The sequence below is a fragment of the Carassius carassius genome, chromosome 34 (assembly GCF_963082965.1).
Source record: "Carassius carassius chromosome 34, fCarCar2.1, whole genome shotgun sequence".
Classification (NCBI taxonomy): domain Eukaryota; kingdom Metazoa; phylum Chordata; class Actinopteri; order Cypriniformes; family Cyprinidae; genus Carassius; species Carassius carassius.
In genome coordinates, this window is record NC_081788.1 from 1,287,221 (window position 1) to 1,359,309 (window position 72,089).

At 38.7% G+C, this 72,089-nt stretch overlaps 1 protein-coding gene across 3 annotated transcripts; it reads left to right on the forward strand.

The window, feature by feature from the left end:
* The first annotated feature begins 6,323 nt into the window (after positions 1–6,323).
* On the forward strand, positions 6,324–39,272 carry LOC132115305 (DDB1- and CUL4-associated factor 1-like). Of its 3 annotated transcripts, XM_059523695.1 has the most exons (25): positions 6,324–6,467; positions 7,023–7,099; positions 7,184–7,257; positions 7,712–7,825; positions 7,921–8,058; positions 10,172–10,678; positions 12,752–12,853; positions 14,269–14,427; positions 14,512–14,691; positions 16,419–16,628; positions 16,866–17,035; positions 18,108–18,232; positions 18,835–19,900; positions 20,476–20,694; positions 22,005–22,203; positions 22,414–22,496; positions 22,583–22,667; positions 23,088–23,321; positions 23,496–23,589; positions 24,244–24,348; positions 24,607–24,680; positions 24,868–24,960; positions 30,258–30,549; positions 38,266–38,325; positions 38,367–39,272. In XM_059523695.1, the coding sequence occupies exons 1-24, from the start codon at positions 6,352–6,354 to the stop codon at positions 38,322–38,324; spliced, it is 4,575 nt and encodes a 1,524-aa protein (XP_059379678.1). In that variant the 5' UTR covers positions 6,324–6,351; the 3' UTR covers position 38,325; positions 38,367–39,272. The 3 variants fall into 3 exon arrangements, with proteins under 3 accessions (XP_059379678.1, XP_059379677.1, XP_059379679.1); XM_059523694.1 differs by having other exon boundaries at positions 38,266–39,272; XM_059523696.1 differs by having other exon boundaries at positions 38,269–39,272.
* Positions 39,273–72,089: the final 32,817 nt, after the last annotated feature.

Consider the following 72,089-nt stretch of genomic DNA (forward strand, 5'->3'; position numbering starts at 1 on the left):
CTGCCATCTGTTGGCTAGCTTTACATTATATGATCACGCTCTTATTCATTTAAATGCTTTTAAACATTTCAAGCGCGGCAAGACAAAAGAGAATGCGCTGTCTGTGAATGCCCTTATGTGACACATACACACGTACACACACACACACACACACACACACACGTACACACACACACACACACACACACACACACAATGCATAGACAGGGCGCCAGAATCCAGTTCTCTTAAGCGCTTGAACGAACAATAAACATCCCAAAGTGCCAGTTTTGTCGATTATCCTCATCAGAGTAATCTTAAATGATTTATATAAAGTCTAAAATGAACAAAAAGAGTTGTGAGAGAATGAGGCGAGATCCATAGACAGTATATAAACGGTGAGATCTGCGTGTCTGTCTGCTCTTAAAGGGACAGCAGCCAATAAAGCTTCCTGTCAGTAAAGTTAAAGAACAAAGGGAACAGAGAAAATGACTCGCTGCTCTTGACTAAATAACTTTTGTAGCTTTAATAAGGATTAACTATTTAATTTATAGTTTATGCAGTGCAGACTGCATATAACTTTGATAACTTTATTAAATTTCTGTATATTTCCTAACTGTTAAGACAGGAAGGGCAGGAGTAAACATGACATTTATTATGTTAGCATTGTTTTAAGTTTACTTAAATTAAAAACTGTTATATTTTTGAAGCCTAATAATAAATGTAAAAAATTTAAATTTTTAATTTAAATCAGTAGCTGTATTAATATCAGTAATACTGGCCTTCATTCATAAAAAGATGCCATTTAAACAAGTATTTAAAATATACTGTCTTTATGTTGTTTCTACATTAATTTGATTAACTGTGAAATTATTACATTAAAAAATATATTAAAAACGTACAAAAACATTCCTTTTTTTATTGCGATTAATTGCGATTAATCACAGAAAAATGTGTGATTAATCTAGTTAAAGTTTTTAATCGATTGACAGCACTAAAAAAAATATAAAGAAAAATATAAATAAATAACTATGATTACAGTGCAGCATTACCAATCCCAGCTTGTAGGCCTGCTTCACCAGAATCGTGCCTGACGCGTTGCTGGCGCGCTGCTGCTGCTGTAGGTGACATAGAGGGAGACCGCTGACAGACCAGGCTCTTGTCTTCATGACAACAATATCTATACTTCATGTTGAACATAAATATAAAGCCTACTGATAAAGGACACCGTCAACAGTATTGACGGCAAAATAGACGATGTTTGACAGGTGCAATATTTGAAAATCGATAATTATTTATTTATTTTTTAAATTACATTTATATCTGAATTTATGTCAACCTATAGACTTCAAACATCAAAATGTCATTAATTAATATGTATTTGTGTACAAAATTACATATAAACATATTTTCCTATTATATTTTGCCTGGAAACGCTTCCAACACGCTTATGTGTCGCGTGAAAAATAGGCGTCGGTTCTATTTCTAGCATACACGCGTTTTCCACGCGCGTCTCACGCAGGCAGTCTGCAAGCTCTAACCTGATAACATGGGAGCCGAATTAAAAACGGACATGCCACACAGCTGAGACGCTTGCGCCACGCATCCAGTAGGTGTTTCTCAATGTCAATGTCAGGACTGAGTCCTTCGTTCGAAAAATATGCCATACACAGGAAAGGATGCATATGTGTATCCTTCGCGCTCTCAAATCACCCACAATCCTATGCGCGCAGCTTTGCTATCTTGTTCAAAAATTCAAAAATGTCGAACGTTAGCGGAGTCGGAGCGTTAACGGTTTTTATTTACGTTACCAAACATTTGTTATAACTGTAGTAAATATAAGTAAAGTTTAACGTTTAAATGCCAGTACAAATTACTACCATATTGATATTATAAATTATACAAATACAAATGGTTAACTGAACCGGACCTGTCATTTAACACATGTTAACTTGGTTGCGTCATCGGCATTTCTTTTATAAATAACTAGTTAAGTTGTCCAAAGTAATTTAACGATACCATTTACAGCGTTATTCAAACGGACCTTTTCACTGACGTAATGACGCAATTACGTGCACTTGCTAGCCTGTTCCATTTACGTGTCCTCCGAATGCTAAAGAGGAGTCTCGCCTAGCCTCTGAAGGAAGTGACTTGGAAGGATTAGTCCTGCCAAGGAAGTATCCTTGACATTGAGAAACGCCTAGTGTGTCGCCGGCCTAATTAGAATCAGCTGCAGGGCGGGATTTGCGCTGAACGCAGAGACTTCCGCCACTTAATATGTTCGTTTGGAAACACGAAAATGTACTTATTTTCTGCGCACAAAATACTGCCTTCCGTCATTCGGTACACACGTGCACTGTACCGAAAGCCCTGTACCGAAGCGGTCCGGTACGAATACACATACCGTTACACCCCTAATATATATATATATATATATTATATATTATATATACCCCTAATATATGTATATATATATATAATAAGCTTGTGGATGGGTATCCAAAACAAGTTTGTCCTGCTCCACTTCACAGTTGCTGAGTGAATGGAGAGTTTTATAATGACAGGACATGCATTTATACAACACTTTATTCAAAAGGAAGAGTCACTCGTTCTACGCTTCATATGTAATTACATTATTTCAGCATCACTGCACATGCATAGTCCTTTCAGTTTCGTGGTTCAATCCGATCGAGTGTTTACATGCACTCTCAATCATATTAGAATAGGAATAAACCCCACCCCCTTCAATCCGATTGAAATTTCATTCCGATCGAGCTCATTCAAATCGATAAAAGTGTTTACATGAAGGCTTTTCAGTCCGATTGAGCCATCAATCTGATTACAAACTGATTATTTGGTTGCATGTAAATGTAGCTACTGTTTTGCTAGATGATTGTTAAGCAAAACAAACTGGACATTTTCCAGGTACCCTGTTGGTCATGTCTTAAATCATGCTCAAATTAAGTGAAAAAGCCTCTGGTTAAGGTTTTTGTTTAATTTTGACCAAGTGTATGAACAGTGTATGTTTGAGCTCAGTCTCAGCAGCGCTTGTGTAGGACAGAGCAGGAACTGTAAGGTCCAATTCACATATGACGTTCACACTCATCTATTGTCTGAATGCCTGCTGTTCCTGAGAGGCTCTGAGGCTCTAGCGGAGATTGAACACTAACCAGTCTTTTAAACTCCTAAACTCTTAGAACATACTTATTCTTGAACATACCCAATTACAGGCAAAATAATGTCTGAATTATTAGCAAATACATATCTAACAAATACCTAAGGAAGTACAAGTGCAGAATTCTCACCCACTCTACACTTCTGAAGTTGGTGTGCCCAGGCGATTGGTTTACCTCAATCGCCCTGAAGGATTCATTTTTTTTCACATAAGAATATATGAAGAGTTTGGTTCAAAAATGCAATAATGCAGAAAAGCTAGTTCATGCATTCATGACCTCTAGACTGGACTATTGTAATGCACTTCTAGGTGGTTGTCCTGCTTCTTCAATAAACAACCTACAGGTAGTCCAAAACACAGCAGCTAGAGTCCTTACCAGGTCAAGAAAATATGATCATATCAGTGCTTTACGTGGCCCTAAAGAGGTATATATATATTGTGGCGGGAGGAGCACAAGACAGACACAGTGGGCATGGCGTCAGGCCTCGGAGAGGCTTTTATTAACAGAAAATCAAATAAAACGGGATAAAGGTGGCCAAAGGGGAAGAGTGTCCAAAATAAACAGGGAATCTGGTGTCCTCGTCGTGCTGCGGGGTTCGTGTGGGTCGGGCAGTGTTCATGGAGGAAGGGTCAAGGTAACGGGCAGAGTCCGGCGGCCGCACGCGCTCCCCTCTTCGGTCCGGGGCGCAAGGGGCGGCGGCTTCCTCTATCTTCGGTCTTCCTCTATCATCTATCCTATCCAATCCTATCCTAATGAAAGTATTCATATCATTTTAAATGATCAGAATGCATCTATGATAAATAAATATTATTATTCTAATAATATGGCTTCTTATAAAAATGTGTTCCCATGGCTCAGTTTGCCCCGGCTTTGGGGTAAGTTCTAGGTAGGTTAATTAATAAAGTATAGCTAGGTCTGTTGATATTATTAATAATTCCACTGACTGTCCTCGTCTGTAAGTCGCTTTGGATAAAAGTGTCTGCTAAATGAATAAATGTAAATGTAATAATATGAATAATAATTGTGTGCAGCACTTAAATTGTCTCTCAGTCTAGTACCTGTAGGCTACACAATCATGGGGAAGACTGCTGACTTGACAGTTGTCCAAAAGACAACCACTGACACCTTGTACAAGGAGGGCAAGACACAAAAGGACATTAAAAAAGAGATTGGCTGTTCACAGAGCTCTGTGTCCAAGCACATTAATAGAGAGGCGAAGGGAAGGAAAAGATGTGGTAGAAAAAAGTTTACAAGCAATAGGGATAACTGCACCCTAGAGAGGATTGTGAAACAAAACCCATTCAAAAATGTGGGGGAGATTCAGAAAGAGTGGACTGCAGCTGGAGTCAGTGCTTCAAGAACCACTACACACAGACGTATGCAAGACATGGGTTTCAGCTGTCGCACTCCTTGTGTCAATCCCATCTTGAACAACAGAAAGAGTCAGAAACGTCTAAAGACACAAAGGACTGGACTGCTGCTGAGTGGTCCACAGTTATGTTCTCTGATGAAAGTAAATTGAGCATTTCCTTTGTAAATCAGGGTCCCAGAGTCTGGAGAAAGAGAGGAGAAGCACAAAATCCACGTTGCTTGAGTTCCAGTGTAAAGTTTCCATAGTCAGTGATGGTTTGGGGGCCATGTCATCTGCTGGTGTTGGTCCACTGTGTTTTCTGAGGTCAAAGGTCAACACAGCCGTATACCAGGAAGTTTTAGAGCACTTCATGCTTCCTGCTGCTGACCAACTTTATGGAGAAGCAGATTTCATTTTCCAACAGGACATGGCACCTGCACACAGTGCCAAAGCTACCAGCACCTGGTTTAAGCACCATGGTATCCCTGTTATTAATTGGCCAGCAAACTCACCTGACCTCAACCCCATAGAAAATCTATGTGGTATTGTGAAGAGGAAGATGTGATATGCCAGACCCAAGAATGCAGAAGAGCTGAAGGCCACTATCAGAGCAACCTGGGCTCTCATAACACCTGAGCAGTGCCACAGACTGATCGACTCCATGCCACGCCGCATTGCTGCAGTAATTCACAATAAATGAACATTTGAAATATATCCATCTGTGTGTAATAAATTAATATACAAGTTTCACTTTTTGATTGGAATTAGTGAAATATATAATCTTTTTGATGAAATTCTAATTATTTGACCAGCACCTGTAGAACATTCTTAATTTACATTGTAACATTAATTAATTTACTCTATAATATATCAGTAAAGCAATGCTGCAATAAACCAGAGAAGGATACATATGTGGGTAAATCTAGAGGTAAAACTGCTTTAAAAACTATTCAGTGTTCGAACACGGCCAGAATGTGCGTGCTTTGTGAGGCACTTTAAAATTCGCTGTCTTAACATGGTAAAACTGTGCGACTTTACACGCGGTAAAATTTCACGCGCTTTGAAATTCTAAAATGTAATGACTTTTGGCCCCGTCGGCCTTCCACAATTGGTACTGGGCCTGACGTCATTGACCCGTTCCTGTCGTCGCCGGGTTATGACGTTTTTAGAGATCGCCATCACAAAGTTGCAGCACATTGCTAAAGACATACACGAGTGACATGAGGTCTTCAGCGGCATTATTCCTGTGGTCATAACAGCCCGTGACGCATATCTGTTGCTCGTATTGCGATTTAGAGCTGTTAGTGATTTAGCGGCGCTGTGTTTGTGTGCGCTAAAGGTGAGTTGTCGCGTGCTCAGATCCACACTTAGTGACACATGACATCATAAACACTGTTTACATGCAGGGTTGGTTGAGTTTATGTGCCATTTTAATGTACGTCTCATTAAATGTGAGTGTAGGAAGCGCATGGTGATACATGCATATATGTACTGTATACTGTAATCTCTCTGTAAACACTCCATATATACTCCATACTCACTGAATGAAGTGTTTCTGTACCGTTGTGCTCACCGGACAGACGCTCGCTTTCCATGCAATGTTCAACTTCTGACGCACAAAACCATGTAATAAGTAACTTATTAATACATTGATGGATTTATTCAGTTTAATTACAGGAATATTAGTTGATTCTGAGAAACCCTTCCTTCACTCTTTACTTCATTATAGTCATATTCCTGTCAGGATGTTGTTCAGCCAACAGCAGAGTAGCCCAGCACAAGAAGCAAGAGTTGTTTTTCAGCATGTCATCGTGTGTGTGTGTGTGTGTGTAACACACAGGGCCGATGGCGTCTGCCGGTGAGGGCGGTGTGGACTCTAAAGCGGAGCTGAGTGCTCTGCTGGAGCAGTGGGAGAGAGAACAGCAGGGAGGCACTAATGACCTGCTCAACCTACTGACCAAGTGAGAAACACCCCTGCATCCACCTTAACCTGACCTCACACCAACACTTAAACACCTGTTACCAAACCTTACATGAATCCAGCTGAGGTTCTTTACAGTTTACACACAACTGTGATGGGACTCGCTTGATTTGTTTAAACCCATGAATTCATTTTTGAGTTAGCAAAATCGAGGAGACCTTACAATATTTAAAATATTGTGTCTGTAATATAACACAATATTAACTTTTTGTTATTGAACTATTGGATAACATCAGTATCACATTTGGAATTGTGCAGACTTTTAGGGGAAAAAAACAGCACTGTTGCTTTATGATATTGATATAAATTTAGGACAAAAACCCATACAGGGACATTTTTGGTACTCTTTTAAAACTTTAGTTTTAATCAAAAATGTATGCAGTGAAGGCTATGCAGAGTTATTTTAGCATGAAACTCATTATTTTTCTGCATTGATGTATTATTTCTACACCTGGAGTACCTCGTTTCTGTTGCATCTTATCCATTCAGAACAATAATTGAGTTGGTTCATAAATGCCTGTGTTATTCTCTGCAGGATTTCGGATCTTGTTGAACGGGAGACGGAGGAGTATCACAAGGCTGATCCTGACCCGTTTGATGACCGTCATCCAGGTGATCATGTCCTCACACTTTACTGCTGTGTGGTCTCCCAGATACACAGATAATAACCTCGACTGTTCTTCGTTTGCTCTGAAGGGCGGGCCGACCCAGAGTGCATGCTGGGACACCTGCTGAAAATCTTGTTCAAGAATGATGATTTTATGAATGCGGTAAGATGGAGGATAATGTGACTGAATTCACAGCTATATCATGGACTGAACTGAGCAGCTCCCTTGATAACCATCACATCACTAGCACATGCTCACTGGATACACATCAGATACATCTTACATTCATATTGGCATTCTACAGTCTTTGTAGAATATACCGCAGGTGTATTAGGCTGCTGTCACTTTAAGACCGATCCCAGATCCAGTTTATACAGTTGCTGAAGATATAACCAACTGTGTTTGCATGAATTCTCACCAAGACTTTTTGTGGATATGTTACACACATTCTTGTTCTTGCACAGTTCTTTATCACCCGTACACTAAAAGCTGCACGGATATATTTAATGAGTGAAATTTGATCGATACTTTACTATTGTCATGTGCTAAATCCCTTCAAATGCAGCCCTGTTTGACCTCTGATCGTGAGTATTTGGTGTGTTTTGTGCTCGAGCAGCTTGTGAACTCGTATGTGATGAGCAGCCGTGAGGTGTCTCTGAACACCGGTGCATGCAGACTGCTGCTGAACATCATGCCTGGCCTGGAGACGGCCGTGGTCTTTCAGGAGAAGGTGCGCTGAGCCTCTGTCTTCATCTCTTCAGGATCAGATCATCTGACCTCATCTGGCCTCACATCTGTGTGTGTGTGTGTGTGTGTCCATGACAGGAGGGGATTGTGGAGCGCTTGTTTAAATGGGCTCAGGAGGCAGAGCAGCCCCTCCGAATCTACGCCACAGGTCTGCTGGCAGGAGCCATGGAGAACCAGGACATCGCCGCCAACTATCGGGAGGAAAACTCTGTGCTGGTGAGAACTTGATTCACAACTCTTCAACACCATGATACATGTGCATGAGATATGTATCTAAATGAGTGGCATTAACACACTTTTTTTTAAAGCTGTATGGCGTTGCATTTAAGAAATGAAGAGTATATAAATATTTAAAAAAATGTTTTGTAATGGCAAAATTAAATAAATTGGATTTGATATGGATTTCTACAGTTTTTGCATTTGATCATTGTGATTTATGAAGAAGCACAATACATCATATTTATGTTTGCTTCCAATGCAGCTTCATATTAAATGAGAGGACTGCATGCAGAGCTATTGCCTGCTTCATCATTCACAAACATTTGAATGCAGAATGATGTCACTGACCTGTTTCAGTCCAGTTTTCCAGAGATGAGTGCAGGAATTAGGAATAAATAATGAAACAACAGCCCTGCATTTCATGACTGTTTGATGGGTGTAAATACAACCTTAATTCCGTAAAAGTTGAGACGTTTTTTAAATTTTAATAAAATGAAAACTAAAGGAATTTCAAATCACATGAGCCAATATTTTATTCACAATATAACATAGATAACGTAGCAAATGTTTAAACTGAGAAATTTTACACTTTTATCCACTTAATTAGCTCATTTAAAATGTAATGCCTGCTACAGGTCTCAAAAAAGTTGGCACGGGGGCAACAAATGGCTAAAAAAGCAAGTAGTTTTGAAAAGATTCAGCTGGGAGAACATCTAGTGATTAATTAAGTTAATTGATATCAGGTCTGTAACATGATTAGCTATAAAAGCTTTGTCTTAGAGAAGCAGAGTCTCTCAGAAGTAAAGATGGGCAGAGGCTCTCCAATCTGTGAAAGACTGCGTAAAAAAATTGTGGAAAACTTTAAAAACAATGTTCCTCAACATCAAATTGCAAAGGCTTTGCAAATCTCATCATCTACAGTGCATAACATCATCAAAAGATTCAGAGAAACTGGAGAAATCTCTGTGCGTAAGGGACAAGGCCGGAGACCTTTATTGGATGCCCGTGGTCTTCGGGCTCTCAGACGACACTGCATCACTCATCGGCATGATTGTGTCAATGACATTACTAAATGGGCCCAGGAATACTTTCAGAAACCACTGTCGGTAAACACAATCCGCCGTGCCATCAGCAGATGCCAACTAAAGCTCTATCATGCAAAAAGGAAGCCATATGTGAACATGGTCCAGAAGCGCCGTCGTGTCCTGTGGGCCAAGGCTCATTTAAAATGGACTATTTCAAAGTGGAATAGTGTTTTATGGTCAGACGAGTCCAAATTTGACATTCTTGTTGGAAATCACGGACGCCGTGTCCTCCGGGCTAAAGAGGAGGGAGACCTTCCAGCATGTTATCAGCGTTCAGTTCAAAAGCCAGCATCTCTGATGGTATGGGGGTGCATAAGTGCATACGGTATGGGCAGCTTGCATGTTTTGGAAGGCTCTGTGAATGCTGAAAGGTATATAAAGGTTTTAGAGCAACATGTGCTTCCCTCCAAACAACGTCTATTTCAGGGAAGGCCTTGTTTATTTCAGCAGGACAATGCAAAACCACATACTGCAGCTATAACATCAGCATGGCTTCGTCGTAGAAGAGTCCGGGTGCTAACCTGGCCTGCCTGCAGTCCAGATCTTTCACCTATAGAGAACATTTGGCGCATCATTAAACGAAAAATACGTCAAAGACGACCACGAACTCTTCAGCAGCTGGAAATCTATATAAGGCAAGAATGGGACCAAATTCCAACAGCAAAACTCCAGCAACTCATAGCCTCAATGCCCAGACGTCTTCAAACTGTTTTGAAAAGAAAAGGAGATGCTACACCATGGTAAACATGCCCCGTCCCAACTATTTTGAGACATGTAGCAGAAATCAAAATTGAAATGAGCTCATTTTGTGCATAAAATTGTAAACTTTCTCAGTTTAAACATTTGCTATGTTATCTATGTTCTATTGTGAATAAAATATTGGCTCATGTGATTTGAAAGTCTTTTAGTTTTCATTTTATTCAAATTTAAAAAACGTCCCAACTTTTCCGGAATTCGGGTTGTATAAACATGTTTTAATGCTATATAATTGAATGGAAGCTGAATAATCGATCTTTGTGTGGCAGGTTCCTTTAATGCTGCAGAGACTGAGGGAGCTTCAGGTAGAGGCGGCGGAGAGCAGGAAGGACAGTAAGCGTCCGAGCAAGAGTCTGGCTCCTCTGCTGCCGCTGGACGAGGAGGCTGTGGACGGAGAGTTCACTCTCACAGAGAAACAGGAGTCTGACGCTGAGCTGCAGCCCGTGTCTGCTGCCAGGAGCGTGGGGAGATATAACGCAGGCATGAAGGGCCTGATGAAGCCCGCTGCAGCCGTCCCGTTAGAGCTGGACGAAACCGACGGCCCGGTGGAAGGCTTGAGGGACTGGAGGAAGAAGGAGAACGGGGGCAAAGTGAAGCAGAAGCTGAACTTCTCTCTGCCAGAGCCGGAGCGCAGCTTCAGTGAGCTGTCCAACAGCAGCTGGACTGAGATGAGCCCGTGGGTGATCGGAAACAACTACCACCTGTACCCGCTCACACCTGGCATAGAGCAGCGCCTCATCCTCCAGTATCTCACCCCGCTGGGAGAATATCAGGAGGTAACTTCCTGTAGAGCACTGGCCTAGCAATGCCACGCTTCCCTTCACTGGTAGATACAGCAGGAGTAGTGCTGGGATATATGCTGCACAAATGCTACACATAAATTAAATACAATAAGTTCTATAACGGCCTATATAACTCTTTTACTCTTAATTATGTAACTGTAAATGAACTGCACACATGACCTTTTTCATGAGTCCCTCACAGAAATGAGTGAGCATTCGTGATCGTAACCAGGCAAAATCTAACATATGAAATATGAGTCCACAATATATATACATTTTAAATGGAACATTTTATATTAGGACCCAAAAAATATAGTATAAGTATGTATTTGATACATCAGGCATTATACATTTTATGATATAGCAAGAATATAGAGCTCATTTCTATGCAAAAATATACAATTTGGTGCAGATGCTGATTTTTATATGGCCAAAAAGTAAAACAAATCTTGTAATTTAAATCAGATCTTAACAGTATAATAGACTTCTTGCATTACAATGCTTATAATTTTCATTTGTCAAAACATATACTGTAAAACATTCTTAAAAAAAAAAAAAAAGATACAAAAGCGTATTTTATAAAAAAATGTTTTACCTCAAAGGTTGATTTATAAAAACCTTAAAATAGATCCCATTACTTTCTTCTTTCAGACGAATCCAATCAGAGTTACATTTAAAAACGTCCTGGCTCTTCCAAGCTTTATAATGACAGTGAATGGGTGTTATGTTTCAATAGTCCAAAAGAAGTCCAATAAAGCGCATCCATCCATCATAAACGTAGGGGTTGGTATTGATTCAGATGTCCCGATTCGATTTAGATTCACAAGCTCTCGATTCGATTCTTGGTTTGATTGTTTTTATTTTTATTTTTTATTATACTTACTGACAATTGTTTTTATACAAATGATAATTCAAAAAAATGAACCGTAAACATCAGTTTACAAATGGTGAATTTATAAAAAGAAGAGCCACAGGCCTGTATTTTAAACAATTTCTTTTAGGGCCATATAAATTTTTCTTCATAATTTTCTATTAATCAGATGTAGGCATACAATTTTTTTATTTATTTATCCTAATCAAATGAAAAACCCTTTTATTTTTTAGCAAACAAAGTGCTGCACAACAGATGTTTACTGTTAAAATGAAAAAGAAAACAAATGCAACTTATTCCTTTAAAAAATAAAGATTTATTAATATTTATTAGAAGTACTAGTAGTAGCAGCATTATTGTTGCATTGAGTCTTAAGACTGCTAAATGGTAATTTATTTTTGACAGTTTCTTCATGTTAAACTAAACTTTTATTTTGACGGGTTGCCGTGAGGAACTTATAGCCACTGTGTGTGTGATATGACGGTAGTTTTGTCAAATTACACGCTTTTTTTCTGAGAGTGAATGATGATTAAGAGATTTGCAAATAAACATTTTTTAAAGCCTGATGGATACTTAAACTTTAACATTAAAAAAGAGAAAAAAACTAATAAAAATCTAATTCTACAAAATATTGCACCGTAAATACTGTAACTAAAATTATATCAAATATTGATAATAAGAAAAAGGACGAAAGTAATTGTAAAAAGTCAGTTAATCTTTGTTTGAAGATCAAAACACACTTATTGATCTTGGAAGTATTGACAACCCCAAAACCACCCATGTCTAGAAATGTTTCACTTTTTTCCAGCTTCAGGGGACATTTCTGAAAATAATTGTATGCGGAGTAGAAAAACATGTTTACTTCAAGTCTAAATGGTTCAGTAAATCTACCGAATTTGCCTTAGAAGTAATAAATACTGAAAAAATAAATTAGAATCTGCAAACCTATTTTCCTAACTTTATTTTCATCACAAACAACAAATAAGCCAGCCGTGAACAGAATCTGATTCTGTGCAGCCACACTTTATCCTGACTCTTCTCTCAACAGGAATACAATTGTGGTGAACGGTGAAGTTTTGAAGAGAACATTACTTATCCACATCCTGTGTGTGAAATATAATCAATAGCAGAAGTGACCTGAATGAGTTTAGTGATGCTGCTGGTCTGTGTGTGTGTGTGTGTGTGTGTGTGTGCAGTTGTTGGCTGTTTTCATGCAGCTTGGTGCTCGTGAGCTGCTCATGCACTACATGGACCTGAAACAGACAAATGATGCTCAGCTCACGTTTGAAGCCCTGAAGGTACCTGCAAGATATCACACACACTACATACAGCTCAAACGTTTGGACACACATGACTCAATGTTTCTCATGGTCATGAAAAACCTCATGATTTATACTTCAGATGAGTTTAGAGAACAGTGTGTCTGTGTGTGAAGTGCTCTGTACAGCTAAAACAGCAGAAAGAGTTTGACTTAAGCATGTCTGTTGTTTGTGCTTATTTTAAACATGTTTTAGCTGCAAAAATAGCCTTTGGTGCTGACTTATTGTTATAAAATGTGGTATATTTACGGTAACACTTAAGATGAGGAACATTAGTCACTAGGGGTGTAACGGTACGCAAAAATCACGGTTCGGTACGTACCTCGGTTTTAAAGTCACGGTTCGGTTCATTTTCGGTACAGTAAGGGAAAGAAATGCAAACATTAAACTGCAGGTTGTTTATTACTTGAAACCTTTTTTTAACAATTTGTTTACATTTTCTTTAAACGCTTTTTAATAAAATATAATAAAATATATATATATATAATAAAAAAAGAATAAGAAATAAAATACTGCTGCAAAGTTCTCCACTAAATAAAATACTCTCAGTCTCAAACCAATATCATATAATAAAATATAATGAAAAATAAAAATAAATAACTATGATTACAGTGCAACATTACCAATCCCAGCTTGTAGGCCTGCTCATATTTAAAAAATGTATATTACTTTTCCAAAGTGTATTGTGCAGCATCAACAGTTTCAGTTTTTAGACCTGCTCAGATTTCGTTATTGGTTTGGACCGATCGGAATTAAGAGCAAAGGTCTGTTTAAATGCCGACGGGAGCTGCGTTTGAATTACAATCGTTTTTTTTTTCATTCGCGTGATGCCTTTTGAAAACCTTAGAATCAGCTGCAGGACGGGATTTGTGCTGAACGCGGAGACTTCCGCCAATTAATATGTTCGTGTGGAAACACGAAAATGTATATGTTCCGCACACAAAATATTGCATTCTGTCATTCGGTACACACGTGCACCGTACCGAAACGGTCCGGTACGAATACACGTACCGTTACACCCCTATTAGTCACTATTAGCTAGGCTAGTTGCTAATTAAATTGCTAGCATATTGGTTGTGTATTAGTACTTCTAAAGCATATCTTAATGCATGATTATTCTAGATTCTTTAATCCTACCTATTGCCTAAACATAACTACTACCTTAATAACTGTCAATAAGCAGCAAATTAGTAGTTTATTATGCCAGAACTGTTAATAGTGAATGTGTGACCATATTTCCATACTATAGAATGGTTAGTTTTGATGGGTATTGTACATTAATTAGAGCATGGTCTTCAGACTTGCAGAAAACATTGAATTATCTTGATGACACATTTCTTGGGTATCGGACGCATGCATATTTACCCATTCTCTCTCTTCTCTCTGTCTTTCAGTATCTTGCGTCTCTCCTCCTTCATAAAAAGTTTGCTGCAGAGTTTGTTGCCCATGGTGGAGTGCCAAAGTTGCTGGAGATCCCGCGTCCCTCCATGGCTGCCACCGGCGTGTCGCTGTGCCTCTATTACCTGGCATACAACCAGGACGCCATGGAGAGGGTGAGATGCTGTCCTGATACTGTGGTCACCGCCAGAGCTCTTCTGTGTCTCACTGCTGTGTGTGTGTGTGTGTGTGTGTGTCAGGTGTGTATGCTGCCTCACTCGCTGCTGTCGGAGGTGGTGAGCTACACGCTGTGGCTCCTGGAGTGCTCTCACGCCTCCGGCTGCTGCCACGCCACCATGTTCTTCTCCATCTGTTTCTCCTTCAGAGCCGTGCTCGATCTCTTCGACAAGCAGGACGGGCTGCGGCGCCTCGTCAACCTGGTATGCGCTTCTTCTTCTTCTTTGCGCAGGGATCATGCTTCACAGAGGCTTGAATGAAAAGACGAAACAAAGGTTAAAGAGATCCTCGAACCAGAAACGTTGTCTTCATTTACTCATGCCCTGTTCCAGCCCCTTTCTAGCGGTGTGTTTCACTCCTCCATAAAAGCCTTATTTCACGTGCAAATCAGTAATATCATGTAACGTGACTTTCTCAAAATGGGTTGTGCTTGATTTATTAGAGATAATTTGATTTATTAATGTTTTAAAATTTGCGCTGTTGCTCAGGAGGCTTTCTGTGCGTGCGCTCTGAGATGGAGCAGAACACAGAAGAGTAAAGTCAACTACATGGTCAAAATGTGGCACTTGGTGATTATTATTCACACGTCAACCCTCATCTGTTATGTCTTAAGTGAATGGAAACGTTTCAGAATGAAAATGTGTGTAATAGTAAGTTGGCTCTTAAAGTGACAGCAGCCTAATATTTCTGCTGCCGACTGTGTGCTTAATATTAATCAAACTACAATAGATGAAGGCTTTTGACTGATGGACTTTATTAGCTTTAATTAGAAACAAATTGTAATTCTTAGTGAAGACTGCTGTTTTATTTGACATTAGATTATTACATTTCTGTAGTAGCTGTTAGTCAAATACTTTAGACTTAATAAAAAAAACTTAAAGCACTATTTAAATTTTTTTTTTTTTTCAATTGTATTTGCCTTTTTTTTGTGTGTATAACTGACAATTATTTTAGATTTTTGAGGACTTTTTAGTTTCTTACTAATGAGTTAAAGTTTTGGTCATGTGGGCCACTCATAATCGTGATTACAATATTGACCAGAAATAATTGTGATTATGATTTTTGTCATAATCGAGGAGCCCTAATTTGAAGAAATGTTAAATTAATTTTTTTAAACATGAAGTGGAAGTCGGTGGGCTCTAAAGGTTGTTTATAAAGCACATGAGGGTGAGTAAATGATGACAGAACTTTAATGTATGGGTGGTGTATCGCTTTGAAGAGAAACGGGTGTAGAGGCTGTTTGGAGGCCTGGTGCTCACTGATAACTATGGGATGGTCATGATATGAGCGGAGGTGGGTCCTGAGCTACAAAGTTCATATTTCTACTACATAATAAATGTGCACCGCTTAAAACAATAACAAGACACACAGCTTAAAGCTGGCCACTAAGCTTCTTTCCACTGGAGGTTATTGGGCACTTTTTAGCTAGGGGTGTAAGAGAATATTGATACACGTGAGTATCGCGATATTTTGTTTGGCGATACTGTATCGATTCTCAAAAAACTGAATATTGATATAAAATAATAATATTAAAAAAAAATAAAAAAATACAAGATTCATGGCAGTTGTTTCGTTTGGAGTTTATTTCCCGACCGCTAGATGGTAGTCTTCATCTATGTACAGATCCTGAGTGACAGGAAACACTAGCATTAGAGCACGCCTGTAATGTTAGCGTTAATGTAGTTCGCTGCTAGTAAAGGAGGGTGAAAGATTTGTCCCAGTTCATGTTTCGGTGCACAAAGCTGAAGTGTGCTGTCATTTGGGCGTTTGTGGTAATGTCCACTGCGGGACTGTGGCGCAATTAAAATGTAATTGTTGCCCAGCACTAGAAATAATATTAATAAATAATTGAATATCTGTGCTGTAGTTTGTATGTTTTGGCAGTGTTTAGTACTCTCTGTCCTCCTCTCAGGGTGTTTGTGTTTTGTAGATTAGTACTCTGGAGATCTTGAACCCAGAGGACCAGGGTGCGCTGTTGAGCGATGATGAGATCTTCTCAAGCAGACAGACTGCGAAACACACCTGCATGGCGCTGCGCAGGTATTTTGAGGCTCACCTGGGCATTAAAGTGGAGCAGGTCAAACAATCACTGCAGCGTACAGAGGGAGGAGCGCTGATTCACCCGCAGCCGTATTACAAGGTACATCTGTTTACATCCTTACCATCTGCAGTATATTTAAACCCTGGAAATGTTGCGTATGGTTTGTTGAATTAAATGTACTTTGTGGTTTGTGTGGTTGAAGTCTTGCCAGTTTGTGGAAAGGCAAAGCCCTGCTTAGTAAGCTAAAAATGGGATGTACTGTATCTGTGAGAGTGCTTGGTTGTAGGTAGGTTTGCGATGTGTTATTTTTTTCTTTCTCTGTTCAAATGTTTGTAGGCTTGCTCTTACACACATGAGCAGGTGGTAGAGATGGTGGAGTTCCTGATTGAGTTTGGTCCAGCGCGTTTGTACTGGGAGCCTGCCGAGGTCTTCCACAAACTGTCCTGTGTGCAGCTGCTTCTGCAGCTCATTTCTATCGCCTGCGACTGGAGAACATACTACGGCAGGTGAGGATCTCCGGGTGTGCGGGCGACACATGACCGCGAGTCTTGCAAAGTTTCTCTGGTGCAAAAACTTATTTTATTTGATATTTTGCTGGAAACATGCAGATGGCAGGCAGTAATTCCTATATAGGTTTATTTCAAATTTAGCAAATTTGCTAAATGCCTGCCTATGGTCTTTTATTGCAAAATAAACAACAAAGATTAAGATTTTACACACCATATTGACTTTTCTGTTCTGTTTTACCAACTGAAATAGTTCCAACTTCCAAACAAGGATCACAGCAGAAGTATTGTGCAATCTCCAAGCAGCACTGAAAGATTCAGCGTTTTGAACGAATCAGTTAATTGAATGATTCAGTGACTCACTCATTAAAGAGCAGGTCATATGGTATTTTAAAGTGTCCTAATAAAGGCATCTAAGGTCAGAAAACATTGTAATTTTCTCAGAATATAATCTTTGGATGATATTATGCACTGTAGATAATGATAACTTCAAACTCTCTGCAGTTTTTCTCTGAGAAACTCCTTTCTGATATTAATCCACTATTTTTCGCCGCAGCATTGGGGGAATTGGTGATCCTCTGCCCATCTTGACTTCTGAGAGACACTGCCACTCTGAGAGGCTCTTTTTATACCCAATCATGTTCCCAATTGACCTAATAAGTTGCAAATTGGTCCTTCATTATATGTACATTTAACTTTTTCGGCCTCTTATTGCCCCTTGTCCCAACTTTTTTGGAATGTGTAGCTCTCATGAAATCCAAAATGAGCCAATGTTTGGCATGACATTTCAAAATGTCTCACTTTCAACAATTGATGTTATCTATATTCTATTGTGAATAAAATATACGTTTATGAGATTTGTAAATTATTCCATTCCTTTTTTACTCACAATTTGTACAGTGTCCCAACTTTTTTGTAATTGGGTTTGTATATTCAAAATTGTATTTAAAACCTCACTTTCAAAGCATCATTTATTGTAGTTGTAATTGTGCAATGGAAATAATTTCGTTTGTTTGGTGTAAAGAAAAAGTGCTAAGGGTACTTATTTTTTGGGGGGTAATGTGTGTTTCAGGGCTGACACAGTGAGGTACGCTTTGGATATCTTGAGCATTTTGACAGTCATTCCTAAAACGCAGCTGCTGTTGTCAGAGAACGTTGCTGTACTGGATGAGAATGGCTCAACCATCTCCACTGTTGGTGAGAATCTGCTTCCACCTAAACAGACTGTTATGCTAGAGTTAGTTTAACCTTACCATGTTTATAATGATCTCCCTGAATAAGATTGTCTAGTTTAATGGCATTTGAAAACAGTGTGCTTAACCCCTGGTCGTTATCTGTTTCAATCTTGCTTTTAAATGAAGCAGTGTTTCATAAGTCCTGGTGTATTTCAGGCTCGTTTATAATTAAAAGTCCCACATTATGCATAAAATATTTTAGTATATTGATTACACTATATCTGGCACTTAATTCAATACAAGCTCTCGTAGCTTCTGTCTGCCTTAATATGAAGTAATTTAACACATTCATTATAGAATAATAATGTGCTTTTTGCCTTTCTTTAAATGCATTATCGTATCATCAAAATCCAATATCTGTTGACCTCTAGTTCTAGTACTGGTACACAGTACTAGAGTATCAGTACAGATGTATGTAGTGAATAAAACAGACTTGAAGGTACCCTGATGAGCAGTTGAATGTGTGCTCCTCTCTGTTCATTTAAATAACAATGTATGCATCACTTTAAGGTTGTTTGAAACCTGTGCAGATACCCTCTGTAAGAGCATGTTTGTGTTCTGCAGGTATGAGCATCGTGCTGGTCGTTGCAGAGGGTGAAGTATTTGTAAGTGACGCAGAAATCCAGAAGTCGGCTCTGCAGGTGATCATAAACTGCGTCTGCGCTCCAGACAAACGTGTCTCTATCATCGGCAAGTTCATCTCGGGCACCCCGCGTCGCCGTCTGCCGCAGACCCACCGCGCCAGCGAGAGCGTCCTGGCCAAGATGTGGAACGTGGTTCAGTCCAACAATGGCATTAAAGTCCTGCTGTCCCTGCTCACCATCAAGATGCCCATCACCGATGCCGATCAGATTCGTGCTCTGGCGTGCAAAGCTTTAGTTGGGTTAGCACGTAGCGCCGCGGTACGACAGATCATCAGCAAGCTTCCGCTGTTCAGCAGCGGACAGATCCAGCAGCTGATGAAAGAGCCTGTGCTTCAGGACAAGCGCAGCGAGCATGTGCGCTTCTGCAAGTATGCAGCAGAACTCATAGAGCGAGTGTCTGGAAAGCCGTTGTTGATCGGCACAGATGTGTCCCTGGCGCGGCTGCAGCGGGCTAGCGTCGTGGCACAGTCACGCATTTCGTTTCCAGAGAAGGAGCTTCTGTTGCTTATTCGGAATCATCTTTTATCTAAAGGACTCACGGACACAGCGACAGCACTGACGAAAGAGGCCGAGCTGCCCATGGGGCTGCATGCTCTGGCTCACGCTAGCGTGCCACCGTTCACTCCTGTTTCTGTCGCGACGCCTCCTTCTCCTGCCGCTGGCATCCCACGGACTCCCCGGCTCACTAACGGAGTCACGGCCCGTCTGGGAGGCCACACCCCCCACGCGCTTCCTCATCACCAGCCCCGCCCCTCCACCTCACAGGCTCCGCCCCCTGCACCACCTGTAGTTTCCCACCACAGTAATGGCTCTCCGCTCATCGGACGCATCGTGTTCTCGCGGGAGCGGCCATCACCCTGTGCAGCTGCAGGAGGGAAGAAGCCAAAAGTACTGAGGCAGAAATCAGATCATGGTGCTTTCAGCCAGAGTCCAGCCATGAAAAAGCAGCTGGACAGACACCTGCCTTCTCCACCTTCTCTAGACAGGTGTGCTTCCCTTCGTTCAGACTGGGTTTATAACCATATGCTATCATAAACACAATCTGCTTAAAGTGTTAACCCGAAAATTAAACTTTTTTTTTTTTTTTTTTTTTTTTTTAAACACGCATAAAGTTATTTTTAATATCATCACATCACTTTGTCCCTCCGTTGAAAGTTCATGCATCCAAAACATTGAAAAACTTAGTAACCCATATGAATCGCTTCGTTTAATCCAGGTCTTCTGAAAAAAACAAGGAGATCAGTTCATATGAGGAGCAGATTTAATTTAGCCTTTTATTATTTGAATGCATGGAGCACATCAAGTATGGTAAATGATTCTCACACACGTAAGAAACCATAAGAAGAACAAAAAGTTTTTTTTTTTAACGTAAATAAGTAATTTTTCTTATCAGCAGTATGTTACTGAACAGCGACTCTATCAGTATAATTTGTTGATCTTGAATGAAAACACGTCATGAACGGTTGGCACTACTATTCCAGAACACTAGAAGCATGTGTAAAATGATTGTCAGAACATGTTTCCATATCATCATAAATGTATGATGTGTTGTTGTTTGCAGTATCATAACCGAGTATTTACGGGAGCAGCACGCCCGCTGCAAGAACCCCGTGACGACATGTCCTCCCTTCAGCCTCTTCACACCGCATCAGTGCCCAGAGTCCAAGCAGAGACGCCAGGCTCCCACCAACTTCACTCCTCGCCACACACGCAGGGTCGTCTACCCCAAATACGGCGGGGTTGATGGAGGCTGTTTTGACCGGCATCTCATCTTCAGCAGGTACAGTTAAAGGCAGAACTGTGAGTTCAGATGTGATATGCTTTGATATATTTCACTGAATATGTGAAAATATGGGTAACACTGTAGTAACAAGTCAGTAGCCAAGAACAGAACTTCCCTGTGCGCATTGTCTGTAGGGCTTGTGAAAAAATCTTTTTCGATTTTTAAGACATAAGTGTTCCTTGAATCGATTGTAAAATCGATTTTCCATGTCTAAAAAAAAAGACGTTTCCTTTTTCAACGTCAAATAACGGACGAACATAAAGAGAGCGCTGGAAACACACAAGTCAGCAATATTTCTTATTTATTGGCATGAAGTTTCGTGCAAAATAACAAACAGCAACAGGAGTGCAACATTCTCGAAAAAATATATATGCAGAGGTGACGGCAGCCATAACATAAACGAAAAACATCACTGCAGGCTTCAACCCGGCTGCATTTATGATTTAGGCAATTCAAAACTCTCCAAGATTATTTTAAATAATGATTCAATCCATTTAAAATCAACTGTTCAAAAACTGAAACTTTAAATGGACTTGAGAACAGGCCACGTGTGTTTTTTATTGAACGTAACCGCACTAGGCAGGGATAATGAAATGCGCAAAAAGGCTAGACCCATTACAAATTTATTGGACAGGAAAACAAGTCGATCAACATTTTCTGGGTCCAGAGCAGAGTGTTTTTTATTCACTATATGTCCAGCTGTAGAGAAGACCGCACTGATGTCCCAGGGACACTCAGGTACAGCTGCGCAAGGTGGGGGTATTACTGCCAATTCTCCACCACAAAAGCCGGTCGCTGTCAGCTGGCAATGGTCCTTTTCATAACTCAGAATCTCCTGTAACTAGATGCGCGAATGAGGCGAATTCACATCTAGCGCGACGCGAGACCTCCAGACGCACGTAAACGCATCTTCACATTGACTTAACATTGAAATCATTCGCGCCAGACGCTCTATTCGCGTTTGGTATGAACGCTTTCGACGTCACTGGGTCTTATAGGCGCGTAAAATTGCTGGTATTTTCTGTCTAGCTTTTGCAACGCCTACTGCACTTTCGGAATTCTTTATTTTCTTTTTCTGCTTTTTTGTGAGTTTTGTTACATCTGTATTTTTTTATTATTTTAAAATTATTAGTGTACATATTTGGTTAAAATCGATTCCCTATTTTCAATTTCGAAACTTTTTTTGGTTGGTCCGATCGATTGTGCAATCGATTTTCGAACTAAAAGTGACAGCCCTAATTGTCTGTTATTTTCCCCATCTTGAGTATGTCTTGTTAATCGAGTGCTGTGTGTGATCCTGTGTCCAGGTTCCGGCCGATCTCGGTGTTCAGGGAGGCTGAGGAGGATGAGAGTGGCTTCATGTGTTGTGCGTTCTCAGCGCGAGAGCGTTTCCTGATGCTGGGCACGTGTACTGGGCAGCTCAAACTCTACAATGTGTTCAGTGGACAGGAGGAAGCCAGCTACAGCTGCCACAGCTCCGCCATCACACACCTGGAGCCCTCCAGAGTAAACACACACTGATTCAGCCTAATATTGCATGAGAATCTGGGGATTTTATAGCAGGCAGTCTGTAGTGGTGTTTGATGCATCGAATGCTTTGTCAGTTTAAGAGATGGATGCACATCTGATGATGTTGTTGTAATTGAATGTGAAGAGCGCTGCTCTGACCCTCCTCAGCACTGGTAATTGTGCTGATGTTTTGTTTCTCTGTGTCAGGACGGCTCCCTGTTGTTGACATCCGCTTCCTGGAGTTATCCCTTGTCAGCGCTGTGGGGAATGAAGTCTGTATTCATCATGAAGTGAGTCCACTCACTCATAATCAGTTCACTAATTGTTAAAAACGTTCTTTTCTTTTCTTTTTTAAGTTGAACTCATTTATTTGTAGGCATTCATTCCTGGACGATCATTATGTGGAGTTCAGCAAACTCTCTCAGGACAGAGTCATAGGAACAAAAGAACACATCGCACATGCAAGTCACCTTTTTAACCATTACCTTTAACACTTGCCTTTCATTCATGAGTTAAGACACAGGTTTTTAACACGCTGACCTCTGCATATAGGCATGTTAATTAAATAGCATTTAGTCATTTAGCAGATGCTTTTATCTAAAGCGACTTACAAATGAGGACAATGGAAGCAATCAAAATCAACAAAAGAGCATAATAACATGAAAATAAATGAAAAATCATATAATTATAATCTAATAATAAATACATTATAATTCATTTAATAAATGAATAAAAATAATAATGAAAATAACATGAAGCATGCAATTTTTATGATACTTTTTTGTTAAAAATTATCAACACCCTGCATGGTATATGTAACTTTGACCGCAGTATGTGATCAAAATCTAGTCTTTCTCATGCATCTCTGTGTATTTCTGCAGATATATGACATCCAGTCTGGACAGAAGCTCCTGACCCTCAATAACCCTGACCTAGCCAACAACTACAAGCGCAACTGTGCCACGTTTAACCCCACGGACGACCTGGTCCTGAACGACGGTGTCATGTGGGATGTCCGCACCTCTCAGGCCATCCATAAGTTTGACAAGTTCAACATGAACATCAGCGGTGTTTTCCATCCCAATGGTTTAGAGGTCATCATCAACACAGAGATCGTATCCTTCTCTGCTCCGCAAACCACTGACGGGGGCTTGTTTTCCTGATATTGTGTTTCCTTCTGTTGTTGTTAATGAGGTTTTAGTTAACTAGTTGGTTAATTACTAGTTGATTATTTAATGCTGGGTGGGTGAACCTCTTCTTGAAGGGGTTTGCTTTAACTGGAGCTCCAGTGGGATTTGAGGACGTTTCATCTTCTTCACACAGTACCAGCGCTTGATCAGTGTAGGATTGTCTTCAACAACAATGGAACTGTCATTTATGGAGGTGAGACGCGCACACAATGCATTCAGATCATTTCTTTTTCCTTTTATTCTCTCATTTTGTTTATACTATTACGCTTTGCATTAATTTAAATGACATCCATCTACACTCCATGCTCCATAATGACAAAGCAGAAACAAAGATTTGTGATAACTTTGCAAACAAACAAAGTATTCATAAGTATTCAGACCCTTAACTTCGACAGCCTTGATTATTTTTGAGCTTCTTTTGCAATCTTGGATTTGGGGATATTTCTGCCATTGGTCTCTGCAGATCGTCTCAAACCCTTGTCCGGTTGGGTGGGGAAGGTCTGTGGACATTTTCAGGACTTGTTTGTCTTAGTTTGAGTCTGGTTGTTCTCCCAGCTCCACATCAGACGTCTTGATCTTAACCAGACCATTCCTGGTCACCTCTTATCTTATCAAGGGCCTTTTTGCCAATCACTCAAAGTGTTTGCATGCTGGAGGAGAAGCACCATGCCATGCCTCAAATACCAATTCATTGTTTTCAATGAATGATGAATGCACTGATCTTTGGTCTGACTTGCTCTTCACAGTGCTTTATTCTGCAAAATTGCATGCTCTCTTGCTTTTAATGAAATGCCTGTTATGTGTGGAGGTATTAAATATTTGATTGATGTTCTGGAGTGTGTTGTAGCCATGTTGCAGGCTGATGATGAGGATGATATGATGGAGCAGCAGATGAAGAGTCCATTCGGCTCGTCCTTCAGGACCTTTGATGCCACTGATTATAAACCCATCGGTATGACTGTATTTCTATCTTCATTCTCTGTAAAAGCTGCAAATATTAAGTATCTAAAAGTCTGTCTCTCTCTCTCTATAAAATAAGCAGATAGATGCTTCCTGTAAGATATGCCCTTACTGTAAACCAACTGAGAGACCAATATTAAACTGGTGTGATTAGTAGCACGTCACATGCTGTCCAAAGAGATCACTTGATGGAAAATGTTTCTGTAATGAGCTGATGAAGATCTTGATGATGGTCTGCTTGCTTTTTCAGCCACCATTGATGTGAAGAGGAACATTTTTGACCTGTGCACAGACACTAAAGACTGCTATCTGGCTGTCATTGAGGTATGCTGTGCTTTCTAAATATCTCAATATTACCTCAAGTTCAACAAAAGTGAACAAAATTGTCTTTACAGAACAAAATTCTTTGAAGCTACAATTCTACACTTCACTGAACTCTACATCCATGCCATATTTATCTTGTATGACAGCAAAAACTCTGTTTGGTGTTCAATGTGAATGTGTGTAACAGAATCAGGACTCAATAAATATGGACACTGTGTGTCGGCTGTATGAAGTCGGTCGCCAGAGACTCGCTGAGGAGGAAGAGGATGAGGAGGATCAGGTGAGACTGATGCAAACAGCATTTATGTAAGAAATGTAGCTGTCTGTGTGTATGGGGGAAGTTTTTGCAACAATGAGCCATTCTGTGAATTCTGACAGTTTCTGTGATTGTAGCCGACTCACATCACACGGGTGGCATAATTTACTGAATTATTAACTCATTTATTGACTGAACACAACTGTAAGACCAGTCAGTTCAGTGTAGCTTAAATAGTTCTAGGACTCGTGTTCTGATATTTGTAATAAGAGAATATACTGACCTTCGCGATCAATGGTGGTTCTGCCTCATGAAAAACAATCTGTAGGTTTAAAATACAGGGTTTGGGTTTTACAGAAGTGACAAAAGTGGTTACCATCTCTTGACAATAAATGAACAAAAATGTTCAAGTCACATTTATTTATATAGTTGATGTATTGTATACAGTGCAGATCAGTTCAAAGCAGCACATTGATTTATATTAATTCAGTAAGGCAGTATAATCATTTATGAAAGCTATAAAGCTATAAAGGGATTGTTCAGAGGGTACAGGTGCTACACAGCTAGCATCCGTGTGACTGGCTCTGACACGGTTCACACTTTATAGATTTTCTGGAGGTCAGGAATGAGTAGGGTTTTCACTTTCGTGAAAAAATCATTTTTGATTTTTAAGACATAAGTGTTCATTGAATCGATTGTAAAATCGATTTTCCATGTCTAAAAAAAAAAGACGTTTCCCTTTTCAACGCCAAATAACAGACGAACATAAAGAGAGCGCTGGAAACACACAAGTCAGCAATATTTCTTATTTATTGGCATGAAGTTTCGTGCAGAATAACAAACAGCAACAGGAGTGCAACATTCTCGAAAAAATATATATGCAGAGGTGACGGCAGCCATAACATAAACGAAAAACATCACTGCAGGCTTCAACCCGGCTGCATTTATGATTTAGGCAATTCAAAACTCTCCAAGATTATTTTAAATAATGATTCAATCCATTTAAAATCAACTGTTCAAAAACTGAAACTTTAAATTAATTGAAGTTGAGAACAGGCCACGTGTGTAGGGCTGCACCGATCACGATCGGCCGATCGTTAATGCGCATCTCATCAGTAAAGCCGGTTCTCTAATCAACGGTAAATTCCCTCAGGTGCGTGATTTCACTTAGAGCAGCTGTTACTACACAGAGCTGTTGTTAACTGACTAGCTGCGCAAATAAATGCTGATAATGAACGTGGATTTGCGCAGCTTGTTAACAACAGCTCTGTGTAGTAACAGCTGTATGGGATGAAATTAGACTCAATATGATCAATAGATGCATGCAAAAATATCAATGTACTACATCAATTTTATACATGTATTTTACGATCCACAAACAAATGACTTTCAATTTGATTCGGGATTAAATGATTGTGCAGCGATTTGTACATATACAGACATGTTTACGAATAAAAATGTTCTGTTCTGCATTAATATATCAAACTGCTCGTGCAAAAAGGATTCCATGCATACGTGGATCAGGTGACACGCGTGCATTAATTGACATCTAGTTCGAGTCGATCTTGTTCGGTTCATTTGGATTTTGAGACTTCATTTTCGCAGTTTTCAGCATTTCACGTCCCACACACACACAACTACTAAGGAACAAGACCCTGTGCAATTCATGAACGTGTACACGATTTGAAAAGTTTGGGAATGTGCGTCACTACACTGAAACAAATGCTTTTCAACCGGTGTCTGCAGAGTTAAGATTTACATTAATGTTAGGGATGTCCCGATCAGGTTTTTTTGTCCTCGAGTCAGAGTCATTTGATTTTGAGTATCTGCCGATACCGAGTACCGATCCGATACTTCTATAATACATAAAAAAAGAATAAAGAAGAGCGAAAAAAAAGATCCAGGATCTTCAATAAATTACATTTTGAAATATATTCAAATATAAAACAGCTATTTTAAATAGGCTAGTAAAAATATTTCAAAATCTTACTGTTTTGCTGTACTCTGGATCAAATAAATGCAGGCTTGGTGAATAGAAGGGACTTCTTAAAAAAAAAAAACATTAACAAGCTTTACTGTTCAAAAACTTCTGACTGGTAGTATAGGCAACTTTATTTTTTCTCTTATTTTCTAGCTTTTAATTGGCTTAGAAATCTATAAATGCTGGACAATAACAAATAATAATGATTTGTTTATATACTACAAACGCTGTTTATCACATAATAATGCAGAATAGTTTCTATACTGTAATAAATACTATGTCAATCAGCACTGCATTGTTCATACTTTACTTATCACCTGCTGGAGATGACTTGAAGAACAATTTATTGTCTTGTTCGTATATTAATGTCTTCGTGTTTGCATAAGTTTCTGTTTTCCTGTGCGCACCACAGCATAGCTGGACGCTTTTGTCCATATTAGGAATTTCCTGATATCAGCGCGAGAGCGCGCTCCGGCTTCGAGTATGAATGAAACACACACTGCATGAGAGTTTAGCGCTCTGTGATGTTCATCTCGCTGTATCCTGAGTCCGAATGAAATATCAGGTCATGCGCAAACTATCATGTCTCTTTGAGTTTGAATCTATATTTATTCACACCAGCTCTTGAAAACAAAGTGATGTCATGCCGCACGCGTTGCTGTTTCTGTGTGGAGTCAAAAGGGTCTAACTCTGTGCCACCGCATAACAATAGATGTGTTAAAAATTAATGAGAATATATATATATCCGAGTCCTGATCGGGAGGTAACGTCCGATTCCGATCGAGTCTGAAACCACGTGATCGGATCTGGACATCCCTAATTAATGTGCAGCATTTTGTTCAAATAGAGACGTATTTGTGAATACAAACATTAGTTTGTATTAAAAATTATCATAATTTGTGCATGTAGGGATTAAAATGTGCGTTTGTGGATCAGGCGACGTGTGCGCATTCATCAGTGTCTCTTCTGAGTCAATTCTATTTGATTCATTTGAATTTTGAGCCTTTCCCAATCCACACACACACAGCTCGCGATCCACGCACAGCTGAGCCACAGAGAAACATGACCACTAGATGGCGCTTCAGCCCCACTCACGTGCGCATTCAATTGTGTACAGCTTTATGAATGTTACATTGGGTTTTCTTTGTTTCTTTTTGGTTTGGCTATTCTCCTCTGCCCGTAGAAATACAATAAAGATGTTTTATTGAACTTGTTCTATCTTAACTTGTCTTAAGACACAGAATAGCTTATATTAATTTGGCCAAACAAGAACTTCGTGACATAGCCTACCATGTTTTTATGTAATTCAACAGCACGCTGTCAGTTTATTCCTTCCTTGTATTATTATTATTATTATTATTACTGTTATTGTTATTATTAAAAGTGCTATTATAATCGCTCATTTAAGCCATCAGTGATCGCACATTTATAGTTAATTATAACGAGTGTTTTATAGGCTATCTACTATTCCGCGTTCAAGCGGATCGCATAAATAGCTAGAACATTTTATATAGGCTACTTATTACTGAACTATTTTCTGAGTCAGTGTCGGCTGAAAAGATGAAGTTGACTGATGAACGACTTTATTCTCTATATTTAATTATTTTTATTATGAATATTTTATTTCTACATTTTTCTGGATATAATATAATATATATATATATAATTATATTAATCAATATAATCTTCTTCCTTACTCACTCATTTGGCACGAATACAAATGTTTCCATTTCACGATGTTGGCTACTTGAATTTGAATGCTACATACTATTATATATTTCATATAAATTCATGATCTTCTTCACATGAAACAAATTGTCCTCTTCATGTGCTTGACCCGAGCTCAGGCTGAACGAAAAAAAAAAAAACATGGTAGGCTATGTCACGAAGTTTTTGTTTGGCCAAATTAATATAAGCTATTCTGTGTCTTAAGACAAGTTAAGATAGAACAAGTTCAATAAAACATCTTTATTGTATTTCTACGGGCAGAGGAGAATAGCCAAACCAAAAAGAAACAAAGAAAACCCAATGTAACATTCATAAAGCTGTACACAATTGAATGCGCACGTGAGTGGGGCTGAAGCGCCATCTAGTGGTCATGTTTCTCTGTGGCTCAGCTGTGCGTGGATCGCGAGCCGTGTGTGTGTGGATTGGATGAATCCAATTGGATGAATGAAGTCTCAAAATCCAAATGAACCGAACAAGATCGACTCGAACTAGAGGTCAATTAATGCACGCGTGTCACCTGATCCACGTATGCATGGAATCCTTTTTGCACGAGCAGTTTGATATATTAATGCAGAACAGAACATTTTTATTCGTAAACATGTCTGTATATGTACAAATCGCTGCACAATCATTTAATCCCGAATCAAATTGAAAGTCATTTGTTTGTGGATCGTAAAATACATGTATAAAATTGATGTAGTACATTGATATTTTTGCATGCATCTATTGATCATATTGAGTCTAATTTCATCCCATACAGCTGTTACTACACAGAGCTGTTGTTAACAAGCTGCGCAAATCCACGTTCATTATCAGCATTTATTTGCGCAGCTAGTCAGTTAACAACAGCTCTGTGTAGTAACAGCTGCTCTAAGTGAAATCACGCACCTGAGGGAATTTACCGTTGATTAGAGAACCGGCTTTACTGATGAGATGCGCATTAACGATCGGCCGATCGTGATCGGTGCAGCCCTACTTGTGTGTTTTTTATTGAACGTAACCGCACTAGGCAGGCATAATGAAATGCGCAAAAAGGCTAGGGCCTTTACAAATGTATTGGACAGGAAAACAAGTCGATCAACATTTTCGGGGTCCAGAGCAGAGCGTTTTTTATTCACTAACTTATATGTCCTGCTGTTGAGAAGATGTGCTCCTATCCCAGGGACACTCAGGTACTTCATTGCCAGCTGTGCAAGGTGGGGGTATTACTGCCAATCTTCCACCACAAAAGCTGGCTCCTTATCATAACTCATCATCTCCTGTAAGAGGTCGCTTTCGACGACACTGGGTCTTATAGGCGAGTAAAATTGCTGGTATTTTTCTGTCTAGCTTTTGCAACGCCTACATGAACTTTCAGATTTCTTTATTTTCTTTTTCTGCTTTTTTGTGAGTTTTGTTACATCTATATTTTTTAATTGTTTAATTCTTTTAAAATTAATAGTGTATATATTTGGTTAAAATCGATTCCCTATTTTCATTTTCGAAACTTTTTTTTGGTTGGTCCGATCGATTGTGCAATCGATTTTCGAACGAAAAGTGCCTTAGGAATGAGTTTCAGTTCTTCTACTCTTGGTCACTGTAAACTTGATCATAAAACGTTTGTTTGACTCAGGAGGAGGATGATCAGGATGATGAAGATGACGATGACTCTGATGATGACATAGATGACATCGATACAGACCCACTGCTGGCAGAGCTGGAGAACGAGAATAACGGAGAGGAAGAGGAGGATGGCGAGCAGGATTTCTCTCCATCTGATGATGAGGAGGTGGCTCGCCTGCTGGATGAAGAGGCAGATGATGATGATGACGATGACGATGATGATGATGACGACGACGATGATGACGATGATGATGAGGATTCTGATGACAATGAGCGAGATGTGGAGCTTGTTCTAGACAACAGTGAGTTGTTTGACAACATGCACACACCACACATACATAGAAAAGTGAAAAGTTTGATGCTTTAATGAAACCTAACAGTCTAATATTTTGGTAAATGCTCTTCATTTATTGTGAGCTGTGGTCTGTCACCACATCAGAGAGTATATTCGGTATGAATACGTGTACCGTCACACCTGTAGCATACATATATCATACACCGTGCCGGATCTCCAGCATACAGCGTTTGGCTGCGGAAAAAAAAAAAATCCTATATTTAAACCGGACTATAAGTCGCACTTTTTTTTCATAGTTTGGCTGGTCCTGCGACTTATAGTCAGGTGCGACTTATTTATCAAAATAAATTTGACATGAACCAAGAGAAATCATTACCGTCTAAAGCCGCAAGAGGGTGCAATTGGAGATGGTAATGTTTTCTTTTGGTTCTGAATAAATGTGACTTATAGTCCAGTGCGACTTATGTTTTTTCCTCATCATGATGTATTTTTAGACTGATGCGACTTATACTCAGGAGCGACTTATAGTCCAAAAAACACGGTAATTGATATCACTTTCAAGTCCATGAGTTTGCTTACCAATGGTATGAGAGGAGCACAGCTTTCACTCTCAACCAAACTAACATTATTAGCCGATCAGAATATTTTGCTCTTATAAACACGAGACACATAATAGTATCCAATCCCTGATGAATGAAGAAACATGACAAAAAGCTGCGAGGCTCGAATGGTCAAAGATGTCCATCTAATGCATATTTATACAGGAAAACTTTGTAAACCGCTCAGAGTAATCATGTCATCTCCATAAGAATGATATGATCGCCACAACAAATTTACCTGGATATTTGGAAAGGTCCTGTTCCCCCATGATCTGTTGATGGTAACTTGCATTCATTTTGAATTGCTTAACATTCATCAGTGTGCATTATCTCACTAGATTTGTGAACGTAAATCATTTATAGACCTTTGCCAACACAGGAGAATACATCAGCCTAGGTCTAAATATGCCAAGTATTGTACATCACAATTTCAAAATAAAAGTTTGAGTTTGCATGTGGCCAAATATTAAAACTTTATGGATTTAAACATCATTTCATAATGCTGTAAAGAGAAACGTCACCAGGCTGTTGGCGCCATCTGCAGGTATTTGTTATAATACATAATGTACTTAAATTGGTTATGTTCCTATTATGTATAGAAGTAATATTATTTTAACAGTGTTGTTCAATAAAACCATGTAATTACTTGCTTTTGATATTTTATTTAAGCCAATTATTATTGCCTCATCATTAATTTATATATAAATAGTCATACTAAAGCACTTTTTTCACTTAGGTCTGTTTGTGTTACTAAAAACGTTGTCAAAATAATCTGTAGATTACTCGATTACCAAAATAATCATTAGTTACATCCCTAGATTAGTTAAAACATTTCTAAATACAACGGCATTGTTTTAATTTTTGTAATTAAAAGACAAATATTTTGTCATTTAAAAATTTTTAAAAGTAGTATTAAATATTGTTTTGTTCTAGTGAGCCAAGTATCAGTATTTTGTCTCATCTCATGAGCTAAGTATATTATCACACCCCTACTCAGCATTTTCCAAGTGTATGATACAGCTTTCATTCTTCACTTCAACCATATATTCATGAAAAAGAAAATCCGTTTGAATAAAGAAAGCAATAACTTTGCCATAGTATCCTTTCAAATGTTAAAGTTGTCACAGTCATGTGCAGGGGCGTAGCACCAAATTTTGGGCCCTGGGTACAAACCATCTTGCTGGGCCCCCAATACCATAGTGATACCAATGGGTAAGGTATTGCATTTTTATCATAAAAACACTTAAAATGTAAACAAAATAGGCCACACTCTGATTAATATATTTTTGTTTTATTGTCGAAAGTACTACTTACTGAGATGACAAAAGGTCTAGCAGGTCCAAACCTGGACTAAATCAAATATACTGTAAAGCAGTTCTGAAAATGACCATACCAAATGAGAAAAACTTTGGTCTGAAACACAAACTAAGTCAGTTTTTACTAAATGCCCATTGACGGGTCTTTGCATGCGCAAATTTGCTGATCAGGTCTTTAAAGTCCAGTTTTTTGGCCAACTGACTTTCTACAGAGAGTATGGCAAGGCTGTTCAGTCTATCCTGGGACATTGTTGATCTTAAATAGTTCTTTACAAGTTTAAGTTTACTGAAAGCACGTTCCCCTCCAGCAACAGTCACTGGTAGTGTACAAAAGATCCTCAAGCCAATGCAAACATCTCCAAAAATGCTTTCTAGCTGCATTTTGTATATGGCATTCACCATGAATTGCTTTTAAATGAAGCATTTCATTTTCAAATTCTGCTGTAAGGTCTTTGTTGTATTTTTTTATTAGAGTTTGACACGAAATCTTCATCTGATCTTCTGTCATGTCAGTAATCTTGAGAAAAGCTGCAAATGTGTCACATACAGATGCTGTGGTCTGAAACCTTGAGGTCAAGTCACTTATAATAGAATCCAGTGCCACATAAAATATGTTATGTTTGAATGCTTGTTCTGCATTTTCTTCAGATGTATCCCCTTCTGTCTCATCATACATCCTTTTTCTTCTCTTCTTTCTTTTATCTTCACCTTTGAACTGAGTTGGGATCTCCATTGCCTGAGCAACCAGTGTGGCCTCACCAAGCAGGCTGTCCCATTCATTGCGAAGTGCTTGCATTTCCTCTTTTAAACTTGCGATGTTTGCAGCCTCCACATCCAGTGAAATATTTCCTGCTTGAAGAATAATATTTCGATTCTCAATGCACTGCAGAATCTTTACCCATACAGTGAGGAGAAGAACTGCATCAAACTTTGAAAAATAATCTTTAAGACCATTTGCCTCATATTTTGCCTCATTGGTCAGATTGCAGTTGGCAATTACACTGTCTAATGCTTCAATAATTGAAGGCAAATGAGTCGCCACAACTCGAACAGCCGCAATACGAGCACTCCAACGAGTCTCTGACAGACGATGAAGAGAGCAACCAGTTTTGTCTTTCAAAATTGCCCATCGTTCTGGACTGGCGCTGAAAAATGTGTACAGACAATTAATACATCCAAAAAAAGTCGAAACCTGAGGACAGGACTGCGCAGCATGTACTCCTACCAGATTGAGAGTGTGGGATGCACAAGGACTGTATGTTGCAACTGGGTTTTGTTGTAAAATCTGAGCCTGAACACCTTTCACTTTGCCTGACATATTCGCACCATTGTCATACCCTTGCCCTCGACAGTCTTCCAATGGTACGCCGCTGTCTTTCAACATGTCTAGGATCATTTGTGAAATTTCCTTGCCTGACTTTTTATTAAAGTCTTTGAACTGGAGGAATCTTTCTGTCATCTCCCAAACACCACTGTTTTTGTCTTGATGCACATATCTTAGTAGTAGCACATTTTGCTCTGTGTGAGATATGTCAGGTGTAGAGTCACAGATCACTGAGTAATAAATTACCTCTTCTCTTTCTGCAAGAATGCTGTTCAGAACTTTTTTGCCACATAGTTCAATGAACTCATTCTGTGTTTCAGGACTAAGGTAATGAGTTAGCCGTGATGCCTTCTTCTTTTCTCTTACTTTTTCAAGATGCTCATGTAAAATGGGGTCATAATGTGCTAACAACTCAAGAGTGCCGAGAAAATTTCCATTATGGACATTGTCTAGTTCCAGGGTTTTGCCTCTGAATGCAAGATTTCTTGAAGCCAAATGAATGGTCACATCCAAAAGCCTCTCCAATAATAATGTGTTCTTTTCAATTTCTGTCAGTATTTGTCGTTCAACGTGACTATCCACACCTCCTGCTGCCAATATGGAGTGCTGAAAACTTTTCCATTTTAAATAGCACTGCTTATGGGGGGCATGTGTCTCATGTTTTGGAAACTTTTCATACATTTTTTTCCATCTGACATTTGCTGTTTTAAGCCCATCTTTGCTATTTAGTGCACTTTTTGATGGTGTTTTCTACTCATGAGAGAAGAGCAGACATGGGATGCAGTATAGAGCTTTTGCACTTTCACTATATATAAGCCAATCTCTTCTGATTTTCTCACGGCCATTTGCGGACTTTACATACTGAAGGTAAGTTGGGAATGGTTTGCCCTCCATATCTTTAGGTGTGATATTTCCAATACCAGGTTTTGCTCCACCTTCACTGGCTAGCATTTAAACAATAGTTTTCCTGTGCTTATCAGTAAGAGTTGTTGGCCATAATCCTGGGTCCTCTGACAATCCCTCTCCAGTATCCCTAAGTCTCTCATTCTCTTCTCTTTCCTCTTCAGCTCTGTCCTCCTGCTCCTGACTACCTTCATCACATTCTTCACTTTCCCTCTGATCACTTATATCAACCTCATCTTCTATTTCTGCCTCTGCTACAAGAGGAAATAAGCAAAATGGGTACATTGTTATTGTACACATTTAAACTTTAAACTGTAATTAGTAATTACACTTTAAAGTTTAAATGTGTACAATAACAATGTACTAATTTTGCTTATTTCCTCTTAACACTTAATTACTAATTACTAAGTGTTAAAAAGCTCACCTTGTCTCACTGTCACTGCTTTCACCTAGCCATGATGAGGGGCCTGCTGCTGCAGGGTCTGACTCTGAAACTGAAATATATGGCTTCAAATGGTTGCTAAAATATCCTTTATTGTCACAATACCTTTTTTTTAAAGTGTAGGCTAAGTACAAGATAATTGATGATTATTTGTCTGTTTAAAATAAATGCAGACTAGACTATAGAATCACAGGGTAAACTAACCGCCAAACTAGACATTCAGTCTTTGAATTATGTTTTAAAATAAGTCATTTTTCAATCATTAAGATGTGCATTATTATACTGAGAACAATCCTGTACTTAATGTAAGAGCGTGTGCGAGCTAATTTGCATAACAATGCGGTAAAATAGGCGCTAACGATCTGTGTTTTCTCGGGTGTTAGATTTTGACAATGGAGGGAAATATACAGTGTTTTCATGTAAACTTCTGACTCTGAGAGTGGGGAGAACTGCAGCAGAAGAGGAGACAAGCGTTTAGGCAGCTGCCTGGAGTGGCAGTGTGTTGAGCTCCGTCTGCTTCTCACTCCCTGTTATTTACGTAAGGGATAATGTATAACGTTAGATTACATTATCCTCCGCTTCGTGTCGGGGTCCTGTTCAGCCTGTCGGGGTTGTTATTCGCTATAACGACCGCCTCTCTATACATTATCCCGCTTATTACATGGCTACCCACAAAATAAATAAATAATTTGCCACGAATTATTGATTTAAAAAGGAGTTTATTGATTTAAAAACAATTGTATTACTTCCGCCAAAGAAAATAGTCCGTTCCGCGTCCATAGCAACGCGCTGTTTTTCATGGCAACGGTCTGTTATACTTCGCAGCGGTCTGTTATCAAGAAATAACAGACCGCATTCTACATTGGAATTCAGCCAAGCCATGCAATAATCAGAAACATTGTTTGCTCGCTATGAAGGGTGTGATACTATAAAGTATTGGTATATTATTCATAAATGCAAACATAAATGTATGCTATTCTACCGGGAGTAGATATTTATGTTAAAACAATGTCAATGCTTGATGATGCATTTGGAGCTCACCTCTCTTTTCAAAAAAATTTGTGAGCAACTGCTTGCCCTCATTTGCCCTTCTCTCTTTATTCTGCTTCTCTTTTCGTTTTTGAGCCCCTGATTTTCCTTTCTTAAGGAGAGACATGACTCTTCACGGCTCACTCCAGCTCCTGTCTCATCAACTGATTCAATCACCGCGGGTCCGCAGCAGAAGCACCTGACCTGCGGGTCGTACCATTTGCATTGATTCGAGAGGGGTGTGGGGCCCTGCACAGCATGAAAATGACTTTTTTATACCAAACCAGCGCCTAACTACAAGTTTAGTTTTGCACAGGAACTTTTTTAGTTGTACATAAATGCTATACAAATGTTAGTGCATGTATATGTATGTATAGAAAACTGACTTCTAAGGCCCCCCCCCTGCCTCGGGCCCTGGGTACTCGGTACCCTTTACCCCCCCAGTCCGACGCCCCTGGTCATGTGTGCTTCCCCTTCCCTGGAAAAACGTCCAGGTGTTAACCGCTGATGACTGAACATCTCAGGCCTCATGTATTTGTTCATTCAGTGCGTCAACCGCAGAAAGACATCAATACAGCGTGGAAATATAATGTCACAGAGCATTTAATTTACCTCAGCAAGTCATCAGTGTCCACAACTCATTAGTTCACTAGAGAAATTAAGTCTAGAGAGGAGCATTTTGTGAAATGTTACACCATATACTCATTATATTTGACTAAACTTGTTCGTCTTAATTATTACATGTACAGTATGTTTAAATGAATCTGTTATGAAACATGCTATGACAGCCATTGTGTAATTGAATGTATTTTAACAAATAGCTTATAAATTGTATTATTTAGAAGTAAATTTAAAAACTGTATTATGTGCAATTTACACGTTTGCATACAATTGTATTTTTTTATTTTTTTTTTGAGTGTCCAGGGATTCTCCGCCATGATTCTCGGCACCATCAAATTAAAACTGCGGTCATGCATACCATTGTTCTATGAAAAATTAATGAGCTAAATTAAGTCATTGCAATGGTCATGTGTGCGATCAGATCAGAAGTTTGTGTGTGAGGGCAAAAGTCGTGTTGGCGTTGTTCATGTGAATTGGCTGTGTTGACCAACAGAAAAGCTGTCTGTGTGAGCTGCTCTTTATACATCTCATCGCTAATGACCGTGAACGATGGGCCTGTTTTCATGTGAAATGTCGCTGAAATTTGATCTATTGGATGATAAAGGTGTGATTTTGTTAACAAAAACTGACCAAAAATGTTTGTCAAAGAGTTTTTCTCCTGGCGAAAACGAGGCGATGACAAGATGATATTCAGATAACAGACTAAATGAAAAAAAGACTAAAATGTAGTTTCACTACATAAACTATTTTTGATGAAAAAAGTGGAGCCAAAACATTTGGGACTGCTGTACAATACACTATTATGTGAGCGTTCATGTTTGTGGTTTTCAGATATCAAGAGCTCAAATCCCCCAATCAGAGCTTTTCTGTTAAACGGATACATACTCTGCCCAGCTTTTTGCTTTCACACGCGCTCGCTCGCTCTCTCTAAAAACCCCAACATATACATCAAATTAAGACGCCGAATGGTGCCGCCGGTGTGTGTACACTCATAGAGAATAATGTGTTCGAATTTTAAAGACGTGGCGCTGAGCTGCGCTTCTCATCTGGTGTGCGACCCCCTTAAAACCGAATTAAACATTGCTGACAAGATTAACTCTAATACAAACAGAAAAAGTTGTCATTGCTGATGATTGAAAAAGCCATGTGATATATTGCTAAACACTCCTGGGAATGCTTCCCTCAAAGCATTGTGGCTGAAAAGGTTTAGTTTTGTGGTTTGTCCGTCCTGATGAAGCAGATGAGTACAGTGCTATCGAAAGAATATTCATTCTTCACTTTTGGCCTCCAGCAGGTGATGATGGACACAGATTCTAATCGATTATCAAAGCAGACTTTGACAGTGACAGGTTATACAGTTAAAGCAGCTGTTTGCTATTGGCCATGACTAAATGTTTGTGTCGTGTAATTTCTTGCATGTTCTTTTTCTTTCATTACTGTCAGCTTTTTCTCCTGTGCTGTCTGAAATGTTGTTCTCTTATTCCTGTAGCAGACAGCTCTGATAACTCCGACCTGGAAGATGACATCATCCTTTCCCTGAACGAGTGATCCTTCCCAAAACCACAGTGGAAGTGTTCAACCAGTCTTGAAGCTCAGTGAGAAGATCTGAGAGTGTCAGGTTGTGGTGTGGATGGTCTACATACACGTGGCCCCGAAAATAACATGTATGGACTTGCTGGAAAATTGTAAACAAAACATAGTTTTATATAAGGACATCTCGCCTAAAACCAATGTAACTTGTCTGATGTTTGTTTTGGTAAAGTTCTTTCTACAGCGTTGCCCTCTTGGAACGTCTGACCATTTTTGAAGGTGTACTGATAGATTTCGAGTCTTTTCAACACTGTGGTTTGCCCGTCTTGCGTGTTTTCTTGTGTTGGTTGACCACTGTCTAGAGGAGTTCTGGGTAGCGCTGATCCACTGGATGCACTGTTTGCGTGTGCAGATGTGCATGTATGTCATTGACCTTTGACCTGCCCACCACTCCTCATCTGATCTCTTGAGTTTGATTCATCTGAAAATCTAGTTGCTTAGACATCTAGTTCATCCACCTTTGCTTTTTGAATGGTAGTTTTGTTAGCCATAGCTTCGGTTTAATTTTACAAGAAAGCTCTTTTAAGGCCCATTTTGTCAGCTGACTGATTGGATTGAAGATGTTGCACCACGTTTAATGAGCAATAATTTCAGTTGATGTCTAAATTCACATAAAGGACTAAAGGCCTGTGGTACCTCGGACCTGTGCTCAGATCTGCAGCGTTTGCTGCTCTTTTGGAGGAAGTAAACTGTTGCACTTTTAGTTGCACCCGTTTGCTTCTTAAACCTCATTTCATAAAAAGTTAAACATTTTTAAGCATCTGTGTACAGCCTCCATTTACTTTATGGTTGAATTTTTTGTTCATGCCTTTCCAAAATTAAAGATCTAAGGCAACATTATGTACAAAATGTATTAAAAATATTTTTACTATGAATGTTATTACAATAAACCAGAGTAAATTGTTACTGTTTTTTAGAGACATCCCTCTGATTACAAAGCTGTCACTGTCATCAAACTCGGTTCACCATGCATCTGAAAATACTACCTTTAAAACCTGTTTGCCTGATGTGGTTTTAACTTGTTTTAAGGTCCTTTTGGACTTAGTTTCTTCTCGCCTGTCGTATTAACAAACGTAGACATAGTCTGCATCACCTGATGGGGCACTCTTTAGCACAAGCAGAAAGGATCTCAGTTGCCATAACCAGTGACTCTCAAATCTGTCCTGGAGATCTTTGGATAATTTGTGTTTTCCCTCTTCCATCTCATCTGTTTCAACTCATGTGCAGCTCGAAATGGGCTTGAGTTTGGGGCTATACATGAAATTATTTGACACTTATATTTTCATTGTGACGTCAGATCATGCACTGTTATCTCCGCCTACTGGAAACCTTTTCAGGCTTCTGACTGGCCAACATGGCTTTACAGTTGATAATATCGCCACCTGTTGCCATGCTCTTGACAGTGCTTCATAGCATGCTTATGCGTTTTAATGTGGACTGAGAATTTTTTTAAAAACCGAAGTAGAAAATACCCATGTACATGTGGACATGGCCGAAGATTTATGAAACTGATGCTTTCCCCTGATTGTACTGGAGAAAGGTCCATCTGCTGACTCATATAATGAACTCCCCTCCATAAAGCCTACAGATGTTCAGATTCTTCCGCCTTAAAACTGATCGTGCAGACCAAACCGTAAGGCCTAGAGACTTGATAATTTGGAGAAAAGTCTTGTCAAAGTCTCGTCGCAATTGGCCACAGGGGGGCGGTACAATGAAAAAAAAAAAAGACATTTTTGGCCCTAACTTGTACACTGTTTGTGGTAGACATTATTGGGTCAACACGAACAAAAATGGAGTTAGAAGGATTTTCTCTACAAAGCATGTTTTTCCCGCAAAATTGAGTTATGTCTGAAACCTACTTTTGCGATCTAGTCCTAGGTTTTTTGCCTGATTGGAACCAAATCACTGCAGAAATATTCTATGGACACTGAATATCAATAATTATTGAAGAGTTTAGATTTCGATTTTCATTAAATGTCTATGCTAACATTATCCAAATGTTACTTAAGCTATAACTCTAGAACGGAAAGAGATATCTTTACCAAACTTGGTACACATGGATATGAGCTCAATCTTTGGTCAAATAAAAAAAAAAAAAAAAATTTGCAGCTCTGCCACTATAAGATGGAAAAAAAATTAAAAATGACTATAACTGTGCAACCGTTTGTCTGATTGACTTAAAATTTGGTATTTGGACAACTTTAAACCGGTCGTTTTGTAATGTTTTTTACATAGGGTACCCAAAGGCCTATAAATCCTTAAAGAAAGCCTACAATTTCTCAAAACTGTGCAAATAGATGCAAAATGTAATTCTAAACAAGCATGTATAATGTAAGCGAGATTAGGTAAAAAAAATATATATATACACAGTGTTGTATGAGAAATTGCAATTATACTCACTACTAATGAGCTCATTAAATGCACTAAAAGAGTACTGTTCATAGGTTTGATGGATTCATGCTTGGATATTATAAAATCACTGTTATAACTTAAAATAAAATCATATTTAGCCATAGCTTACCATTTTGTTCATATAGACATATTAGTTTTTACAATTATGCCCGATTATGATTACAGTGAAACCTGAAAATGACATCTAAACCCATAAAAAGAGAATACTTGAGAATACTTATAAGTATTGTCACCTATAGTTTGTCAACAATCCATATATGCAACAAAATGTGTGTGCATGTGTGTGTGTAAGCATGCTTATTGAGTATTAGCACTTTGGTAAATGACAACAGCATCAGTTTTAAAGGGAAATTGCCAATTATATCCAGAAGAAAAACTCAAAACTTCATTAAACTCGGGGAGCGTATTCGACAGATAATTCTAAACAAGCATGCAACATTTAATGTAAATTTGACCATAGGTGGCGCTTTAACAGTCATAACTGTTAAAAACCATCATATTTCTTTGGTAAATTACCTACATTTACCAGTAAGGCTATTTTAATAACTGATTTGTCTTGTGAGATGCCAATTCTTACAAAAATATATACAGTAAAGTAGTCCAGGGTATACCTCTTTTAAAAAAAAAAAAGACTTCTCAAACTCCAACTCCACACAGTGAGAATGAACGGTTCATTATGACAGATCATATGAGTTTATTTGCCTGAAACAAAACCATGTAGACGCCATTGGCCAGTGGCTCGTGCATTTTACCAACAGCACAATGGCAAGAATAATCACTCAACAAACCCTTGAATTTCGTAACATGGATGTCAGCACAACCTCAAGTCTGTTTCAGTTTATCAGTACTTCTGGGCTGTATTTATATCTCGGTACTGTCAGTGCAATGAGACAAAATAGACTCAGTAGACTAGTAAATTAGATTCCATGCTTTTTAGGCAGTTAACTAGAACACAAATCAGAAAAAAAGTCATTTTAGCGGTGTACAACTGAAATGTTACGGTATTACTGTCATGAACATTAGAGGGTAAAGACATCATTGTAGGCCCTAAAATGTTTTCCCCCCTCCCATAATTTCATAATGACATCACCGCATAATCTGCGACACTTATGCGTGTATGATGATTGAGGACATTTTTAAAACCGACTACAAGATCAAATCCCACATCAAAATTTAATTGCAAGCTGACCTATTCACGAAATTGAGTGCTTGTTACAAAAGAGACATTATTCTCGTACATTTATTTGAGCCAAGGGGAAAATGGCTTTGTTGTTTGTGAGCATGTTTTTTTTTACATCACATTAATAAAACATTTAACACCAATAAAAATACAATAAATTATTTTTATTATCAGTAATATAATCATTACAAAAATACAATTATATAATTATCTCTTTTAGGTCCGACCACTGCACAATAAATCATGGGTGAAAATCAAAAGCAGCTTTAAACACCAACCAGATTTCTATGAAAAAAGCTCAGCTGAAATGAAGGGTATGGAAAGACATTCCTTTTCACAGGTTCACTCTCCGTCAGTATCTGATGCTATGGGAACCTTATACCAAAATGCCATGCTATGAGAGACTGTCATGAAGCTAGCCTGTAACTTAGCACAGGCTGCTGTGAAACATGAAAATGACAACAGGAGCAAAATCCTGGTGCAAACCCACTGTTAAAGCCGGTGGGTCACCATTGTGTTTGAGAAATATAAGGGCCATTAAAAGAAACTGCTTTTGGGTCGAAGGCCTCTCAAGGGCTAACTCTGATCAGACAGAGGCCCTGTTAAAGCCTTCTAGGACCACAGACACATTCCATGAAGGCACACTGACAGAACGGTAAGGTCTCAACCATCTCATCATGTGCATAAAATGAGACACAATTAACTGCCCCCAGCCAAGTAAGAACTCACTCACTGTACCAACAGCCTTCTAGTGGAAAGAACCCTAGCATGACCTAGAAATGGTATAAGTCAGGTTGAGAACCCTGTTCATGGGTCAAACTAAAAGATTCCAGATTCTTAGTTGAGGATTCCAGACTGCGCCGTGAACCTAGAACAACAGGTCAGTTTTGACCAGTATCACCCAAAGATTTGACCAGATTGAGAACCAAACTTGAGATAAAAGAAGATGCTCTTTCTGTACCCTTGCCAGAACTGATAAGATCAGTTTGGTTGAAAGGAATAAAAGCATGACATTGGCTATGCATGTGCCAGAGCATCTATACCAGGGGTAGGCAAGTTCGCTCCTAGAGAGCCGCAGTCCTGCACAGTTCAGCTCCAACTCTGGAAAAAAAACTCACTTGCCTGTACTTTAGTAATCCTGAGTGGATTGATAAGATTGTTCAGGTGTGTTTGATTAGGGTTGAAGCTGAACTCTGCAGGTCTGCGGCTCTCTAGGACCGAACTTGCCTACCCCTGATCTACTATATACCAAGAGACACTGGATATGAGTTAGAAGACTTGAGTTAGAAGCTGAGGTTGTTTCCATATGATGAGTGTCCAAAAGAATCTGCTCATGACCCTTACTTTAGAGTGAACAGACCAAGATATATTAACCCCCAAATTTTAATCCTTAATCTCATATGAAAGCCCAGCAGAATCAACAGTGAAGCAGCTGACATAAGATCCTAGAGTCTGTGAAACAGACCCAAATTACAGTTTGCCCTGCTCTGAAATGTGACAGACATGTGCAGAATGATATGCCTGCATAGAGTGTGTACCACTAGAAACACAGTCAGCAGTAGAGCTTCCAGAAATTAAATATATATTTTTACTTATTTGTGGTTATAGCTTTTAAGAGTATGATGATTCATAACACAATGAACACGTTGCATCCACTTTTTCAATGGATATTTCTTATAGTTATAATTTATTGTAAGTCTCATATCTTGCCATTTTTCTGATGCTACTTAAAGTGTTCAAAGACCACTTATAAGTAGTAGTAATAATAATAATAATAAAATATATATATATCTCAAATAGCCATAAGTTCAGATATCAGATAAGTTGAATGTGTAATATGACACATTTGCTTTGAACTATTTTTATTGTAATATCATTTTTATTATTTTGGTGGTACCCTTTAGACAGCTGTTGATAAGTAACTCTGCAACTACATATCAACTAGCGGTCATTGGAGTATTAGCATGTCTGCTACTGTAAATATATGCTAACACTTTATTTTGATGGTCAACCAACAGATAAACTGAAGTGTCTTTGCATGTACAGTCGTGGCCAAAAGTTTTGAGAATTACATAAATATTAGTTTTCAAAAAGTTTGCTGCTAAACTGCTTTTAGATCTTTGTTTCAGTTGTTTCTATGATGTACTGAAATATAATTACAAGCACTTCATACGTTTCAAAGGCTTTTATCGACAATTACATGACATTTATGCAAAGAGTCAGTATTTGCAGTGTTGACCCTTCTTTTTCAGGACCTCTGCAATTCGACTGGGCATGCTCTCAATCAACTTCTGGGCCAAATCCTGACTGATAGCAACCCATTCTTTCATAATCACTTCTTGGAGTTTGTCAGAATTAGTGGGTTTTTGTTTGTCCACCCGCCTCTTGAGGATTGACCACAAGTTCTCAATGGGATTAAGATCTGGGGAGTTTCAAGGCCATGGACCCAAAATTTCAACATTCTGGTCCCCGAGCCACTTAGTTATCACTTTTGCCTTATGGCACGGTGCTCCATCGTGCTGGAAAATGCATTGTTCTTCACCAAACTGTTGTTGGATTGTTGGAAGAAGTTGCTGTTGGAGGGTGTTTTGGTACCATTCTTTATTCATGGCTGTGTTTTTGGGCAGAATTGTGAGTGAGCCCACTCCCTTGGATGAGAAGCAACCACACACATGAATGGTGTCAGGATGCTTTACTGTTGGCATGACACAGGACTGATGGTAGCGCTCACCTTTTCTTCTCCGGACAAGCCTTTTTCCAGATGCCCCAAACAATCGGAAAGGGGCTTCATCGGAGAATATGACTTTGCCCCAGTCCTCAGCAGTCCATTCACTATACTTTCTGCAGAAGATCAATCTGTCCCTGATGTTTTTTTTGGAGAGAAGTGGCTTCTTTGCTGCCCTTCTTGACACCAGGTCATCTTCCAGAAGTCTTGTCCTCACTGTGGGTGCAGATGCGCTCACACCTGCCTGCTGCCATTCCTGAGCAAGCTCTGCACTGGTGTTACTCCGATCCCGCAGCTCAATCCTCTTTAGGAGACCATCCTGCCGCTTGCTGGACTTTCTTGGACGCCCTGAAGCCTTCTTTACAAGAATTGAACATCTTTCCTTGAAGTTCTTGATGATCCTATAAATTGTTGATTTAGGTGCAATCTTAGTAGCCACAATATCCTTGCCTGTAAAGCCATTTTTATGCAACGCAATGATGGCTGCACGCGTTTCTTTGCAGGTCACCATGGTTAAAAATGGAAGAACAATGATTTCAAGCATCACCCTCCTTTTAACATGTCAAGTCTGCCATTCTAACCCAATCAGCCTGACATAATGATCTCCAGCCTTGTGCTCGTCAACATCCTCACCTGAGTTAACAAGACGATTACTGAAATGATCTCAGCAGGTCCTTTAATGACAGCAATGAAATGCAGTAGAAAGGTTTTTTTGGGATTAAGTTAATTTTCATGGCAAAGAAGGACTATGAAATTCATCTGATCACTCTTCATAACATTATGGAGTATATGCAAATTGCTATTATAAAAACTTAAGCAGCAACTTTTCCAATTTCCAATATTTATGTAATTCTCAAAACATTTGGCCACGACTGTACATTATCTTATTCTACCAAACTAGATTCTACCATTCTTGAGCATACTAATACTGAAATGAGAGTTAGTTGGGATGTAGTGGCAAATTTGCTAATAGTCGATTGATTAAGGGGACCGTCAAAATAAAGTGTAACCATATAAAACATTGCTTTTTTTTTAAGTTGGAGTATTAATCTCACATCAAATAATTAACATTAACTCCACAGAAACACTCAGATAACACTCAACATCTAACCACTCACAATCTGTAGTAAGATACTGTACGGATCTGAAATAGTCAAGATATGATACAGTCAATTATACTGTAAATTAAGTAGATTTAATATAGTGTTCATTGTGTGTTATGAATAATCATACTCTTAAACTTATAAGCACAAATACATAAGTATTATCATGTATTATAATAGTTATGATTAAATATGAATCAATATAACATATTATACGATTTTTTTTATAATGCATTGTGCATTCATTATAAAACCTTAAGAATACACTTCCCAGCAAACATTTGGACGTCTTTTTACCGTTGAAAAGACGTCCGTCCGACACGTCCCGTCATGGTTAAAAAATAGTTCCAAAATGAAAGTTGAACCGACGTCTTTGACGTCTTCTGGACAAATGCGTCGATTTCTGGACGTCGTCATTTAAATGTTTAAATGCGTTAACACATTAACTGGAAAAGAATTAAGAATTAAAGTGAAGAATTATGTGTGAAATTATCAGTGAGCATTTAGTCTCCAGCGCCAACATTTTACAGAACTGCCACTTTCCTGGAGTCTCCAGAATTACTCGGTGTCAGGTTCTGAGAGACTTAAGATTCCAAAAAATGATTTAATTAGAATACCATGAAGTACTGTGAAATACTATATATTAAGACTTTATATATAAGCTTTATGAACAGATTAGAGTGACTCGTGAAGGACCAGCACCACCTCCTCTTGTCCGATGGTTTGAGGAATATATCTTCCAGAATCTGGGATTAAGATTTAGGAGCTCATTTTTATTCCATCTCCTTTCCTGAAAAGTTTGTCTTGCAGAATTGACTAAAAATTAATCTTCACATTAATTCCTAATTCTTTTACAATTATTTTTGTCAGTTCTTCTCGACCTGTTTTTTTTTTTCTTTTTCTTTTCTGACCTCATGACCCAGTCAGCAGCTTTTGTACAATGGTCAAGTCTTAACTTATCCATTTCTGTTTTGCATTTGTGTTTGATATTTCTCATGGGGATTTCATAATTTTCGACTTTACAGTTTGAGTTAAAACTCTTTTTTAGCGCATTTCATCTGTAAAAGACAATATGCCTAGAAATTCTGCACACATGAATATAAGGAGTTTTTCTCTTCTAGCTTTCCTGGACTATTGTATATCACTCATAAATGATTAAATAAAAAATAATGGTAGTTATTAAGATTGATATGGTTTGGAATTGGTACAATTTGCTTGGGAAAAAATCATAATAAAACAATGTTTTAATGTTTAAGTTTGGAATATTAACTGACATGAATGAATGCTATATAAATATTGTTCATGTTAACATAGTTAATGTTTATAAATGAAATCTTATTGTAAAGTGTTACTAAAGTTATATATATTGTTCTGTGAATGTGATTTTAAAGTCTAGATGATTCGGATTAACCCTTTAACTGCCGTATCCTTTAAAACCTCACTGCCAGAGAGATATTGTTAATGCATGTGCCCGCTGGGCACAGTTTACCTGATGCCACCGGGGTGGCGTTTGCACTGATGGCTTGAGCCCGCCATCGCTGCTTGCAGCTATATTTATTTTTATTTTTTTTCTAACGTTACGGGGGCTTTTGGGGTCCTTAACATGCTCGAAAACTCTTGAAAATTGGCACACACCTTGGAACCTGGCCGGGCAGAGACTGATACATGGGCGTGGCACAGGGGCTCTACAGCGCCCCCTGGAATACTGAGGGCCATATATCATACATACTTGCACGTAGACACATGAAACTCGGTACACATATAGAGCTCATCAAACCAAACAACTTTCGTACTGCATGTCATAGGCTCCGCCTAACAGGAAGTTGGCTATTTAGGGTTTAGTATTCATATTTTTCGTCAAAGTTGTGGGGGCTTTTGGGGTCCCTAACATACTCAAAAACTTTTGAAAATTTGCGCACACTTTGGAATCTGTGGCCTTTAGGAGCCTGCAGAGGCTGGGACCCGGGCGTGCCACAGGGGCTCTATGGCGCCCCCTGGATCACAGTCAGAAATGTTGATTTATAGCTCACACATACTTGCACATATTCATATGAAACTCAGTACACATATAGATCTCATCGTGCCGAACAACTTTCGTATTGCATGTCATAGGCTCCGCCCAACAGGAAGTCAGCTATTTAGAGTTATGTAAAAAGCGCATGCTCTGGAATTTGAAATACTTGTCATAGGTTTTTTAGCCTATTTCCACCAAACTCGGTCAACATGATCTCAAGACATGGGGGATGAAAAATTGCCAGGGGATTTTTGATATCTCGAACGGTTTGCTCGTGGCGAGGTGTTGAAATTATGGCGAGAAATGAGAAACAGGACGTGTCTAATAGCATCCACATACATTTCCTGATTTTAATCAAACTTCATCAGATTATTCGTTGTATGATGTCGATCGCATATATGTGACTATTAGGAGTCAAAGTTATAGCGCCACCAACTGGCAGCAGGAAGTGTGTCATTTTCAAAATTGCTTTGAATTCAGCATTTTATTTTTACTCAATTTGCTTCAAACTTCATCAGAATAATGTTAAAACAAAGCCTATATAAATCTGCTGGGCGGATATCGATATCTAAAAATATTGTTGCCGTGGCAACATGTCAAACTGGAATACTTCTCAGGTGATTTTGAGGCATATAACTAACTTAGAATTTCACGAAACTCAGAACACATATCAGTATTAATGATAGCTAGACAATGGCAAAAGCTTTTAAAAGGGCGTGAAGGAGGCACTCTATAGCGCCACCGTTTGTCAAAAGTGGGGGGGGTTAGTTTTATCTACAGACACCAAACTTGGTACATTAATTGTTCTTATCAAGAAGGAGGAACTTAAATTGTGAACGGATTTTGGTTATTTTTAAATTGCAGCTTCCAAACATTTTAAAGCATTTTGTCATACAGAGATCAAATCATTCTGATAAAATATGCATAGTTTCACGACTTTACAACACTGTATGGACAACAGAAAATTAAAAAACTGTCAGACTTCTCAACAGACATGATCTCACTCTGGCCACTCTGTCTGTGTGAGGGAAAGGAGGGGGAGAGGGAGGGGGAGTGTGAGTCTGAGGGGGTTGGTGACTGTCTGAATTTTTGGTGACTGACAGTGTGTGTGGATTGTAGGGAGGGGAGGGTCTATCTGGCAGAGAGAGAGAGAGAGAGAGAGAGAGAGAGACCTAATCATCTCTTTAATCATCAGGGGAAAAAAATCAGTATTTTAAATGTTTATTGTTTTTGTTGTTGCTAATGGTGGTGTTTTTTTCCTTTCATTACAGCTTAAGAAATATCTTAGGCCTTGTCCTTTTCTGACAGTTTTATGGATTTAAAAACATCCTAAGAATCCTTATTTGTGCTGCAAATAATAATTTCAAACTCATTTGATACTGACCTATGACATCCCATGACGTGACATGACATTTATCTGAATTTACATAATCTCATGGATGTAACAGTAAAACTCTTCAACTGACAGATTAAGCTGCAATGCAAGCAAAACTATTTCACAAATGCTTATAGGTCAATAAAATCATTGCAAAACACTAATAAATTATTAAAGGATTTGGTAACACTGTAAAATAATGTCTCATTTGTTAACATTAGTAAATGCATTGGTAACACTTTATTATAACTGCACTCATTAGCTAAGCATAAGTAAATAGTCAGTTCATGATTATAAAGCCTTGTCCCTTAATAACAGTCATTATTAAACAGTAATACAGCTATAAATAAATTGTTCTTGGATTAAAAGCAAATATATTACAAAGGAGATGAAAGTCTCAGTTATCTTATAAAATAAATAAACACAACACAGTTTGATGCAGAACTCAGAAATATTTATTTCAAGATGCAATAAAAGGAAACTGTACACTTGAATTATTGTTTATATATAGGGGTGCCTCAGGGCTCAGTTCTTGGACATGAAAAGCCATGTTTCTGAATGACAGAACCTAATGATGCCATGTAGACAGAGAAGAGAAGTGCTCTTCTCTGTCTACATGGCATCATTAAGTTCTGTCATTCAGAAACATGGCTTTTCATACCACTGCTATGCTGATGACACTCAACTCTACCTCTCATTCCCTCCTGATGATCCAACGGTAGCTATTCGCATCTCAGCTTGTCTAACAGACATTTCTTCCTGGATGATGGACCATCACCTTCAACTTAACCTTGCCAAGGCAGAACTGCTTGTGATTCCAGCAAACCCATCGTTTCATCACAATTTCACCATCAAGTTAGGCACATCAACCATAACTCCTTCAAAAACAGCTAGAAGCCTTGGAGTTATGATTGATGATCAGCTGACTTTCTCAGACCACGTTGCTAAAACTGTCCAATCCTGCAGATTTGCTTTATTCAACATCAAGAAGATCAAGCCCTTTCTATCGGAACGTGCTGCACAACTCCTTGTACAAGCTCTTGTTCTGTCCAGGCTGGACTTTTGCAATGCCCTCTTGGCAGGTCTTCCAGCCAATTCTATCAAACCTTTACAATTAATTCAGAACGCGGCAGCAAGATTAATTTATAATGAGCCAAAAAGAATACATGTCACACCTCTGTTTATCAATTTGCACTGGCTTCCAACAGCTGGTCGCATAAAATTCAAGGCATTAATGTTTGCCTACAAAACTACCACTGGCTCTGCACCCATTTACCTAAATTTGTTACTTCAGACTTATGTGCCTCTAGAAGCTTGCGTTCTGCAAGTGAACGTCGCTTGATTGTGCCATCCCAAAGAAGCACAAAGTCACTTTTACGGACTTTTAAATTAAATGTTCCCTCCTGGTGGAATGACCTCCCCAACTCAATCTGAGCAGCTGAGTCCTTAGCCATCTTCAAGAATCGGCTTAAAACACATCTCTTCCATCTTTATTTGACCCTCTAACTTTAACACTCACTATTCTAATTCTATTCTTTAAAAAAATCTAACTACCTTTCTAATCTTTTTATATTCTATTTTCTTTTCATTAATTATGCAATTGTATGTGTGTGTGTATGTGTAAAGACCTCTAACACTAGCTTGCTCTATTCTTTTTTTATTCTATCTGTTTTCTTTATTTTTCTTTATATCATATTATTTAAAATCCCATGCTAGGTGTGCTGTTTTAACCTAACTGAGACTTGTTATAGCACTTATATATCATTGCTCTTTTTGTTGTTTTTGATTGCTTCCACTGTCCTCTTCTGTAAGTCGCTTTGGATAAAAGCGTCTGCTAAATGAATAAATGTAAATGTAAAATATACTTGAATTATTATATATATATATAGTACAGACCAAAAGTTTGGACACACCTTCTCATTCAAAGAGTTTTCTTTATTTTCATGACTATGAAAATTGTAGAGTCACACTGAAGGCATCAAGGGCTATTTGAGCAAGAAGGAGAGTGATGGGGTGCTGCGCCAGATGACCTGGCCTCCACAGTCACCGGACCTGAACCCAATCGAGATGGTTTAGGGGTGAGCTGGACCGCAGACAGAAGGCAAAAGGGCCAACAAGTGCTAAGCATCTCTCGGGGAACTCCTTCAAGACTGTTGGAAGACCATTTCAGGTGACTACCTCTTGAAGCTCATCAAGAGAACGCCAAGAGTGTGCAAAGCAGTAATCAAAGCAAAAGGTGGCTACTTTGAAGAACCTACAATATGACATATTTTCAGTTGTTTCACTCTTTTTTATTATGTATATAATTCCATATATAATTCCACATGTGTTAATTCATAGTTTTGATGCCTTCAGTGTGAATCTACAATTTTCATAGTCATGAAAATAAAGAAAACTCTTTGAATGAGAAGGTGTGTCCAAACTTTTGGTCTGTACTGTATATATATATATATATATATATATATATATATATATATATATATATATATATATATATTAGTGCTGTCAACGTTAACGCGTTAACGCATGCGATTAATATTTGTCTGGTTTAACGTGTCAAAATATTTAACGCAATTAACGCAGCATCCGTATTTTCTGCCATCTGTTGGCTAGCTTTACATTATATGATCACGCTCTTATTCATTTAAATGCTTTTAAACATTTCAAGCGCGGCAAGACAAAAGAGAATGCGCTGTCTGTGAATGCCCTTATGTGACACACACACACACACACAATGCATAGACAGGGCGCCAGAATCCAGTTCTCTTAAGCGCTTGAACGAACAATAAACATCCCAAAGTGCCAGTTTTGTCGATTATCCTCATAAGAGCAATCTTAAATGATTTATACAAAGTCTAAAATGAACAAAAAGAGTTGTGAGAGAATGAGGCGAGATCCATAGACAGTATATAAACGGTGAGATCCGCGTGTCTGTCTGCTCTTAAAGGGACAGCAGCCAATAAAGCTTCCTGTCAGTAAAGTTAAAGAACAAAGGGAACAGAGAAAATGACTCGCTGCTCTTGACCAAATAACTTTTGTAGCTTTAATAAGGATTAACTATTTAATTTATAGTTTATGCAGTGCAGACTGCATATAACTTTGATAACTTTATTAAATTTCTGTATATTTCCTAACTGTTAAGACAGGAAGGGCAGGAGTAAACATGACATTTATTATGGGTTTATGTTAGCATTGTTTTAAGTTCACTTAAATTAAAAACTGTTATATTTTTGAAGCCTAATAATAAATGTAAAAAAAAAAAAAAAAAAAAAAAATCAGTAGCTGTATTAATATCAGTAATACTGGCCTTCATTCATAAAAATCATTTAAACAAGTATTTAAATTTAACTGTGAAATTATTACATTAAAAAATGTATTAAAAACGTACAAAAACATTTATTTTTTTATTGCGATTAATTGCGATTAATCACAGAAAAAATGTGTGATTAATCTAGTAAAAGTTTTTAATCGATTGACAGCACTAATATATATATATATATATAAAGGTTTTGTCCACTGGGTGGTGCTGTGGCTATGTCTAATATCAGCATCTGAGCAACAAGTGTGTGTGTTGGAAATTGGGAAGGACACGGTTTTTGAGCACATGACAGAGTAGCTGGCAAGGAGGATTCTAGTTGTATGTGGTTCATAAGGTATGGCTTTGTGCGTACATGTGAACAAGGAGAGGCCACAAGAAGTTTGAGATCATGTTTAATGGAGCTCAAGTAATTAAGAAAGTCACTTGTTATGTATCTACATCCGTCTGCATGGACTCTGTTTGTAGGTGTTCTAAACTTGCTTACTCCTATTATGAATGGTAACGGCATTGAAAAGCCAGTACATTATATATATATATATATATATATATATATAAAGAAATGCAATATAAATATATATATTTCATTTTTGTAAATAACGTAATAATTTATAAATGATAAAAAGATCCTTAAAAAAAGTATGAAAATACAATGACTGAACTTTATAGATGTGCTCAAGAACAAAACATTTATAGCTGTATTTATTAACTGCTTAATAATGCCTATTAAAGGAGTGCTATTATGCTATTTCACTCTTTCAACTTTAGTTAGTCTGTAATGTTGCTGTTTCAGCATAAAAAAGTTCTGCAAAGTTACAAAGCTCAAAGTCCAATTCAAAAGGAGAAATTTTATTTAACAAAAATCACATTTTAAAAACTACAACAAACAACTTGTTTGGACTGCAACAAATATTTTCCGGGATTTGTGATATCACAAATATGGACTAATGGGATGTAAATTGGTTGAGCTGCACTAGAGAAGGCAATGAGTGTGATATATACGTAGTTGACCATGAAGACTGGAAAAGAAAAAAAACTCCTTATATTCAGGTGTGAAGAATTATTAGGCAATTTTCCTTTACTGATAAAATGAGCCAAAAACAAAGGTTTAACTCAGACTGAAAATCCAAAATTATTAGATCCCCATGAGAATTATTCAAAATAAGTACAGTACAGTAATTGAAAGGTTAAGACATGACCACTGGACAGCAAAATACTTACTGGGTCAGAAGGGTCAGAAAAAAACAAGTGGAGAAGAACAGAAACACATTAACTGGAAAATAATTAAGAATTAAAGTGAAGAATTAGGTGTAAAACTATCAGGGAGCATTTAGTCTACAGTACCACCATTTTTCAGAGCTGCAACTTTCCTGGAGTCTCCAGAATTACAAGGTGTCTTGTAATTACTATATTACTGTTACTATTACTATAAGTATTGTGAAATACTATATATTAAAACTTTATATATGGGTTTATGAACAGATGGGTTCTGAGTGACTCTTGTACGAAGCTTTGAGGAATATATCTTCCAGAATCTGGCAATAGATTTAGGAGCTTATTTTTATTCCATCTCCTATCCTAAAAAGTCTGTCTTGCAGAATTGACAAAAAATTAATCTTCACATTAATTCCTAATTCTTTTGCAATTCTTTTTGTCATTTCTTCACAGTTTTTTTCTTCCCCCTTGACCCAGTCACCATTTTTTTGTCCAATGGTCAAGTCTTAACCTAATTATTGTTAATTATCTTAAAATAATTATTGTTCATGTTAACATAGTTAATGTTTATGAATTAAATATTATTTTAAAGTGTTACTAAAGTTATATATATGGTTCTGTAAATGTGATTTCAAAGTCTAGAGGATTCGGATTAACCCTTTAACTGCCGTATCCTTTAAAACCTGACAGCGAGAGGGCTATTGTGATTGCATGTGCCTGCTGGGCACAATTGCCATCGCTGCTTGCAGCTATATTCAGGGCTCAAGCCCGAAGGGGCGAAGAGCCCTATTGACTGCGTTTACATGCAGCCAATAACCCATTCAAAACCGGGATATTAGCAATAACCCGGCCATGTAAACACCGGCAAAACCCCGGATATGCTCATATCCCGGTTTTTAAAAACCGGGATATTATACCTGGGGTACCCCTTTTCTAACCCGAATATTTGGTCTTGTAAACGCGTTTCGGCATATCCCCATCAAAATGTGTGTTCTGCGCATGTTCTATTCGCAAGGAATCTTGGTCTTTTGAGTAGAGACGGCGCATAAAAAAACCCTGCGTGCAGTATAGAGGCACAGTAGTGTCAAGTGCTGCTGGTGGATCAGTACCAGCACCAAAGCGCAAACAAAGACTATCGCTATCTGCCCCAAACTATTCATTATCCGCCTGCTGCTGCTGCTGCTGTTGTTGTTGTTGTCTTTGGATACAGGAAGAAGAATCGGAAATGACGCATATTGCGTCTTGTTGTCCGTACGTCCAGACGCTAACCGTGCGTCGCCGTTTACATCGGGATTGGTAACTCTCTCTGCTCACGCATGTAAACGGGTTATCCCGAATGTTTCAGAAACCCAAATAGTGACCTTAACCCGACCATAAACCGAATTTTAACAGCATGTAAACGTAGTCACTGTTCCCCTAAGGATTATTCTTATTATTATAATTTTTTTTTTTTTTTTTTTTTTAAACCTTCCGGGGGTTTTTGGGGGCCTTAACATGCTCAAAAACTCTTGAAAATTGGCACACACATTGGAATCTGCGGCCATCAGGACGCCACAGAGACTGGGACCCAGGCGTGGCACAGGGGCTCTACAGCGCCCCCTGAAACACAGTCAGAAATCTTGAACTATAGCTCACACACACTTGCATGTATTTATATGAAACTCAGTACACTTAGAGCGCGAAAGTTGTTCAGCTCAATGAGCTCTATATGTCATAGGCTCCGCCCAATAGGAAGTCAGCTATTCAGGGCTGTTTAAAAAAAGCATGCTCTCGAATTTGATATACTTGTCATAGGTTTTTTACTTGATTGCCACCAAACTCGGTCAACATGATCTCAAGACATTGGGGATGATAAATTGCCAGGGGATTTTTGATATCTCGAACGGTTTGCCCGTGGCATGGCGTTGAATTTAGGGCAAAAAACGAGAAACAGGAAATGCCTAATAACATCCACATACATTGCCTGAGTTTGATCAAACTTCATCGGTTTGTTCGTTGTATGATACCGAATGTAAATATGTGAATATTAAGAGTCAAAGTTATAGCGCCACCAACTGGCAACAGGAATTGGGTCATTTTCAAAATGCTTTGAATTCATCATCTTATTTTTACTCGATTTGCTTCAAACTTTGTCAAAATAATGACAAAACATGGCCGATGTAAATCTGTTGTGGGGATATTGATATCTTATATATTGATGCCATGGCAACGTGTCAAATTTGAATATTCTGTTATGGTGATTTTGAGGCAGATAACAACCTCAGATTTACATGAAACTCAAAACACATATCAGTATTAGTGATAGCTAGACAATGGAAAAAGCTTTTAAAAGGGTGTGGAAGAGACACTCTATAGCGCCACCTTTTGTCAAAAGTGGGGGGGTTAGTTTTAGTTACAGACACCAAACTCGGTACGTATATTGTTCTTATCAAGACGGACAACTTTCTAATTCACAGTCATCAGCTACGACCAACAGGAAGTCAGCTATTTTCATTTGAATGTGTATTTTTGAGATTTTACAGTTGTGAATTAATGCATACTCCTCACAGGGGAAGTAGACTATACACACCAAACTTTGTCTACATGAAGAAAAAACATTGAGGAACTGAAATTGCGAACAGATTTTGGTTAGCTTGAACGGTTTTGTGGTGGTGATTTTTTGAAATGAAAGTAAAAGGGAATCATTAATTGTCTTGTATTTTTAAATTGCAGCTTCCAAACACTTAAAAGCATTTTTTCATACAGAGATCAACTCATTCTGAGGAAATATGCATAGTTTCATGACTTTACAACACTGTATGATTAAAAGAAAATTAAAAAACTGTCAGACATCTCAACTCACTCTGTCCCTCTGTTTGAGGAATGTATGTGTGCTGACTGAGTGTGTGTATGTGTGTGAGAGTGGGGGATGGGCATGAGCTGAGTGGCAGACAGACAGAGAGAGAGAAAGAGAGAGAGAGAGAGAGAGAGACTTAAACATCTCTCCAGAAAAAAAACTGTATTTTAAATTGTTATTTTTTTGTTGTTGTTGCCAATTGTGCTCTTTTCATTACAGCTTAAGAAATCTCTTAGGCCTTATCCTTTTCTGACAGTTTCAGGAATTAAAAAAAAAAATACTTATTTGTGCTGCAAATAATAATTTCAAACTCATTTGATACTGACCTCTGACACCCTGTGACATGACATTTATCTGATTTTACATAATCTCATGGATGTAACAGTAAAACTGTTCAGCTCACAGATGAAGACTAAGCTGTAATGCAAGCAAAACTATTTCACAAATGCTTATAAGTCAATAAAATCATAACAAAACACTTTAAAATTATTTAAGGATCTGGTAACACTTTAAAATAATGTCTCATTTGTTAACATAATACTTCATAATAGCTGCACTCAATAGCTAAGCATAAGTAAATAGTCAGTTCATGCTTTATATAGCCTTCTCCCAAAATTAATAGTCGTTAGTAAGCATTTTTTAAATACAGCTATAATTAAACTGTTCATGGTTTATATGCACATTTATTTTGAGGAGATTAAAGGCTGTAATCTTTCAAAAAATAAATAAATAAATAAATAATAAATAAATAAACAAACACATAACTCAGAAATATTTATTTCAAGATGCAATAAAAGAAAACTGTACACTTTAATTTATATATATATATATATATATATATATATATATATATATATATATATATATATATAATATAATATAATATAATTGCATATGTTTATATTTAATTTTTTTTATCAAGTGTACAGCTGTACGGTTTCATTTTTTGCATCTTGAAAAAATATTTCTGTGTTCTTTATCCCTCTGTGTTGTGTTTAACTTTTCAGTTTGGAAGATCAATGATTCTTTAAATCTCCTTTGTGAATGCTATAAATGTATAAATAGTCCTCACTTTAGATTAGCTCACAAAAATAGATGCTGGCAATTACTAAATGTTTTATAAAAACCTGACTTTATCATGAATTACAGCTGGAATATATGTCAATAAAGCAGTTATTAACAAACTGACCAACTATTATCCTGTGTCTAAATAATAAGATTTATATATTTACACTAAAATAGTTCATTAATCATTTAATTTCACTTTCTTAATGATCTCATAAACTACTGACAACTCCTTAATAACTGGTTTGTTAATAATGCAATAATTTATAAATGATAAATTGATCCTTAAAGTATGAAAATACAATGACTGAACGTTATAGATATGCTCAATAACAAAATATTTATAGCTGTATTTATGAACTGCTTAATAATGCCTATTAAAGGAGTGCTATTAGGCACTGTTTCAGCATAAAAAAAGTTCTGCAAAGTTACAAAGCTGAAAGTCCAATTCAAAAGGAGATATTTTATTTAACAAAAATCACTTTTTAAAAACTACAATGAACAAATTGTTTGAACTACAACAAGCATTTTCTGGGATTTGTGATAACACAAATATTGACAAATGGGATGTGAAAAAAGACTGGAAGAGAAAAAAAACTCCTTATATTCAGGTGTGCAGAATTATGAGGCACTTTTTCCTTTACTGATAAAATGAGCCAAAAAAAGACATTTCACTCAGACTGAAAAATAAATAAATTATTAGATCCCCATGAGAATTATTCAAAATTAGATCACTAAATTAATTGCAAAGTAAAGACATGACCACTGGACAGCAAAATGCTTACTGGGTCAGAAGGGTCAGAAAAAAAACAGGTGGAAAAGAACAGAAACACTTAAACTGTAAAAGAATTAAGAATTAAAGTGAAGAATTAGGTGTGAAACAATCAGGGAGCATTTAGTCTACAGTGCCACCATTTTCCAGAACTGCAACTTTCCTGGAGTCTACGAATTACAATGTGTCAGGGTCTGAGAGATGTAAAAAGATCCCAAAAAATGACTTAATTAGAATAGCACAACGTATTGTGGAATACTATATTAAGACTTTATATATAGGCTTTATGAACAGATTGTTTTTGAGAGATTCTTGAAGGACTAGCATCACCTCCTCTTGTACGACGGTTTGAGGAATATATCTTCCAGATAGTACCGCCGTTCCCTATATGCAAAAAAACATGCGCCATTCTCCCATCCGCGCTCGCGACCGCTCACACCTAATGTTTGCGGATGAATGTTCGTAATTGATGGATGGACATCTATGCCCGGGTAAAGGACATCAGCAATCCAGCACAAAGAAAAGAAAAATAAAGAAAGTAAAAAACAAAACAAAAACAGGCATAAAGTTGGCTTGACATTGGACATTCGAGAGTCTCAAATTTAGGGACCGTCTCTAAAGGTACATGTGATATTGTTATACACTTTTCTAACGTCAGTAGCATTTGAAGAGAATGACTTACAGTAATAAAAACAACTGTAATTGTTCATCTAGGTGACAGCTATAATGCACAATTAAATTGAATGTTTGATATTTATTAAAACAAACTGTAAGTCATATGTAAATTATGCTACTTTTTCACAATGGGCTCAAACGCAAATTTGAAGCTCAATAGCATTTGAGGAGAAAGACTTGCAGTCATAAAACAATTGTAATGTCTTCATTTAGGTGTCAGCTACGATGCACACCTTATACATTTTTTATATATATTAAAATAAAGTGTTACTAAAGTTATATATATATATTGTTCTGTGTCTGTGATTTCAAAGTCTAGATGGGTCGGATTAACCCTTTAACTGCCGTATCCCTTAAAACTTGATTGCCAGAGGGTTACTGTAAATGCTTATGCCCGCTGGGCACAGTTTTCCCGATGCCACCGGGGTAGCGTTTGCACTGACGGCTTGAGCCCGCCATCGCTGCTTGCAGCTATATTTATTATTATTTTTTCTGAAACTTTATCGAAAAGTCATGAAACTTGGCACACACGTCAGAACTGGCAAAAGATTAGGTATGGTATGGTTTGCTAAGGTGGGTGTGGCAAAATGGCTCGACAGCGCCACCTATAAATTTTCAACTAATTGCATCTTGAGCTACGTTTCACGTACTTGTACGAAAATCGGTACACACATGTAACACACCAATATCTACAAAAAAGTCTCCAGGTACGAAATCCAAATCCCAACAGGAAGTCAGTTATTATGTCGTTTTTGCCATTTTCAGGGGTTGTACTTTAACGAACTCCTCCTAGATATTTATTCAGATCAACACCAAAGTTTGTCAGTGTAATCTAAAGGCCTTTGCGATGTTAAATTGCGAAAATCTTGAGTTTTCGTTAAAGGGCGTGTCCGTGGCGGCCTGGCGAATTTCGATGATTCGCCATGAAAAATTAAGTTGCTATAACTCAGACATACAATGTCCAATCTGCCCCAAACTTCACATGTTAGATAAGACAGATCTCCATGCCCATATTCAGTTATGGTCATAGCGCCACCAGTGACATATTTTACGCTGCAACAAACTTCCTCCTAGAAATTTTTTGACATTAATGTATTTTTTGTGGTCAGTCTAATCTAAAGGCCTGTGCAATGTTAAATTGTGGAGATCTTGAGTTTTTGTTAAAGGGCGTGTCCATGGCGCCATGACAAAATTTGATGTCTGGCCACAGCAAGAGAAGATGTTGTAACACAGGCATAAAATGTTCGATCTTCCCCAAGCTCCACATGTTCGATTAGAGTCCTGGCCTGAACACATCTGAAGGCCAATATTCCATTATAATGATAGCGCCACCTGCTGGAAACAGGAAGATTGGAACATATATGGAATAAACAGTGTTGGGCAAGCTACTTGGAAAATGTAGTGAGCTAAGCTACCAGTTACTCTACAGTAAATTAAGCTTCACTACACTGAAGCTACCCCCTGGGAAATGTAGCAAGCTTAGCTACATCAACAGTAGCTTGCTACATCTAAGCTACTTTTAAAATTCAATTTTTATTTTGAACACGTTTTATTAAAAGTCAATGCTATCTCAGTGATCAAAACTGTCAGTCAAACAGATAGGAAGGTGTAATTGTTTAGTTCAATTGTGTATTGTGCTCCTTATCAATTTGGCAACAAAAACAATCAAAATACATGTAATTCACGAAATAATGTACACACAAGTATGTGTACGCACCTGTTTGCATGGACATGCTTAATATAGGCCTTTGCAAAACAAAATGCAATGTGAATGTCTTTGGAAACCCAGCTAAATTGATTTATTTTCTGATTTACTGTTTTCTACATTAAATCATCCTAAAGAACATTATGTGAAAATATAATCTTGATTACATTTAAATTATAATTAAATAATATAATCATATCAGTGATTTAAATCAAACTTTAATGGGGTTTTTAAATTCACAAATTCTTAATTTAGCATGAGGGCATGTGCTATTTTCCCCTTTGTTTACAATATATCTGAAATGTGCTTTTCTTAACAAGGGAAAACGCTTTTTTTCTACCAACAGATAGAAAAAAAGATAGCTAGAAAGTGCTTAGTTTGTGATTGAAGACTGAATTGCGATGGTTGTATATTTGGGAATCAGTGTCATGTACTTGTCGAGGTATGGCCACGGTCGACTCGCTCCTCTGGATCAACTGTTCTCCGACCTCACCCACTGCCATCATTTCATCAAGTAATTTTTTGCCTGACTGGCCAAGGAGTGGTACTGTCCGGGGCAGAAGGTGGCGGTAATGCATCATAAAGCTGGTTGGTTGCTATCCACCGTAAACAAGAACAAGATGAAGTGGCGGCTTCGCGTCACTTACTGATCCAGGGTCAGTGATCTTAGCAGTTGTATTTCCCAATTTGAGTTTGAGCTTCAGAAATGCTTGCGAAAATGTAGCTTGTGTGGAAGCTACCGCGCTACTTGATAAAAAAAAGAGCTTCGCTACAGAAAAGCTATTTGATTCAGAAAGCAGCGAAGCTAAGACCACGCTACTGAGGAATGTAGTTAAACTAGTAGCTTCGCTGCTTGTAGCGACGCTACTGCCCAACACTGGGAATAAACTTTGATATATTCCACTTATATTTTTAAGAGTTTAAATGCATATTTCTCACCGTTCACGTATTTACTAAAGCCACTCGCTGCCGGTGAGCCCGAGTGCGAGGGCCCATTCATCGCTGCTTGCAGCTTTAATTAGGGCCCGAGCGCCGATGGTGTGATGACCCTATTGTTTCTGCACTGTTTATTATTATTCCGCTTCTTCTTCTCCAAAATGAATCGCATTTTTTTACAATGTCCAAGCTGCCCCAAACTTCACATGTTTGATAAGACTCCGAACCTGAACAGATTGACATGCCCATATTCAGTTATAGTCATAGTGCCACCTGCTGGCAACAGAAAGATTGGGACATATATGGAATGTACTTTAATATATTCCACTTATATTTATGACTTTGAATGCATATTCCTCAACGTTCACCATTTTACTAAAGCCTCTCGCTGCCGGTGAGCCTGGATGCGAGGGCCCGTTCATCGCTGCTTGCAGCTTTAATTAGGGCCCGAGCACCGAGGTGCGAGGACCCTATTGTACCTGCTCTGTTTATTAGGGCCTGAGCACTGCAGTGCGAGGACCCTATTGGAATTGTTCCGTTTATTCAATACCTACAAAAAAGTCTCTTGGTACAAAATCCAAAACCCAACAGGAAGTAAGTTATTTTGAATTTCCTGTACGATTTTTGTGCAGTTTTTGCCGTTTCCATGCCTCGTACTTTGACGAACTCCTCCTACAGTTTTAATCGGATTATCTTCAAATTTGGTGAGGGTCATCATAAGACCTTTGTGACGTTAAATTGCAAAGCTTTTGAGTTTTCGTCAAGGGGTGTGTCCCTGGCGGCCTGACAAATTTTGATGTTTCGCCGTGAAACAGGAAGTTGCTGTAACTCAGGCAAGCAATGTCTGATCTGCCCCAAACTTCACACGTGTTATGGGTGTTCTGTCCTGAACAAACACCCATGACCAAATGCAGTTATAGTCATAGCGCCACCTGCTAGTAACAGGAAGTGACATGGTTAACACAGTTATGGACTCCTAGGAACATATTAAAAAGTGCCAACAAGTGTTAAATAAGCTGGCAACATGCTAGTAACCTACTAATACATTCTAGCAACAATTAGCTAAGTGCTAAAGCATCATATTATTGCAGTGAAACAGGAAGTTGCTGTAAATCAGGCAAGCAATGTCCAATCTGCCCCCAAACTTCACACGTGTGATGGGTGTTCTGTCCTGAACAAACACCCATGACAAAATTCAGTAATAGTCATAGCGCCACCTGCTGGTAACAGGAAGTTACATGGTTAACACTGTTATGGACTCCTACGAACATATTAAAAAGTGTCAACAAGTGTTAAAAAGGCTGGCAACATGCTAGAAACATACCAATACATGCTAGCAACACTTAGCTAAATGCTAAAGCATGCTAGTGATGCAGTGAAAAAGGAATTTGCTGTAACTAATGCAAGCAATGTCCGATCTGCCTCAAATTTCAAACGTTTGACAAGAGTCCTGTCCTGAACACATCAACATGCCCATATTTAATTATATTCATAGCGCCACCTGCTGGTACCAGGAAGTGACATGGTTAACACAGTTATGGACTCCTAGGAACATATTAAAAAGTGCCAACAAGTGTTAAATAGGCTGGCAACATGCTAGTAACCTACTAATACATGCTAGCAACAATTAGCTAAGTGCTAAAGCATCATATTATTGCAGTGAAAAAGGAAGTTGCTGTAAATCAGGCAAGCAATGTCCAATCTGTCCCCAAACTTCACACGTGTGATGGGTGTTCTGTCCTGAACAAACACCCATGACCAAATTCAGTAATAGTCATACCGCCACTTGCTGGTAACAGTAAGTTACATGTTATGGACTCCTAGGAACATATTAAAAAGTGTCAACAAGTGTTAAAAAGGCTGGCAACATGCTAGAAACATACCAATACATGCTAGCAACACTTAGCTAAATGCTAAAGCATAATAGTGATGCAGTCAAAAATGAATTTGCTGTAACTAATGCAAGCAATGTCCGATCTGCCTCGAACTTCAAACGTTTGACAAGAGTCCTGTCCTGAAAACATCAACATGCCCATATTTGATTATATTCATAGTGCCACCTGCTGGCAACAGGAAGTGGCATGTTTAACACTGTTATGGACTCCTTGCAAAATAATAAAAGGCATCAACAAGGGTTAAATAGGCTGGCAAAATTTTATAAGCATGCTAATACATGCTAGCAACATTTAGCTAAGTGTTAAAGCATTCTACTAAGGCAGTGAAAAAGCAAGTTGCTGTAACTAAGGCAAGCAATGTCCGATCTTCCCCAAACTTCACACGAGTGATAGGTGTTCTGTCCTGAACAAACAACCATGGCCAAATTCAGTTATAGTCATAGCGCCACCTGCTGGTAACAGGAAGTGACAAGGTTAACACTGTTATGGACTCCTTGGAACATATTAAAAAACATCAACAAGTGTTAAATAGGCTGGCAAAATGCTAGATACATACTAATACATCCTAGCAACAATTAGCTAAGGGCTAAAGCATGCTACTAATGTAGTGAAAAGGAAGTTGCTGTAACTCAGGCAAGCAATGTCCGATCTTCCCCAAACTTCACACGTGTGATAGGTGTTTTGTTCTGAACAAACACCCATGACCAAATTCAGTTATAGTCATAGCGCCATCTGCTGGTAACAGGAAGTGACAAGGTTAACGCTGTTATGGACTCCTAGGAACAAATTAAAATGTGTCAAAAATGGTTAAAAATGCTGGCAACCTTCTAGAAGCATACTAAAACATGCTAGCAACACTTAGCTAAGTGCTAAAGCATGCTACTAATGCAGTGAAAAAGGAAGATGCTGTAACTCAGCCAAGCAATGTCCGATCTGCCCCAAACTTCACACGTTTGACAAGGGTCCTGTCATAAATAAATCAACATGCCCATATTCGATTATAGTCATAGCGCCACCTGCTGGCAACAGGAAGTGTCATTTTTAACACTTTTATGGACTATTTGCAACACAGTAAAATATGCCATTGTGTGCTAATCATGCTAGAAATATTTTCAAACATTCTAGCAACACTTAGTATGTGCAGAACGATGCTATTAATACTATAAAACAGGAAGTTGTTGTAACTCATGCATACAATTCCCCATCTTACGCAAACATCACATGTTTTATAAGAGTACTGGCCTGAACACAACTAAATGCCAATATTATTTGTGGGAAGTCGTGGCCTAATGGTTAGAGAGTCGGACTCCCAATCGAAAGGTTGTGAGTTCGAGTCCCGGGCCGGCAGGAATTGTGGGTGGGGGGAGTGCATGTACAGTTCTCTCTCCACCTTCAATACCACGACTTAGGTGCCCTTGAGCAAGGCATCGAACCCCCAACTGCTCCCCGGGCGCCGCAGCATAAATGGCTGCCCACTGCTCCGGGTGTGTGCTCACAGTGTGTGTGTGTGTGTGTTCACTGCTCTGTGTGTGTGCATTTCGGATGGGTTAAATGCAGAGCACAAATTCTGAGTATGGGTCACCATACTTGGCTGAATGTCACTTCACTTTTTAAATTCTAAGTATAGCGCCACCTGCTGGCAACAGGAAATGAATTATTTTATACTAACTTAAACATGACTTGTCTGATCTGCCCGAAACTTTGCATGTTTGGTAAGAGTCCTGGCCTGAAGAAATTTACATGTCAATATTCAGTTATAATCATAGCGCCACCTGTTGACAGCAGGAAATGTGGCACAAATATTTACTATTTTATAAGCATATGGCCCAACGTTCACTGTTCCTCCTATGGGCACCGGGTGGTGGTGAGCCCGAGTGCGAGGGCCCTTTCATCGCTGCTTGCAGCTTTAATTATTATTATTCTGGTACCCAATGAATCGCATTTTTGAAGGCCTAAACATACTCAAAAAGTCACAAAATTTTGCACATGCCTCCGAACTGGCGAAAATTTACGTCTGATATGGGTTTCAGAAGTGGGCGTGGCAAAATGGCACGACAGCGCCACCTATACACGTTCAGCGGTGTGCTCCTCGAGCTACGTTTTACGTACATGTATGAAAATCGGTAAACACATGTAACACACCAATACCTACAAAAAAGAGTCTTGGAGCAAAATTCTAAACCCAACAGGAAGTCGGTTATTTTTAATATTATGAGCGAGTTTTGTGTCATTTTTGCCATTTCCATGCGCTGTATTTTAACGAACTCCTCCTAGAGATTTATTCAGATCAACACCAAATTTGGTATGCCTGATCTAAAGGCCTTTGCGATGTTAAATTGCGAAAATCTTGAGTTTTCGTCAAAGGGCGTGTATGTGGCGTCCTGGTGAATTTCGATGATTCGCCAATAAAAAATGAAGTTGCTATTACTCAGACATACAATGTCCAATCTGTGCCAAACTTCACATGGTTGATAAGACTCTGGACCTGAATAGATTGACATGCCCATATTCAGTTATAGTCATAGCGCCACCTATTGGCAACAGGAAGTGACATATTTTACGCTGCGATTAACTACTCCTAGAGATTTTATGACATCAATGTCTTTTTTTGTGGTCAGTCTAATCTAAAGGCCTGTGCGATGTTAAATTGTGAAGATCTTGAGTTTTCGTTAAAGGGCGTGTCCATGGCGCCATGACAAATTTCGATGTCTCGCCATGGGAGTAGAAGTTGTTGTAACTCAGGCATAAAATTTCAGATCTTGCCCAAACTTCAAATGTTTGATAAGAGTCCTGACCTGAACACATCTGGAGGCCAATATTCCATTGGGTGTGGCAAAATGGCACAATAGCGCCACCTATACACATTCAATGGAGTGCGCCTCGAGCTACGTGTCACGTACATGTACGAAAATCGGTACACACATGTAACACACTGTAGTAAGTTCGTGTGGGCAAGGAAGAGGACAAAGGGGTCGGCAGGACTATTTATTAAACAGAAAATAACTTAAACTTTGCAAACACCAAATGGTGACTTCTATTCTGACACGTTGTCACAGCACTTTCGATTTACTCCTTCCGGTTTCCGTTTCCGGCTTCGCGCCAGCAGTCCGTCTCTCTCTCACTTGCTTCCGTCTCCCCTGGCGTTTTATACTCTCTCCACGCCAATTACTGGAACAAGAAACAGGTGATGATAATTTCTGCCCAAACCACTCACTTACCGCTCGTCTCCTGATTCTCTCTCCCGCTGCAGACTTGGCTAAATCACGCCCCCCCTGCCACATACCCCCACCATTTCTGGAGAGGAAGTCGGCCACCGCCATATGAACACCCGGCCTATGGACCACCTTGAACTTAAAAGGCTGAAGAGCTAGATACCAACGAGTGATCCGCGCGTTGGTATCCTTCATGCGGTGGAGCCACTGCAGCGGAGCGTGGTCCGAACAGAGGGTGAACTCCCGTCCCCGGAGATAATAGTGGAGGGTGAGGACGGCCCACCTGATGGCAAGGCACTCTTTCTCTATGGTGCTGTACTTAGCCTCTCTCTTTAAGAGCTTCCAGCTAATGTACAGCACCGGCCGTTCCTCCCCCTCTATCTCCTGGGACAGGACTGCCCCCAGCCCCCTGTCCGACGCATCTGTCTGCAACAGAAAAGGGAGAGAAAAATCAGGAGAGTGTAACAACGGCCCGCCACATAGAGCCGCCTTGACCTGGGTAAAAGCCTGCTGACACGGCTCCGTCCACTGGACCGTATCTGGCATCTCCTTTTTAGTAAGGTCAGTCAAAGGGCTGATGAGGTCCGAATAATTAGGAACAAACCGTCTATAATATCCCGGCAGCCCCAAGAACTGCCTTACCTCCTTTTTGGTCTTGGGACGTGGGCAGGTCGCAATAGCGGCTGTCTTATCAATTTGGGGACGCACCTGTCCATGCCCCAAGTGGAAGCCCAGATACCTTACCTCCACACGCCCAATCGCAAACTTCTTTGGGTTGGCCATGAGCCCTGCCCCCCTCAGCGACCTCAGGACAGCCCTCAGATGCTGCATATGCCGCTGCCAATCATTACTAAATATAATGATATCATCCAGGTAGGCAGCCGCATATGCAGCATGGGGCCGCAGAATCTTATCCATGAGGCGCTGAAAGGTAGCAGATGCCCCGAACAAGCCAAACGGAAGGGTAACAAATTGGTGTAAACCAAACGGCGTTGTGAAAGCTGTTTTTTCTTTGGATAAGGGAGACAAAGGGATCTGCCAATAGCCCTTTGTTAAGTCCAATGTCGAATAAAAGCGAGCCGTGCCTAGCCAACCCGCGGCATTGGATACGCGCCGAATTTCGACACAGACTTCGCTAAACCACACCCCCCTGCCACACACGCCAATACCTACAAAAAAGTATCTTGGTACAAAATACGAATCCTAACAGGAAGTCGGTTAATTTTAATTTTCTCTGCAAAATTGGTGTTGTTTTTGCCATTTTCAGTGGTTGTACTTTAACGAACTCCTCCTAGAGATTTATTCAGATCAACACCTAACTTGGTCGGTGTAATCTAAAGCCCTTTGTGATGTTAAATTGCGAAGATCTTGAGGTTTCGTTAAAGGGCGTGTCCATGGCGGCCTGACAAATTTCGATGTTTCGCCATGAAAAAGGAAGTTGCTGTAACTCAGACATACAATGTCCAATCTGCTCCAAACTTCACATGTTAGATAAGACTTCTGCTCTTAACAGATCTACATGCCCATATTCAGTTATAGTCATAGCGCCACCTGCTGGCAACAGGAAGTGACATGTTTTACGCTGCAACAAACTACTCCTAGAATTTTTTTGACATTAATGTATTTTTTGTAATCAGTCTAATCTAAAGGCCTGTGCAATGTAAAATTGTGGAGATCTTTAGTTTTTGTTAAAGGTAGTGTCCATGGCGCCATGACAAAATTTGATGTCTCGCCACAGCAAGAGAAGTTGTTGTAACTCAGGCATAAAATGTTCAGTCTTCCCCAAACTTCACATGTTCGATAAGAGTCCTAGCCTGAACACATCTGAAGGCCAATATTCCATTTTAATGATAGCGCCACCTGCTGGCAACAGGACGATTGGCATATATATGTCAATGTCAATGTCACCTTTATTTATATAGCACTTTAAACAAAATACATTGCGTCAAAGCAACTGAACAACATTCATTAGGAAAACAGTGTCAATAATGCAAAAATGATAGTTAAAGGCAGTTCATCATTGGATTCAGTGATGTCATCTCTGTTCAGTTAAATAGTGTCTGTGCATTTATTTGCAATCAAGTCAACGATATCGCTGTAAATGAAGTGACCCCAACTAAGCAAGCCAGAGGCGACAGCGGCAAGGAACCGAAGCTCCATCGGTGACAGAATGGAGAAAAAAACCTTGGGAGAAACCAGGCTCAGTTGGGGGGCCAGTTCTCCTCTGACCAGACGAAACCAGTAGTTCAATTCCAGGCTGCAGCAAAGTCAGATTGTGCAGAAGAATCATCTGTTTCCTGTGGTCTTGTCCTGGTGCTCCTCTGAGACAAGGTCTTTACAGGGGATCTGTATCTGGGGCTCTAGCTGTCCTGGTCTCCACTGTCTTTCAGGGATGTAGAGGTCCTTTCTAGGTGCTGATCCACCATCTGGTCTGGATACGTACTGGATCCGGGTGACTGCAGTGACCCTCTGATCTGGACACAGACTGGATCTGGTGGCCACGGTGACCTCGGAACAAGAGAGAAACAGACAAATATTAGCGTAGATGCCATTCTTCTAATGATGTAGCAAGTACATAGGGTGTTATGGGAAGTGTTTCCGGTTCCGGTTTACCTAATTAATGCAGCCTAAAAATCCTTTAACGGATTTGGATAATAAAAGCATATTAGTATGTTATGTGTATGCCAGGTTAAAAAGATGGGTCTTTAATCTAGATTTAAACTGCAAGAGTGTGTCTGCCTCCCGAACAATGTTAGGTAGGTTATTCCAGAGTTTGGGCGCCAAATAGGAAAAGGATCTGCCGCCTGCAGTTGATTTTGATATTCTAGGTATTATCAAATTGCCTGAGTATTGAGAACGTAGCGGACGTAGAGGATTATAATGTAAAAGGAGCTCATTCAAATACTGAGGTGCTAAACCATTCAGGGCTTTATAAGTAATAAGCAATATTTTAAAATCTATGCGATGCTTGATAGGGAGCCAGTGCAGTGTTGACAGGACCAGGCTAATATGGTCATACTTCCTGGTTCTAGTAAGAACTCTTGCTGCTGCATTTTGGACTAGCTGTAGTTTGTTTACTAAGCGTGCAGAACAACCACCCAATAAAGCATTACAATAATCTAACCTTGAGATCATAAATGCATGGATTAACATTTCTGCATTTGACATTGAGAGCAAAGGACGTAATTTAGATATATTTTTGAGATGGAAAAATGCAGTTTTACAAATGCTAGAAACGTGGCTTTCTAAGGAAAGATTGCGATCAAATAGCACACCTAGGTTCCTAACTGATGACGAAGAATTGACAGAGCAACCATCAAGTCTTAGACAGTGTTCTAGGTTATTACAAGCAGAGTTTTTAGGTCCTATAATTAACACCTCTGTTTTTTCAGAATTTAGCAGTAAGAAATTACTCGTCATCCAGTTTTTTATATCGACTATGCAATCCATTAGTTTTTCAAATTGGTGTGTTTCACCGAGCTGCGAAGAAATATAGAGCTGAGTATCATCAGCATAACAGTGAAAGCTAACACCATGTTTCCTGATGATATCTCCCAAGGGTAACATATAAAGCGTGAAGAGTAGCGGCCCTAGTACTGAGCCTTGGGGTACTCCATACTGCACTTGTGATCGATAGGATACATCTTCATTCACTGCTACGAACTGATGGCGGTCATATAAGTACGATTTAAACCATGCTAATGCACTTCCACTGATGCCAACAAAGTGTTCAAGTCTATGCAAAAGAATGTTGTGGTCAATTGTGTCAAACGCAGCACTAAGATCCAATAAAACTAATAGAGAGATACACCCACGATCAGATGATAAGAGCAGATCATTTGTAACTCTAAGGAGAGCAGTCTCAGTACTATGATACGGTCTAAATCCTGACTGGAAATCCTCACATATACCATTTTTCTCTAAGAAGGAATATAATTGTGTGGATACCACCTTTTCTAGTATCTTGGACAGAAAAGGGAGATTCGAGATTGGTCTATAATTAACTAGTTCTTTGGGGTCAAGTTGTGGTTTTTTGATGAGAGGCTTAATAACAGCCAGTTTGAAGGTTTTGGGGACATATCCTAATGACAATGAGGAATTAATAATAGTCAGAAGAGGATCTATGACTTCTGGAAGCACCTCTTTTAGGAGCTTAGATGGTATAGGGTCTAACATACATGTTGTTGGTTTAGATGATTTAACAAGTTTATACAATTCTTCCTCTCCTATAGTAGAGAATGAGTTGAACTGTTCCTCAGGGGGTCTATAGTGCACTGTCTGATGTGATACTGTAGCTGACGGCTGAATGGTTGCAATTTTATCTCTAATAGTATCGATTTTAGAAGTAAAGTAGTTCATAAAGTCATTACTGCTGTGGTGTTGGGAAATGTCAACACTTGTTGAGGCTTTATTTTTCGTTAATTTAGCCACTGTATTGAATAAATACCTGGGGTTATGTTTGTTTTCTTCTAAAAGAGAATAAAAGTAATCGGATCTAGCAGTTTTTAATGCTTTTCTGTAGGATATGTTACTTTCCCGCCAAGCAATACGAAATACCTCTAGTTTTGTTTTCCTCCAGCTGCGCTCCATTTTTCGGGCTGCTCTCTTTAGGGTGCGAGTATGCTCATTATACCATGGTGTCAAACTGTTTTCCTTAACCTTCCTTAAGCGTAAAGGAGCAACTTTATTTAAAGTGCTAGAAAAGAGAGAGTCCATAGTTTCTGTTACATCATCAAGTTGTTCTGAGGTTTTGGATATGCTAAGGAATTTGGATACATCAGGAAGATAACTTAAAAAGCAGTCTTTTGTGGTAGAAGTGATGGTTCTTCCATACTTGTAACAAGAAGTAGAATTTACAATTTTGGCTATATGAATTTTGCAAAGAACTAAATAATGATCTGAGATATCATCACTTGGCTGAATAATTTCAACACCATCAACATCAATTCCATGTGACAGTATTAAATCTAGAGTATGATTTCGACAATGAGTAGGTCCTGAAACGTGTTGTCTAACACCAATAGAGTTCAGAATGTCTATAAATGCTGATCCCAATGCATCGTTTTCATTATCAACATGGATATTAAAATCACCAGAGGTGTCAAGTAACGAAGTACAAATACTTCGTTACCTTACTTAAGTAGAAATTTGGGGTATCTATACTTTACTTGAGTAATTATTTTTCAGCCGACTTTTTACTTCTACTTCCATTTTCACGCAAGTATCTGTACTTTCTACTCCTTACATTTTAAAAATAGCTTCGTTACTGCCATTTCATTTTCGGCTT

Coding starts and splice junctions, on each gene's coding strand:
- LOC132115305 (XM_059523694.1), top strand. CDS start 6,352: ATGGCGTCTGCCGGTGAGGGCGGTGTGGACTCTAAAGCGGAGCTGAGT. Junction 7,100..7,183: donor GTTTGATGACCGTCATCCAG/GTGATCATGTCC, acceptor TTTGCTCTGAAG/GGCGGGCCGACCCAGAGTGC. Junction 24,961..30,257: donor AAGAGGATGAGGAGGATCAG/GTGAGACTGATG, acceptor TGTTTGACTCAG/GAGGAGGATGATCAGGATGA.